This window comes from Juglans microcarpa x Juglans regia, chromosome 3D (assembly GCF_004785595.1).
Source record: "Juglans microcarpa x Juglans regia isolate MS1-56 chromosome 3D, Jm3101_v1.0, whole genome shotgun sequence".
Classification (NCBI taxonomy): Eukaryota; Viridiplantae; Streptophyta; class Magnoliopsida; order Fagales; family Juglandaceae; genus Juglans; species Juglans microcarpa x Juglans regia.
In genome coordinates, this window is record NC_054598.1 from 29,590,577 (window position 1) to 29,659,760 (window position 69,184).

At 36.1% G+C, this 69,184-nt stretch overlaps 1 protein-coding gene and 1 long non-coding RNA gene across 2 annotated transcripts; one reads left to right on the plus strand and one right to left on the minus strand.

The window, feature by feature from the left end:
• Nucleotides 1-20,012: 20,012 nt before the first annotated feature.
• LOC121256298 lies at nt 20,013-30,122 on the plus strand. Its single transcript, XR_005938965.1, has 3 exons — nt 20,013-20,107; nt 27,424-27,428; nt 30,112-30,122. It is a non-coding gene; the product is annotated as an uncharacterized LOC121256298 (long non-coding RNA).
• Nucleotides 30,123-64,551: 34,429 nt separating this feature from the next.
• On the minus strand, nt 64,552-65,910 carry LOC121255200 (cytochrome P450 89A2-like). Its single transcript, XM_041155478.1, has one exon. It carries the CDS (start codon nt 65,908-65,910, stop codon nt 64,552-64,554), a length of 1,359 nt encoding a protein of 452 aa, XP_041011412.1.
• Between the last annotated feature and the right edge of the window lie 3,274 nt (nt 65,911-69,184).

Consider the following 69,184-nt stretch of genomic DNA (forward strand, 5'->3'; position numbering starts at 1 on the left):
GGTAATATGCTCAAAATATATAAAAGCATCCAAAAAATCCCCCCCCCCCAAAAAAAAAAAAAAAAAAAAAAATTCTCTTTTGCGTGTAATGCACTTCGAAAGTGGAGTTGACTTAAATCCTTAATATTTGGAAATTTTACATGACATGGCGAGAACGTGTAAAGTGGGAAGAAACTGAGGATTACGTGACATCACTTCATGTGATAATAGAAGTCTTTAGTCAAGTCAAGGAAAGGAAAGCAATAATGCATTCTGTATTCTTGCTTAAATATAAATAATTTTTAATTTTTTCATTTAATACCTACCTAATTATTTTAATTTTTTTAAACTTTTAAACAAAACACAAAATATATATATATATATTCACCAATAATATGATAATTAGTATTGTCTTCTCCCTATTTTAATTAGACATGGAACCAAATCAAATCATATCATTTTGTGTGTTTAGTTTTGTGTGATATATATCCCATGAAGTGGTTGGAGGCTCAATAATGTTCATGTGCTAGAGTAATCCAAGGAATTAAGGGAGTTTCCATTCGTTGTCCTTTTCTTCTACAAGAACATGGATTGATGAGTTTGGAAAAATTAGAACAGGGACGCAGAAAGTGTGTGTGCATGATAATTACTAATGTCTTTGTTGAGTTCACATGGGCTTTTGAAAACATTAAGGGAAAAATATATATCTTTATGGTTTAGTCTCTTAATCTATGTTTTCCCTGCAAAGAAAAAAAAAAAATGGTCACATTTTTATTTTTTGGCACTTCACTAAATATATATCTTTTGTTCAAGTTTTAAATTTTGGAAAATGATTTGTAAAAGGTAGAATGTGCAAGCATTGCTCATTTGTAAAAACTGTGACCCATATGAACAAATTCACTTTGTCATGATGGTCCCACTTCTTTTAAAAACCCTACACAGGACTTGCACCTTAAATATGTATCTATATTATTCTAAGTCGCCTATCACAAAATCATTAGTCAAGGTCGTCCAAAGTTTGGTAAAATACGACATTCATCGTGTTTTGTGCGAACACTAGGGGCAATAATGATCGTGCTTTTATTAGGCTAAGGCCCGGTTTGGATGGAAAGATGCTTCCATCTCATCTCAATATCTAAACACTATAAGTACAAATATTTTTCAATTTTAAATTTTTAACTTTTTTATCTAATCAGTACCTGATTATTATAACTTTTTTGAACTTCTAAATAAAAAACAAAAAATAATTCTACCTTTTCAAATTCCAAAATAAAAGTTATATTAAAAAATTATATTCTAACAATATTTTAATTTTATAATATTTTTTATTCAACTTTTTCTCTCCATTTTCAAAACTCTATAAAATATTTTAACTCAAACCAATTCAATACTATTCACAAACTATCTCACTATAATTTATAAATCATCTCAATTTCCTCGTTCCAACCAAGCATAAGAGAAATGCAAAACTTTTATACAAAAATTAATCGCATATTTGTGTGATGCATAAAGAAGTTTTAAAATATTCGTGTGTAGGGCCTTTTCTTAAAGGTGAGCATTGACCCCAAGTCTTCAGCCCATCATGTAGTCCATCAGTCAAGTCTTCTAAAGTTTGAGAATACATATTAAACCTGTTTCGAGCAATTATAGGGGCAACAACGCATCAAGTCTTCTTTAGGCTGAGTAGTCATCAGTCAAGGTCATCCAAGACTAACTCCCTGAGGTTGAGCTTTTGAGAAATCGTTTGATACTCTAACGTCTGATTTAGCTTATTTGTTCGTGCCCATAAAATGCGATGGTCTGGTCCACACATTCAATTTTCACTTCTCTTTGTCCCAAAAAATAGTGAAAACACAAAATCATCCCTATGTCCCTCTATGTAATCATTTGCACAAAACCCACAAAATCATCCCTGGTCTACATATAGGTGCATCGATCATGTTTGTGGCATTATAAGTTTACAAAAACCAAAACACCAATCATTATAATTATTATGCAACATCATATGTTTCTAACAAATCATTAGTACATTAATGTAGCATGTAGACATAACAACAAATGTTACAACATCAATCCAACAGCAAATGCTTGTTGGTGGAGCAAATGTTGTGCACAATGTTGTACACTTCAATATTTACTTTCGCCTAATTGTTCAAAGGAGACCTTCTTGATTATACTGGGAAAAATCTTTAGAGCACAAGCCACTGACTAAAGCAGTTTTTGAAACTTGCAGAGTTCGACCATCCAAAAACATAGAATATTTTGTAAAACTTTTTATGTATTGAAGTTCTTAAAAGAAAAAAGAGATTAGCTTTTGTATTTTAAAATCCCTAAAACACTATTATATTTTGAATTCAAGCCAACACACTACAATTTGACTAACAATGTTCCACATCTTCAAAATCAATACAAACATGCACCTACTTGAACATACCAAAAATTCTCTAAATTCTAGCCCAACTCCAAATCTGTTCAACTGAAGGAAAAAAAAAAAAAAAAAAAAAAAACCCCAATACATGCAGAGAAATCAGCCCAACATAAGCATGTCAGTCACTAGTGTGAATGACTTTTTTCGGCAAGAAAAACTGCCAGAAAAAGTTGTACATTTTTCTTTGCTATTCAAATACCTTAAATTTTCTATTTGAACAAACAAATCGAACAGGAACCATTCCCTCATTTTCTTTTTGGAGCAAACTCTTTGGAAACGAATTATTTTGTCTCTAAATCTTACCGTTCGAATAATAAATAAATGTTCGAACAATATCTTTAACTATTACACTTCTTGGGACGAAAATAATTTATTCCCTAAAACTTGAATTTGTTGTAATATCTCAACCATGCTAAGTGAGTCAAAATCGGGTGCCATAGTAGAATGTATAGGCTGGTCGCCCTTATGTTTGTAATTCATGTAGAACTAGAGTTAATTTCGATGATTTATTGTTAAGAAAACTTTGATGATTTATTACTAAGAAATGAAGGAGTTCTTATAAATTATACAACCACGGGTACCAAGATTTTATCAAATAACCTACTTTTGACTTCAACCACTTTATTGCTTACTTATTTGATGACTATTTTCACTTGAAAACTGGTCCCTTTCACTTCGTGCTGCTATAGAACTAAGCAATTTTTCGCTCTCTTAACACCCCTCAATTGACTCTATAATACCCAGTCCCTAGAACTGAAGCCCAAACCGTATGGAAGCCCAACTTTTCATGAGGGAACAACGCTGTTTTTAGTATGATCTTCCCCCTCATATTTCAATTGCTTTTCCCGAATTCTTCTCTTTCTTTTCAGTTTTCTTTAATCCCAAAATTTGCTCCACCCCGGTATCCGAAACCTCCACGTCTCTACGGTTTCTCTTCTACTCCTTATCCTCATATCACAACTCCCTTCTAACATGCACTCTCCCTCTGATAGTCACCGTGAAACATCATCTTTCTTCTCACCGCTGCCATCTTGCACTAACGCTGCGCAGACACCCGAACCACCATGCTCAAACACTGCCCAGCCCTAGCCCAACTCGAGTCAGTTACCGCTACTCTGCCCTGCTCCACCAACCCACACGGCAACACTGTGACCATCCTATGGCAAAACCTATGTTTTTAAGCAAGAAAACAGAGCAAATAAAGTGCTCTCGGCCCCAATACTTCCCCCACGATTGTCCACCACCCTCATGCACCTTCATCGGCAAATAGCAGATGCCGAAAAGCAAGACTCGACGTTCGGATTGCAGCCCCCACTACACGGTCGTCGTGCTCCACTTCTCCACAGACATGCAACACAAAGTGGATAGCACCTACTTTTCTCGTCATCACGCCAACCGCCCATGGAAACCACCATCTGAGGCAAACGTCGCCACAATCCAACGTCTTATGCCACCCTTTTGGTTGTCCAACACTTCTTCTGTAGCCCTCACTTTTGCATGCATCGAGCGTACGTAAATTACCTTCTCCCCACCTCTCGGGCTCTCTCTCTCTCTCTCACCACTTTTCTCTTCCGTCCACAGTGCATTACCACTGCCTCAGCCACCTCGCCGCCACTTCATAGCTGCTCTCACGGTGAGTCTTCGTTGCACGACTCTGGGTCTCTTTTAAAATATGGCCATTGCATTTTACGTAATATTCTTACAACGCAGATAGTGGAGAAGATGTTTTGAATATTACAACATCACCCTTCTGAGTTATAAACCAAAGCATGGGGTGTTTGAATTGTTTTTGAGTTGGGTTTGTGTTTATATTTTGATCTATTAAAACATTTTAAATGGGCTTCATTTTATTGGTATTACTCAAGAAGTTTATGATTTTCTGCTGCATTATATGTTGGCAATATTAAATTATTGTTTTAATAATAGTTTTATGGAGATATGAGTTTTAAATGTGATTACGTTAATTTCTGAAATGAATTTAATTTGTTTTGCCATTTTTTTTTGAAATAATTATACTATAATGAGTTAAGAATACTTTTAATGATAATAGTATTTATTAGATTTTCTTTTTATAATTAAATAGTTTTCAAAGCTATTTTTCATAGTATGAATTTAGATATATGGAGAGTTTTAGCAAGGCCTTTTAGAACTTTAGTAACATTTAGTGTTTGGTATAGGTGACGATTGGCATTCTTTCGGTACAATTGTGGAAAGACTCGAAATAGTTAAAGAGTTCAGGTAAGCGAGGTTCATATACTAGTTTTGCATAAAAGAAATGAAATGAGGTTGACTTTGAAAATAAGCATATTTGTTTTTGAAAAGAAATCTGAAAATGATCTCAGATATTTATTCTGCATATGCATAAATTCTATATAAGAAAAAGTATTTTCTGTCATGACTGGTGTATGTATGAGTTAATTTTGTGCATTATGTTTCTGAACTCTGCAAAAAGAGCGAATATGGAAATCTAAAAGTTTTTGCTATGGATAAATGAAGATGTTTTGGTTTCTGTTTATTTCGAACATGTGAAATGATTTGAAACTATTCAGTATTTTGTTTTGATATGATGTGTCATCTAAAAACCTTGGCATGAAGTTCTGATTCTGTATCTGAATGTGATCTGATTCCGATGATGTTTCATTCTATTTCTGTTAAGGCCCAGCCATGGGTATAATGGTGATTTATAACCCTACCACAGGGGTGAAACATAGTATACGACCTAGCCACGGGTATAATGGTGGTTTATAACCCTACCACAGGGGTTAAACATGGTATTTGACCCGATGTGCTGCTATGTGATGCTATGAATATAATGTTTCAGTTTGGATATGCCAAAGGATTTTCTTTTTGGGAACAAGTTTGTTTTACTGAAAATTTCGCTCTGATATTTTGTACCAAGTTTTGTTTATGCATTCTAAAATAAATATGTTGTTTTTGCATTCTGAAAGTAAATGTTTTGTTCTGCATACCGAATTTTATAAATGCTCATGTTTACATGTTAGTATATGCTTTCTGCTTACTGAGTTGTTGATAACTCACCCCTTATCTCCACAATATTTTTTCAAATATTTTGATGGTTCAGCTGAGGATCAAGATTATGAGGCATTGGGTGAGATGATTTAAGTATAGTGGATTAAGCATAGAAAGTTTTATGAGTATTGGTGATTTTTTATTAAGAAACTTTGTTGTGTTATGATGATTTGGCATTTTGGAAAATTGGTTATATTGAGGAAATTAGTTTGAATCGAATTTTCTATATGATATTGGGAATTTGGAGTCTATATTTATATTGTTGAAATGTGAGTTTAAGTGATAGGGAGTAAATCTCTGACCCGTGCGGGACAGGGGCTTGACAGACTCGTTTCGGTGATGATAAGTTAGTATACTTGTAAGGGAGTTTTTCTTCCGTCGGGCCTGCGAGATTGGCCCACAAAGGACTACGAGGGGCCCAACCTGGCCCAATGCTCATTCTCTCAGGAGGTCCATGCACCCCTTTGGAATACTCAACCCACGAGCTACACCAACCTGAGAGACAATCCCCACACGGGAAAGACGAATGACAGGGACGGATGGGACTCGCCGCCCCTGGCACCCTTAGTGACACCTAGCACTCAAAGACCTGTGCAAACAAGTGGGCAGGAAATGCAGGTGGCCCTTGATTCCCCAACAGAGGCGTTGGGACTACACGACACTGATCATCCACTTACAAGGCGCCACTCAAGGAGGCACGCCACATTAATTGAGCCATCCCCAACCCCCATGCCGCATTAATGGCACCACCCCAGGCTCCATGCCCCACTAAAGGATCCTGACTGAGCTGCAATGAGAATGACGTGAACTCCCTGAAAAGGGGTATGAGATGTCCCCCAGAAACCTCGTATAAATGCTGACCCCTAATATGGGAATTTATTTCACATTTTCTTAGTTCTAATTGTTTTGATTCAGAGTGTTTTATATGTTTCTTAGCTCGCTTTCCTAGAATTTTAGATGTCTTTTATATTTATTTAATTCTTCAAAATTCTTGATATGTTGCAGGTGTTTAATTATCGAATTAGGTTGAAATTGGGATGATGTGAAGAGGCAGAAATCGGGCTAGGCCTAGAGAGCAAATCCTAGTTGGTCTGGTCTAGTCAAACCAGAACACTGTTCTATTTTGGGTTCCAACTGGAGGTACAAGCCTCGGTTTTAGGTTTGTTTGGCTTTCTGGAAAGCTAAGATGTATGCCTAAAACTTTTATGAAGAGCCCAAAACCCAATTCTTCCATTTTGGAATTCAAAACTTAGCAAAAACAGAGAAGTTCGAATTTGTCCAGAAGTTTACTGCAGCCCAGACCCTGTTTCGGTTTTCAGCCTGTATCTAGAGTTCTAGAAGTCAAAATAAACCAAGCCCAAATGTGTTTCAAAGCTAAGAGTGAGATCTATAACTTTTCTGAAGACTCAACTCCAAACTGTGTCTTTTTTATGCTATAAATTCAGCTGGAAATCGGTCAGCCAAGAATTCCAGATTTTCAGTAGCAGATATGGGAGAAATATTTTGTTTTAAAATTTGAAATAAGAATCGATTTTGAATTGATTGGATGGCCTGCAGATATGGTAGGAGGGTTCTAAAAAGAAAAATTTCTAGAGGATTTAAAAGTAATTTGGATCAAGAAAAAAAAATCATACAAGGAATCCACAAGAAATCCAAATCCGAAATGCGCTAGAAGACAGCCTGGACATACTTTACTGTTTTGACGATAACTTACTACTCACACATCTGATTGATGTGATTACAGATGGGTTGGAAAGTTGTCTTAAAGGGATACAACTTTATGTCGAAAAAGTTCGACAGATTTTGAAATTCGGTCTTATGAAGCACGTACGCAGCTGCCAAAATAAGTCCTAACAATTAGGTGATCTTTTTAGGGGGAATCATGAAAACATTAGGGTTTCTTTTCTTCTATATATAAGCATATTTTACAGTCCGACATACCATAATAAGACACGTCAATTTGTGAATTTATTTTTATAAAATTTATTTATGATTAAAGCATTTCTTTTATGTATATATAGTTTCCTTCAACATTCTGGAGAATTGAATTTGGGTTTTTTACTTTAGTGATAAAGTTTGCAACCCATGGATGTTTTTTCCTTCTTTCCCATTTGGGAAAGTTTGCGATGGACTTTGATATTATTGCATTATGTTAAGGCTGAGTAGCCCCATTTTTAGAGCTTCCGATTATTGTTCATTGCTGGGAAATAGGTGAGGGATGAGATTCGGCTTGGCAAAACATGAGACCGTCCATGGTAGAGTACATGAGGGCAAAAAAGAGATGAAACAAAGTAAGTATTAGTGTAATGTGTCAGCCAGAAAATATATCATACACAAAGAGTTCACTACTAGTCACTAATTTTCACTATTATTCATAGATCATCTAAGATTACCTCAGCATCCAAATTAATATAGCTGATCAAACTCTTACAGATATGTCTACGGTGCGGCATGGATTCAATTGTTGACCCGAATAGTCTTTCTGTGTTTATCTTTATGTCTAAGGCCCCGTTTGGATACAGAAACACTCTCAACCCATTTGATCTCATCACATATTATTATTACAACTTTTTCAAATTCTCATACAAAATATAATAAACAATTCAACTTTTTTAAATTCTAAAATAATAATAATATTAAAAAAGTAATATTTCAACAATATTTTATTCAACTCATCTACAATCTCATCTCACTATCCAAACGAGCCCTAAGTCTTTATGTCATCTTTGTGTTTGTCTTTAGGTAGTCTAAGCTATGAAGATTATGTTTGACTTTATGTGTTTAAGTCTTTACGTGTTTGTTTTCCCATTCGATACTCTCAAGATTGGACAGCAAGTTGAGGATATTTTTCCATGAAAATTCCGGAAAATAAGTCATGATTTAGGAAAGATCCAAGTTATGAACTCTCACGGCTAGTACCCGCAGTCGTGCATATTGACTAACGAATCTTTTGTGCGGTCCAATTCTAATTTGTGGGGAATCAAAATAAGGTACTGTTAGTGCGACAATATTCAACATGTTCTAGGCATAACACACGGAAAAAAAAATGATCTTTGCAAAAAATAATATTCAACAAGGTTTACGTCGTGTTTAATTTCTTCGCCACAATTCGCATGCGGGCCAGCCAAGAAATCGTTGAAATTCAGCAAAAGCTTATCTGCATCGTGCTCGCACTTTAGTTGACATAATTGGACTCCAAAGATTGAGTGCATGTGTCTATTCTCTTGTATGCATGCACAATAATTAAAATAATTTAAGGTAAGAAAATTATCAAACATGAATTAAAAAAAAATGCTAGCTAATTACGTAGTACTATATATACCTTGCATTCACCTTTGCATATAATTGATTCAGGACACTGTTCAGTACATGTATTTCATATTGTGATCTTTATAAATATTATTAAAACATATTTATTTTTTAGGAATGATACCTCGATTTAGTATGTATTTAAGGCTGCTTCGATGAATCTAAAATAACAAAGTTGCTGAGACGAATTGAAGATCCATAATCATAAATCCTGGTTGTTTCTTCATCAAATTATAACTTCAAGTCGAAAGATGTAAGAAAGGGGCACCTATAGTGGGCACCCCTTCACCTTCTCTTGGTAGTTATGAAGTGGGTCTTAAACCACTTCATGAGACTTGATGTTTGGCCATTAAGGGCTAGCAGAAGGTTACACTTAGAGGGGCTATGTAAATAGCCCCTCTCCCCTTTGTATGTGATACTTGCACCAAGAACGATCTCTCTCTCAAATGATTCTCTCTGGTCACGGCATCTAGGCTGTGGAATGTATGAGTGTTGCTCTGGTATTACCACATAGCACACTCCACCATCGATGTGAAGATCGTGGACGAACAACGACGCTGGAGAATCCGTGGAACAATCGCACTAGATCCGATATATTTTCGACGAGGTAATATCGCTTCCACTGTGCATTTTGATCTAGTTTTTCTAACATTGGTATCAGAGCCAGATCGCTTGTTCCCGTTTTGTTTTTTGACGTGCATGTTGTATTTCATTTACAAGAAAATTTTTCCATGCACGATGTTATGTAACATGGCTGCTAAGGTTGGTTGTTACGGTGGAAGCGCCGCTATGGAATGGCTGCAACCAACCACTTGAATCAATAAGGACCCATGCACGTGCTCTCCAGATCTCTACATAGCACCACAAGAGGCAGCAGTGCGCGCTGTGGTGGCGTAGTGGACAAAGCTGCACGCACCAATAGGGTGCTGCCAGTACGGCAACACACACGAGGTTCTGTGCCCTACGACGGTTTTGAAAAATTGACCGTCGGGGTACTGCGAAGCTGTGCCATTCATGGCACTGCACTTGTTGCGGGCATCCCTTGGGTGATGCGTTGCCATGGGGCGGTGCTCACCCGTAGGTGGTGGGGAGCAACTAGATGCAGTGGGGCCTTTGCTGCACTCAGAGCTAAGTGCTCTGCTACAGGTGGCGGCACCCCACGGCTAATGGCTGCGCACAGTGCAAGGTGGTAAAGATAATGAACCAGCGGCGCTGCCATGGAGGGCTGCTCATGTAACAGAGTGGTAGAGGCTAGAGCTATCGGTAGCACCATGTTGCATTGCTCATGGCTCTACCCTTCACTAGCGTCGCGTCCAACGCCACATGTAAAAGGTGCAGTGCAACGTCGTGGTGCAGGCCGGAGCAGCGCAGTCCGTGATGGTGCTACGCACTAGGCAGTCTGCAATGCGGCGGTACTCTGGCCGCTGCACGATGCTCACTGCAGCTCTGTCGTACAGTCCTCTGCTGCATGCAGAGTAGCGCGCACCATGGTAGTGCTGCGAGCTCTGCTGCGCGCAGAGGTGCAGGGCAAGTTCTGTACGGGAAGAGCTTGACACATGGATTGTGCGACACTCTCTGCCTTCCGCAGAGCTGCGTGCTGCGAACGTGTGCAGCGTAGCCCATGGTGCTGCGGCCGTTGAGAACCAGTGGCTGAACGAGTATCGTCGTGCCAATGTAAAGCGGCAACAGGCGGTTACATGATGTGGTGTCGGTTACCTTTTTTTTCGTTACAAGAACTGTAACGTGTTTGAGGAAGAAGATGAATAGTGAAGTTCCATTCTAATGAACTTTGGTCTAGGCCTCAAGTGTTTGAGGTTTTTGGGGTCAAAACAATAGGTTGTGGGCTTCAGAACAACTTTGGACTTTTGGTCTGGGCTGAAGAAAAAAAAACTGGCAATAAACACTTTTGGGCTGTTGTTATATTTGATTTTCGCTTGGTTTGGTCAATAAACAGATTTATTTTTTAAAATCCGGCCCATCTATGTTCTTGTATTTAAAATTTAAAATGTAGCAGTCCATTTTTTTTTAAAGGGCTACTGGATAATTTGGGCTATGTGCTTAGAAGACCTTGGCCCGCTCTGCAGCTGGGCACCCAAGGGGTTGTGGCCCATTAGCTGTCTAAAAACAGTATTTTTTGACAAAATGCTTAGGTGGTGTTTTTGAACCCAATACCTCACACACAAAGGATATAAGTCAACCTTTGGGCTAGAGCTTATTGTTAATTTGTGTTGTTTTTATTTATTAATTCAGCATGTAATTGTGGCATAAAATATTTATTTTTCTGAAATATATTTTTGCATGTTCTTATTGAATACATGCATGTCATGATATTATGATGTCATATTTTATCACATTTATTAGGCATTTTATTTTATGTTATAAATTGCCTAGATTATTATTTTTTGGTGAATAATAATTATTTGAATCAAATGTGATGTGATCATTTTGTACATGTATTGTGATTACATGTAATTGTATAAACTTTTTTTTATCACTTGTATTGTTAGACTATTTTTTAAGAATAAGTCTTCAGTTTTTTAAAATGTGATAAACTAGAGGATTAAGTAGCCCGAGTTTGATTAGTCCATACTTATGATTGGCTTAAATTGATTTCTTCGATCTAAGAAGAAATTATTTTTACATGAGACTAGCTCGGTAGATTACTTATCCTAGCGGGAGTATGGTTGAGATTGATTTGGAATTAATCACCTATACAATATAAATTTGCGCGAAAATTAAGTTAGAAATTAATAATTAGACATTGAGGCGCAAGAGATGATTAGGAAGCTTAGCGAATTTTCAATCTTGCGACGTGTATTAATTATTTTTGTTCTGATTTAGATTAACGCGGCATTTTCATAGATGTGTGTGCAATAAGATGCGCATAGTTTAGTAACTTTGAGATAACCAAGAATAAAGCCTAGAGATTATGTATGCGACTTAGTTGTCATATTAATCTCCTCCATGAGCAGTAGTTGGAAACGAATGAAAATTATTTTGAGTGTCAGATAGTCTTAGCCCATCATTATTGTGAAACCTCTAAAATGTCTAGAATAAAATTGGAAGTACGCGTGGGACGCATGCACTACAATTTTTATAGAAGTTGATGGGATCAACTATCATATAGAGCTAAATCACTATTTTGCATTTAAGAATCTTGTGGGTAATAGTAGAAATTGCGCGTTGTTTTTGTAAACGTAAAGATTAATTGCTCCTATATTTTGAGGTTGAGCATTATAATCTTAAAGCAACTTAGATTACTCACAGATAAGAACATACTCTCTAAAAACTTGCTAGTATGTCTGGCAAGTAAGGATATTAAAATCTGAGTGTGCAAGCGTGTTGAGGACATTCTTGATTGGCACATTCATTTTTTAAAGATTTTATGAGTGCACCTTTATGTGGTATTAGCACTGGTAATCTTGCTCAAGCTTTATTTCACTCTAGCGAGAACAGATAGGTTCTTACAGATATATAAACTTTGGAGCACCCCTTGAGAGTAATACCAAGCACCTTGGAGGTTTGCATGGCAACTGTGGCAAAAGTCTGAATAATTAGGTATGACTTATCTAAACCTAAACTAAAAATTTTGCTCGTGGTTGCAGTGCTGCAAGATAGGTTTTAGGCTAAGATAATTTCTCGTAAATTTTTTTTTCTTTTCTCTCCTATAGTGAATTGGAGAATATGAAAAATATTGAGTATGCAAGAAATAAGAATATATCGCTAGTTAGCAGCTAAAACGTCACATACTACACTTGTTGCACAAAACGATGTTTTTGTTAGCACTTTTTTAATGCGATATTAGTGAAGTCTATACCTAATTTGATTTAAGACTTATTGAAAATAGTGGTATTAGTGAGAATTTCTAGAGATTTAGAAGTTGGATGGTCACTCATTGACTTAGTAGTATTATTTCTCAGGTGGGGAAATGATATACTAAAATATGCCACGGAGGCATAGGATGATGGGTGTGAAGCTTGAAAAATTAAAAATTTTCTCGCTAATGAGATCCCTCTCCTTGGTTTAGTAGAGTCAAAGAGAAAAGGCAATATGAGTATTTTCTATGTGAAAGTTCCTATACATGCACACTAAGGACTTTGATAATAAATATGTTGTTTCATCATATAAATGTGATCCAAAATTTTTTTTATGAAAATATATTTTTCAGTTAAAATTTTTTCGAAATCGCAATCGTATGAGTTATATGATGAGAACAATTATCTCACAGTTTATTGACTTGTTGAGAATGGTGTTATAAATGAATTATGCCGCAAAGCAGTTGTTACATCACACTTGGGTTGATGTAATATGGGGTTGCAGCCTTAATTCTGATTTGTCGTCCTTAGATCGAGTTCATTCGCTTTTGAGAAAGGCTGAGTGACTATTTTGTGCAAACGTGAATTCTATTAAAAATTCGAGAGGATCTAAGCTTGATCTTTTTTGGTTGAGTCAAGAAAATTACTCGTATTTTCGACGAGGGTGGGGAATTGTGAATTTTTGTAACACTTATTTTTGGAAAGAACGTTTTCATCACGTTTCATTCCACATTACCTTAACCTTAATATTTTCAAAATTCTTTTTATATAAGATCGCCGAAAATAGTGAGAGTAATTCAACAACTAGTGGGAGTATACCTTTGAGTTAAGGTGTACCATTAGTGACAGTGACTCCCAAAAGTTATAGAATATAAGGATCCTCATAAATAGTGTGGTAGCTTTATATCAATATTTTCTCGTAGTTTAGAGATTAGAAGAGAATATTTGTAATATGGCTTTGCTAAAGGTATTGAATTCACATTGTAGGAATCTCAACATAGAATTTTAGATTCGCTTCACTTATATAATCCAACCTGGGGTTGTTGATCTAATTGACAAAGGAAAAGTAGAGTTAATAGAGGTATAGATCCATCTCTTGGCACTAATTGAGTTGCATTTAGATAGCTATTGATAGCATATTTATTGAAAACTTTTCTTGAAGGTGTTAAATAGCTGATTCTCATAGGAGAATTAGATGGTTGGCTTTTGTGCTGCTTAGGCATGAAGTACTTTGAGTGCATGATTGTACTAGTACTATTTTGGTACAAAAAGCAAATAAATGCTGCCGGTACTATTTACATGCGGCCTAAACAAACCATCTATTCAAAGATACCCAATGTAGCTAGTCGTTGTTTTTTATTAAACGACCTATTGAATAAAATGGGGTTCTTTGAACGCTGTTGACAATATTAGAAAAGTGTCATCCTAAGAGATATTGCGAATTAGTTATCTTAGATAATTAATTGTCGCCTAATAAGAGGTTTTCCATACTACGAGGTGATGGACATGGGTTTGTGAAAAGTAGCTCAGGCTTCATGTCTTGTGAGACTGTTAATAAGAAAAACAGTTTCTAGGAGCTCTTGTTCAAAATCCATAGACAATTAATGAGATGGAAAATACTAAAGAATCTCGTTTTACCTATACTGTTTATTGTTTCCATTATGGTTTGCTCATGGGAGTTAGAGGTTAAGATTTTGTTAGAGGCTAAATATGGCTTATTTGGTTAAGTGAGTTTGTGATGCGATTGTTGTTAAAAATAATGACTAGACTATTATGATTGTCTTTGGGGGCAAAGGCCCTAATCGCTTTACCCTTAATGAAAAATAAATAATGGTTATCTCACGTGCTTTTATTGAGTACAAGAGATTTATATGAAACCTTGAAGTCGCAAATTAAGTTTGCTGAATAACATTTGTGGTCACCTTGTAGATTCTTAAAAATCGCAGTTAGACTTGCTGACTAGAATCTACGGCTTATATTGTGAGTCTGACCTAAAATGAGATTCACAATGAGTCATCACTGACTTCATGGTTGTGCAAAGGACTTTTACATGTAAAGCTGAGTTTCTTGGTAGGAGCCTGTTTTGGAAAGTTACCACACATTAGAATGCGCATGGAGAGAAATGGTCATTAAACACCACTTGAGAGTTGTGGTTTAATAATTTGTTGTTGACCATGTGATTTCTCTGTACCTCATGGTATTGCTCGTCGTGCACATGATACTGATGTGTTCTATGATCATGTGGCGTGATTGGAAGCATTCATTGGTAAGCACACACACTCACCATAAATTTAGGAGTTAAGGTGGAAAAGGTATATTGACAGGCTTAGATCGGCTCACTCACACGGGCAATCGCCTTTGGCGCTAGAAAGTGGTAGCGAGCAAAGAAGAGATAATGTGTCACTTGGTACTTGTCCAGAAAGGGATAAGTTGGAAGACACAAAAGATATGTCGCCTTAGTGGGAGCTAAGATGAGGTCTAAGGACTGTGCATAGTTACCCACAATCCATGTAGCCTGTGGTTTAGCCAGATGCGAGACCCTCTTTGGCGCTTTGGATAGTGAGCAAATGGAGGGACTCGGGTTAGGTGCTGAGATAGCGAATAGACTAAGATACGATGAATTGAGAATAGATATACGCTCTTTCTTTGGAAAGAGAATTTCACCGTAGCATGTATTTCATACTACATATGCTTTTACGACCAACAGTAGAGGTGAGTGAATGGTTCCCTGCTTCCTCACCGTGTGAGTCCTGTAGGTTATAATTGATGACCTTAATTTATTTATGCCCTTAGGAGACTTTTGACTATGTCACGAGGTTGATGTTTTAGTGTCTGCTACTTTGGCATGTTATCTATGGCCATGAATGATGCAGTCTAAAAAGGCATTGCTGGGAAAGTGACTAGACTAAAACTAAATGACATGAGCGCGAAGGGAAGACTATTTGGTAATACATCGATAATGGTGTGTACTCATTGGGAGTTGCAATATAGCTGTGAGTACATCATGTTTTATAGAGATTGAGCATTGCTCTTAGTCATTTGGACTCGAGAGGGATTAGGGATGCTTAGTCTGATGTGACCAAATGAGTCAAGGCATAACGAGACACTTTTAGGGATGTTGCTATGCTGGTCTTCTCTAGGAGAGATTTGGTATAGTGCTCACATTTTTCTTTTACAGCTGTGCTCGATGGTCACACGGCCTATTTACCAGTATGAACAAGATTGAGAATATATTAAGGGATGCAGACCTGGGGTCTTGCCCACTATGTGTGAGTGGGAGATGTAGAAAGGGGCACCCATAGTGGACACCCCTTCACACTCTCTTGGTGGTTATGAAGTGGTTCTTAAACCACTTCATGAGACTTGATGATTGGCCATTAAAGGCTAGCCGGAGGTTACACTTAGAGGGGCTATTTACATAGCCCCTCTCCCCTTTGTATGTGATACTTGCATCAAGAACGATCTCTCTCTCAAATGGTTCTCTCTAGTCACGGCATCTAGGTTGTGGAACGTGTGAGTGTTGCTCTGGTATTACCACGTAGCACACTCCACCATCGATGTGAACAACGACGCTTGAGAATCCGTGGAACAATCGCACTAGATTCGAGATATTTTTAACGAGGTAATATCGCTTCCACTGTGCATTCTGATCTAGTTTTTCTAACAAAAGGTATTTCGTATTTCTTAAATTGACCATTTATTATATTATAAATGTTCATTTTGCGACAAATCAATAAGGCTACATAAATAGACTTGCAAGCAAGAGAGGACCCTTTGTGAAATAAAGCTCTCCTCTCTTGTCCAGAGTAGAGGTTTTTTCCTGCTTCATGTTCAGGGGTCCCTGTGAGTGTATTGTGAGTGTACTGCTATGGATTATGGTTGATGAATTGGAAGGCTTGTATGGTAGGCTGTCTTTTACTGAATCTGAAGAGGAAGTCGTCCTCCTTGATGAAGAGGTGGTTCGAGACGCTGTTCTGCAGGGTGAGAAGTGTTTGATATTACAGTTGTTGACATGGAAACACTATAGCAAGGGTGCTTTAAAGTAGATGTTGCGTAGGGTTTGGCATCCTATGAAGTTTATTTGAAGTCAAGATTTGGATTCAAAGTTCTTAATTGCAAAATTTGAGGATGCGAGAGATAAGGAGAGGGTCATTAGGGATGGTCCCTGGACTTTTGACAAACACTTGGTCTTAGTTAAAAAATTTGATGGTTCTCGACAAACACAACATTGCAGTTAACTGAAGCTTCGTTTTGGGTGCGAATTCATAACTTGCCTCTAATTAGGGGTGCTACCCGCACCATATGGTGCGAGGTAGCCCCCTCTTCGACCCCCGCCCACTTCAATAGTGGACTACAGTCCATTAGGCCTAACAATTATGCCTAGGTCCAAAAGTGATTGAAATGCATTTTTTAGACCCAAATTATAGATTTTATGACTATAATTTAAAAACTATGTAGTTTTTAAATTTGTTAGTGCATATTTTGTGCAAGTTGTAGTGTAGTATGGTAGCCCTTTTATAGATTGCCTTCACAATACAAGTCTCAAACTTAATCAACGTGGAACTCTTATATTGTCTTGGCAATCTATAAAAGGTTCACCCTACTACACTATAATTTACACAAAATATTAAGTAAAAGATCTACTTAATACATATTACTATATTTATATATCGTACAAATAATAAATATTTATAAATATGTATAGTATAAATATATATAATTTAATTATTTATATAATAAAATATATAAGTGCAGGGCAGGGTTGGGCCCTCCCCACCCCTGCTAAGGGGGCCAGAAGCATGGCGGGGCAAATAGAGGTGGGGCAGCTGGGTGCGGGCCCCCGCTGCCCACCCCTACCTCTAATGGCTCGAAGTGAATCCGTGGGAAGATTGATTGGAAGTACTCTCGGTACAGTTGAGGAGGTTGATCTGCTTGATAGGCTAATTGCTTGGGGCAAATTTCTACGTGCTCGAGCTTGTCTGGATATTACAAAGCCTCTGTTAAGGGGGGAAGAAGCTATACATCGGTTCTAGTGCCCCTTACTTGGTGCAATTCTTGTATGAGAGATTACCCAATTTTTGTTACTTTTGTGGGAGAATTGGTCATTCTCAAAGAGACTGTGAACAATGGGGACAATTTGATGAGAAACAGGGTCCTCTTCCCTATGGTCAATGGATGCATGGAGTTGGTCATGGTGGAAAAGTAGCTAAAGCATTAGGCCGTCGTCAGCCGTCTACTGAGGGGGGTGTTCAGGCAGGTGAGCACAGTAATGCACGGAAGGTAGGGGAGACAATTGCGGCATCAACAGCTCCTGACGTTGTGAACGTTTCAAAAAATTCCATCGATGCTATTTATTTAGATGATAAGAGGATTCATGAAGGAGTGGGGGTTAATGATGTTGAACGGTTGAGTAAGGAAAGTGGTGGTTTGTGCCTTTCATGCGTGCACGTTTCTGAGAAGTTGAATGAACCGTTGGAAGGAATGGAAGGAAGCTAGGTAGGCGTGTTAATGAGGGAAATGTAGTGGGCCGTGTTAGTGAAGGGAATGTAGTGGGCCGAGTGAATGGAGATTCTGTTCTGGAATATGATCAAGGGGCCCATTATGCTGGCGGCCTTCAAGAGATGCTGAGTCCTTCTAATAATGGAATAAAGAAGCCCGTAAGTGGAAAAGGAAACTTCTGTCTGTTGGAATATCAAATTCGTCTGCTTTGAAAGATTTGCTAGAGAGAAGACGAAGACTTTTTCATCTTCACAAGAAGGCGTTTCCCTAGGGGAAGAGGTAGAAATGAGGGGCTCTCAAGGATGATGATTGGGCACAACTTCATGAGGTACAAATTGAGCTATCGGTAGAGGCTGGGGTCCAATTATACACTTATTAGTTTGATTCCTAAAAAAAAGGTTTGTGAATTGGTTTCTGATTTTCGGCCAATTCGACTTGTAATGTGGTGTATAAGTAGGTTTCTAAGGTCATAGTGAATAGACTCAATGTTTTTCTGCCTGCTATTATTTATGAGTCACAATGTGCCTTTGTTGGTGGAAGGTTGATAACTGACAATGTTTTAGTGGCCAATGAGCTGGTTAATTATTTGAGGCACAAAAAACATGGTCAAAAAGGTTATATGTCCCTTAAATTGGATATGAGTGAGGCCTACATTCGAGTCGAGTGGAGTTTTTTGGAAAAAATTATGTTGAAACTGGGTTTTGCCCAATGTTTTGTGAAGCTGATTATACAATGTGTGAGGATAATTTCTTTCTCAGTTTTGGTCAATGGGGAGTCTCATGGACCTATTCTACCTACTAGGGGAATTAGGCAAGGGGATCCATTATCCCCTTACCTATTTTTCCTATGTACTGTGGGTTTCATTTCTTTGTTAAAAGATGCAGATAATAAACTGCTTGTGAGGGAGATTAGAGTGTGCTGAAGGGCTCCAGTGGTGAGTCATTTATTCTTCGCAGATGATAGCATTATTTTTTGTAGAGCTGATGTTCAAACTACTAGACATATTCAGGGGGTTTTAGAGAAGTATGAGGAAGCATCTGGTCAGAAAGTTAATATAGAGAAAACTGATGTGATTTTTTCTAAGAATGTTGATGCTGGTAAACAAATGGAGTTGTTCAGTTTGTGGGGTGTTAGACCTCCCAATAGTATGATAATTATCTAGCGTTACCTAACCTAGCGGGGAGGTCCAAGTCTAGAGCTTTTGCTAATATTAAGAGAAAGGTGTGGAATAAGTTGCAAAGCTGGAAAGAAAAACTGTTATCACATGGTGGGAGAGAAGTTCTCATTAAAGCAGCGACTTTGTCAATTCCCACTTATGCTATGCCTCATTTCAAGTTGCCATTGAGTTTTTGCTGAGAATTGGAATGGATGATGGCTAGATTCTGGTGGGGGAAAGGGATAGTGAGCAAAAAATGCATTGGCTAAGTTCAAAGGTGGGATGGGTTTTAGAAGCTTACATTCCTTTAATAGGCTTTATTGGCTAAGCAAGGTTGGGGGATATTACAAAACGAAGGGTCTTTGTTACGAAGGATCTATAAGGCCAAATACTTTCCTAATAGTACTTTTCTCCAAGCTACTTTGGGATTACATCCATCTTATGCATGGGGGGGGGGGGGGGGGGGGGGGATATTTGAGGAAAAAAATGGCTGCTTGAAGGGGGTCGATGGAGGGTTGGGACTGGTGATTTTATTTGGATATGAAAAGACTATTGGGTTCCAAGTCATAAAGTGATGAAGTTGGCGTTGGGCATTGTAACATCCCGGCCCTACCAAAGGCAAGGCCGTTACTCTTGACCTGTTCTTTCCCTATTGTATCTGTATATTTTTATATATATATACTTATTATTTTTTTTTCTACTAAAGTAATATGTGATAAGCATGAACATATCACGCATATACTCTAAATTCCTAATTTAAGAGAGGGGAACACCTATAGACATTCAATTTAACATTTTCCATAAAGGACTCTCAGAGTTCATCATTCATTCATCAAAACATAACTAGTTCTAAATAAGAGGGGACTCAGTCCCTACAATTCATACAGAAAGGTGTTAAGCCAACGTATAAGGGTTACCATCACCCAACCATAGAAGTTACACCGTTACCATCACCCCACCATAGAAATTACATCATACCCAAAAGATACATTGTATAAAAGTTAATTCAACAAAACGTCCCAACACAGGACCCATCCTAAAACATAAACCATCATCATCAAAAGGGTCGAACCAACAGCGGACCACTAAGCATCGGCCCCTCCCTCTTCGGTAGTGCCAGGCTCCCCAGTCTCTCCATCAATACCTGGACGTTTAAAACATAAACACAAAGTAAGTCTAATACTCAGTAATCAGTAAGCCATGTTGTTAACTTACTAATCACATAATCTTTTCTTTTGAAAACATGCATACATATAGATTTGCTAATCTTGACAATGCTTTGATGCATAAACAGTTTAAAGAATAAGCCATACTTTCATGCATAAATATTTCAGAAATAAGCAATACTTTCATTCATAAACATTTTAAGAAAAACTATGCTTTCATGTTTCACTTTCCTTTGGCCGGTACACACTATTAGGTCCCGTGTATTGGGGTTAGCGATCTTTTGGACCCAGACTCTGCTCGTGGCCACAGGTTGGGAATCCCTTTTAGTCAGGGGCAGCACTGGGTGCACTACCAGTACTACTTACCCGACATTGTAATCTGCCTAATCCTTTGGGTACTCTTTTCGTTCATATGGTTGTTACATATTTTCATACATTAACCTTCATTTGATTTCTTTCCTTTCTTAGCAGTCAAATGTTTTCGTTATCTTTTCTTAGTCCGATGCATATGCGTTTCTTTGAAAAATGAGCATTTCATGTCATGCTACATATAAGTAAGGCATTAGTTATTTGAGAGAGCATGTATGAAAATCTCATGATTTAGAATCTACATGCATGCATTACCTTATAAATATACACATAATTATAATGATAGAGTGCTTAACTCGGGCTACCAAGAAAGGCTTGTACAATATATATACATTAACTTAGGGGTGCCCACCCCCGCTACCCCGCCCCGCTTCCGCTCCTCCCCTGCATGGCGGGGCAGGCAACCCTACTCCGCCCATGAGGAGGTGGTGCCCCCCGCCCCGCATCTAGGTCCCCCAGCGAGGGCGGGTGGCGAGGAGGACCAAACCCCGCCCCGCCCCCGCTTACATTTATATATATATTATATACATATATATAAACATAAATATATATTTATATTTTACAATTTGTGTATATATAAATATATATTACAATTTGTTAGACTTATACACAAAATATGCATTGAAAAATTTAAAAATTACATAGTTTAAAAACTAATACACTACAATTTACACAAAATATGCACTAGTAAATTTAAAAATTACATAATTTTTAAATTATAGTCATATTTAAAAAATTTAAATTTATAATTTGGGTCTAAAAATGTATTTTTAATTACTTTTGCACTTAGAAATAATTTTTAAATCAAATAAAATGTACTGTTTTCTTAAGTAGAAGGAAGCGGGGCGGATTGGGAATTCGCCTCGGACCCCGCCCCCGAGATAATTCGCCTCGGACCCCGCCCCCGCATCTCGGGGGCGGGGGACGGGGGTGAAAGCCCCACCCCCCGCTCCATGCGGGGTGGGGTGCGGGGAAGTGGTGCCCCCACCCCGTAGGGGGCGGGTAGCACCCCTACATTAACTCTTTCTTTAGAAGAACATTTGAAAAAAGAGAGAACATTTGAAAAAAGATAGATATTCTTTCATAAGAGAACTTTGAGTAAAGAGTATGGTCATAGCTACTAACTTGTGAGCTTTACTAGTGAGTTCCTTCAACTTGAAAATAAACTCCAATTCAATGAAATAGAATAAACACATTAATATCCATCTCACTTTAAGCTTTACTAACCGACACCCTTACATACTCACTTTAATTCCAATTTAGAATTAAAGTGTTTTCCTTAACCGCTTCCCACTTAATGAACATTATTTACAAGGTACAACCTTAACCCATTCAACTACCCACCATACATGGCACTAAGCCAAAACATTAAAATCCTCATTCCAAATATTTTAAAGAAACTCATGAAAGTAAATAACATGCGCCATATCCCTTTAAACGCCATTGTTTTCTACAAGAAGGATAGATGGAAAGCATAAATTAGAAATGTATAGATGGTAGGAATTTATTTAAGAATGGAAAGGAACAAAGAATTGTTACAAGTCTAAAACTTTAATCAAATAGGGCATTCGATAACTTTGTAATATCGTATGGAAGGTAAATCCAACAAAAGGGCCAAAGCTCACAAGAGGGTTGATTTTTGTCACTTGTTTTTCAACGGTTTTTCATACTAAAATTTAACTTCAGTTGAACAAAAGGTGAAATTGAACAAAAATAATGGAATGGGCTGGTTTAAGCCCCAAAACAGAACGCATAGCAGAAAATTCTACAACGCATGGACAGCTAGCAGGTCTTATTGCACTTTTACAGTTTAACTCCTCTCATTCAATCACAATCCCAATTACATAGACTAAAGACACTAGTATTAAAGGAAACTTGCAAGAAACATCATTTTTGGTTTAATTATAGCACCAAACAGCAAAGGTAAATCCCTTATAAACTAGAAAATCACAATTGCAGGTTTGGAGGGTGAGATGAGAATTTTGTGTTTTGTTTGAAAGTTTAAAATATTATGTTTTAATATTATTATTGTTTTAAGATTTGAAAAAGTTGAATTGTTTATTATATTTTGCATGGAGATTTGAAAAAGATATAATGATGAGATGAGATGAGAATTTTGTGTTTTGTCTCACCCCCTAACCTGCACTATTACTTCGGAAAAATATTAAAAATACACATTCTCATCTCTTCTAATTTAACACATAAAACAAAAGTTTAAACATAGCTAAGAACATAATTTAAACTCAAGAAAACATGAGAAATAATTATACCAAAATGCCTTACAAGCACAAGGCATCAACATATATATATATATATATATATATATATATATATATATAGACACATATATCAAAAGATAAACTAACATCACTTATGACTAACCAAGTTAGATAGCAAAAATACCATTTTCAAATGATAGGAAGAATACATAGCAAGATAGAGAATACATAGCAAGATAGCTTCAACACACTCGGTTTGGGCAAAAAATAGAGCATTCATGTTTATTGACAACATAGATAATAACTATAATTAAGATACAAGCTAAAATAACTTAGTTGGCCTCCAAAATCAAACTAAAACCGAATGGATCAAGCTAAGGTTTTTACCTTTGGTGAATCCTTCCCAAAACACGAAATGGAGAAGATGAGAGGTGGGTTCGGCTTAGGGAATTGGAGAGCACAAGAACCCTTGGTTGGAAGTCCAAAAACCGAAACATCAACAATAACAAAAAGGAAAACCCACTTGATTAAACCATGGCTAGGTTCGGAATACACAAAGTAGAAAGGTTAAGGGTACTCTTACCTTGCTATTCTCCTATTGAGAAGAAGAAATAATGGGTGCTTGGCTTAAGATTGGAAGAAGAATGGAAATGGGAGAGATTCGGATGATAGTGTCGCACGATTGAGGCTTGAAGAGTTTTTCTTCTTTTCTTGCCTTAGAAGCCAACGAGTTGAAGGGGATAAGGACTTGAATGGCTTTTAGTCAAAGCTTGTTTCATAAGGTAGGGAGAATGGACGGTGGGAATTAAGTGTGGGAAGATATTTCCCTTACCTACCCATCCAATGGCGGAGGGAGCTTGGGTCATTTCTTGAATAAATGGAAATTAGAGGGCTTAAGAGAAAAATATTGTAAGATCTTAAAATCATGCCCTTGAATTATTTTAAAAACCCACATAAAAATAAATGCACACACATCTTAAAATAAAATAATAAAAATATTTATCTCAAAATATTTAACTTAAAGAATTAATAAAATGACGTAAGGACCTACGTAGTAGGATCCGGGTATTACAAGCATGGGTGCTTCCTCATTGGGTGGTTTGGGTGGTGGCTCGTGATGCCTCTCAAGCTTAGCTCCTCCATGTAGGTTAGCATGATGGTGTCTAGTTTGTGAGAGAATCAACCAAAGGGGAAGAGAGAGAGAGAGAGTTACCGTGGAGAGAGAAAATGTGGTGTAATTAATACTAGGGTTTAAGCCCTTAATGACCGGCGATTAGGGTTTGGGCATGGGTTAGCAATTTTGTTCTATTCTCTTGTCTTACTCCCTTGGTTTCTAGTGGCTAGGCAAAGTGTAATCAAGTACCCTCTATGCTAGCTCAAATGGTGGTGATTGGGCAGTTGAGAGGTGGCCTAAATAGAAGAAAATAAAATAAAATAAAAATAAATAAGGGTTGGCCGAAATTCCTATGGGTAAAATTGACATTTTGAAAATATTTTGGGTTTCAGCTAGGGTTTTCCACAATCAACCGTAAGGATTTTTTCACAGAAAAACTCAAGGAACTAAGACAGAATTATCCTTGAAAATAATATGGGCTAAGGGTATTTTGGTCCATTGCACACAAGGTACACATGGTTGCCAAATGAAATGGTTATAGGGTTTGACATGTCACCACACAAACTGACATGTGCTAAGGCTCAATAAAAATGCAAGTATGGCTAATGAATACTAAGCATGAATGATCAAAGAAGGAAAATTTTGAATCAAAGCTTAAAGAAAGAATTTGAACTACACTTGCCTAATGAAAGTCAGTGTGACGCCCCGACTCCCACGTACAGAAACGCAGGAATCGTGACGTCGGGATGATGACAACACGGGTCACGCATCCCAACAATAAGTGCTCAAGTGTGTGCAACACGCAAGAAGAGCACCACAAAAGTCGCAGCGGTTAATTAAAAGTAGCCAACTAAGTACCAGAATTGTTTAATACAAATATCCAAAATAAATAGCCGTTAAAAAGTTATATAGTTATCCATTAAAAATATAATACAAATCATATATATACAAGAGTGGGAAACAAATTCCATAAATCCCAAATGACCACATGTCACTTCTCCAGTGGAGTCGATCCCTCAGGCTCCACATTCTCATTTGCATCAAAATCTACGGTACTATAAAACGATACCGCATGTAAGTAATAATCCAAACAGCCCATGAGATAAAAGTGCATTAATGCGACCAACATGCATGCATATGATAAAATATGCCTTAGCCCCAAAATATCATTTCCCCGAAAATGAATGTTTTCCAACACACGTAATGTACAAGACACGACATCAATATCCAACAACCAACAAATCCCAATATAAACCAATCACACAAACAACTCCATCCTCCAATCCAACCGACCCCCTTACTCCTTAGACTCAGTCCGGCATAACCAACCAGTTCATTGTAAAATGAGTTAGTGCAAAAATACATTTAAATCACAAAAGTTCTTTGGGAAAATACTTGCAGTGCTTTATTATAATTTTTGAAGGATCACGGAGGTGCAAAAGGTGGCGACACTGCAACGGAACAGTGCAAATGCACTAGGCCGTGGGTCTCTAAAACTCACTTTTCAACGGGGAAAAATTTAGACTCGAGATTGCTAGGAAAGAGCTTAGGGATGTCAGTGAAGCTAGTGGTGGCGGTGGCTGGTCATGGGTGGCGGCTTGGGAGGTGTTTGGAGGCCAAAATGCACAAATCAGAAAATGAGATGAATGTGCTTCACCGGTGGCAGATCGGGGCTGAGGATGGGTGCATTAGGTTGCTAGGAGGTCGATGATGATGTGGTGAAAAGATGGTGGCCGGAGGTGACGCGGCGGCAGCGCTGGAGTGAAGAGAAGGCTACGGCTTCAAGCCGTGCGTGGGGACAGACGGCGGCGCGGGAGAGGCTGGTAATGGAGGGGTGAGGTCGCCGGCCGGTAGGGAAGGGAAGGAGAGGGGCGGTGTCGGTCACAACGGCGCACGGCAGTGCAGGCTGTAGGAAGAAGAAAAACGCACGGGGAGAGAGGAGGGGGGTCGCACGGCTGGGAGGCAGTGGAAAAAGGAAAAAAAAGAAAGAAGAAAAAGATAAAAGAGAAGAAAGAAAAGATAAAAAGAAAAAAGAATGGAAAGAAATGAGGTCCAATCCTCACAACTTGGGTCACAAAATTGATCCAACGAAAATTATTTCAAAACAAATAAAATTAATTTAAACACAGTGACTAAGTAAAATAAAATAATTAAATCCAGCAACACAATAATTTTAATGCCCACAAACAACTAATTTAAATTAAGAGAAATTTAAATGCAAAACAATAATTAATATTAATAAAGCATAACAAAATAATTTTCACAACTTAAAAAATCATAAAATAAACCAACGAGAAATCCAATAAATTTTAAAACAAGAGAACCAATATTTAAATTAATTAAAATAATCCTTTAGTTAAAATATACTAAAATACGGGGTATCACAGTCATCATTCTTCTAAGTGAGCGAGCTATCTTTCTAAAATATAGGGTTAACCTAAGAGTTAACCTAAAGGGTAAGGAAGTGGGGTGTTACATCCTCCCCCCTTTAAAACAAGATCTCGTCCTCGAAATCGGAGTCTTAGTAAAACAAAACAAGCAAGCATTGTAACGCCCGTCTTTGTGATGAGACTTTTTATAAAATGTTTTTATAAAGGACGACAAGAATTACCGTTCGATTTAAAGCTTTTTACTTGCATACCCAGGGTGCGAGACTCTACGTTTAAGACATAAAATGTGCTTTTAGAATAAAAGAGGTTTACAGCGGAAAACATTAATCTTACAATAAAAGGGTCTCTCGTACGATTAAAACTCATGCCTAAACTTTCGTGCTCTTCCCCATGGGCTGTGTCCGTCCTGATCATTCAGTTCCTGTGAGGGGGAGGGACATGCATAAAAACTAAAATGGGTCGATGACTCGTAGGCATTACTTCATACAGTTAAAATATAACAACATAGGTTTTCATTCATGCATTCATCATTCCATACATACTATACGTACATGCGTGCGTGCATACGTGCATTCATTTGAAAACATCACTGGACGGGGTTTCCTTTTAAAAATGAGCTTTCTTTTCGTAAAACGTTTCCATCGTCAGTGCCTTCATTTCTTCAAGAATGCGGTGCATTCATGCATTCATGTGTTCGTTTGAAAACATCACTAGATGGAGTTTTCTTTTAAAAGGGGCTTTCTTTTCTTAAAACGTGTCCTCCGTCAGTGCCTTCATTTCCTAAAAGTTCTTGCGTTCATGCATACGTGCGTTCATGCATTCATACATTCTTTCTTATCACTTTCATAGGCCAGTAAACATTGTTAAGCCCCGTGTGTTGGGAATAGCAGTCTTCCTTTGGACTCAGACTCAGCCCGTGGCCACGGGTTGGAAATCCATTTTCAGTCAGGGGCAGTACTAGGTGCACTTCCAGTACTACTTACCCAGCATTGCAGTCTGCCCATTCATTGTTACCCTTTGCATTCATTCATATGCCCGTTACGTGTCTTCATATAGTTCATGCTTTCATGTCTTTCTTTGCTTCTCATTCGTTCATGTCAGTTCTAAAGAGCTGGAGCTTTTATTCTTTTCTTTTCTTTTATTTAACAGTCATTTCATGAGAAAACGTTCCTTTTCATGAAAAAACATCATTTCATGAGAAAAACATCATTTGTCATTTAACAGTTCGTTCGTGGAAAACGTCATTTTAAAACATACATGGGCTTAAACGTCAGCTTTCATGGCATCCATAAGCGTCACCTTAAACGTCGTCTTTCACGGCATCCATGAGCATCACCTCATGGCACTCATGAAAGCCTCGGTTCGTAGGATCCGTAAAAGCCTCCGTTTTCATGTCTTTCGTGCAGTTCATGGATTTTTCTTAGAAAATACATACAATAGATACAGCGTATAGTCATCCATTCACATGCGTAAAAAGGAGCTGCAAAGGAGGGCCGTACATACGTATACCTTTGAACACTTAGCATTTTCTTTCATAAAACATCTTTCGTGTCTTTTCGTAAAGCATCGTGAGGAAAAATGTTTCGTTTTCATTTCTTTATATTTTAGAAGACTCTAGAAGAGTATGAACGTAATACTTACCTGGACTCCATCCTACTTGCATATCATGCAGTCTATTCATGTGCGTGTCAAATGGCAACCTACATGTATACACATAACCTTATCGTCGTTCTCTATCTAATACATAAGCAACTTAAACTAGAAATAAAACTACACATCACCTGGAACACTCTCCTTCTATCCCGTGCTCTTACGTGTCCTTTACTATGTTAAACCCTTCGGGGACCACTTACAGTCACCACATCTTCCAACTCAAGGTCTTGCCTCGAGTGCTTATCCACTAAAGTGAACCCATGATTAACCTTAGGATTAAGACACTAAGACATTCGTCTTACTCTTCTTACTAACCACATTCGACGCATGATTCCGACCGATGGAATCACGCATCCCAATCCTAACAATACACCCGTCACTACCTTGATGGACCTTAGCCCACACTAAATCCTCATTCCCATCCATACAAGCCACACGGCTCTAAGCCAACTCTGAGGCTTAAGCATCATGTAACTATGCTAAGGACATATTACCCATCCGTCCGGCACATGTGTCTAACCAGATTACACATATACCTTACCCTTGAGACCAACATATAACATGTTAATCACCTGCTCATAGGGATAAGCGCCATACTCCGATACCAATCTTCTTTTAGCTCGGCTAGCATGACTCTTCATGCTACCCGTCCCTTTTGACAGTTCATCCCAACACTTAACAAGACAAGACTCCGTTCACAACCACGCCTTATGTCATGTCGTATAGCTCAAGACTACACCCAAGCTACACCATGACCTTGTCACGTCACCTGATATCTCGCTACATCATTTCTACGCCAACTCCTAACTCATCACGAGTACGGTTCCTCACCTACTCCTATCACATTGTGACATCTCGTCACGTTCCTGCTACACCATTTCTACACTAACTCATCACCCATCACAAGCACGACTGTCAGTAACCACATCACTTCGTGACGTTGCCCAGTCATGCTTTGCTACATACTCTTACACTTGTTCTGCTACTTCATGCATCCTCCTAGCCATAAGTCCATCACGGTGACACTTGTCACCTCAGACTACAGGCTATGCTATAACTACTTCGGGACACTGTTACACAGTTCCCGATACTGCTCACCACGTTCAACGCCCATCAATCACACAACCATCCTTATTTCTATGACACGCCACACGGAGTGCCGTTGCCTCGTGGAGTACACTCCACGTATACTCCCTTTTTACGAGCTACGACCCATCACCATTACGGCATACGGGCTACATGGTGCATTGCTCCACTACATGAAGCATACTTCTCGTGTACTCCCTTCACACACGTTACGCCACATCACCGCTATCGCATACCCGCCATATGGTGCATCACTCTATCACATGGAGTATACTCCACGTGTATTTCCTTCATATACAGTACGCCACAACACCAGTATGGCATACCCGCCATATGGTGCATCACTCCACCACATGAAGTACACTCCACGTGTACTCCATTCATACACATTACGCCACATCACCATTATGGCATACCCGTCATATGATGCATCACTCCACCACATGGAGTACACTCCACGTGTGCTCTTCCCATTTCACAATACGCCAAGAGGGTATATTTTACATATACTCTCCTTATCCCACACTACGCCACACACAAAGTACACTCAGCGTGTACTGTTTCCATTCCACATACGCCAGGAGGGTATATTTTACATATACTTTCCTTATCCTACATTACGCCACACACAGAGTACACTCAGCGTGTACTGTCCCCATTCCACATGCCACGTTACCAATACAACACATACTCCACAACCACACTACACAGCACAGTCCAAGATACTATACAGCACAATTCCCAACTACGCTCCACACTTCACAGTGCACAATACAGATATGTCCAACACTTCACTACATAGTACATCACAACACAGCGAACTCCACAAATACTAACAGCACAGTCCACAACCTAATCAATTAATCAACAGCTAACATAATTAACGAGGGATAGAGAGTTATACCATCGACGGGATTAACCCATACGTTGCCCGCTGATCGTCACGGTCTATGATGCCGGAATGGTCGTACGTGGCAGCTAACCCACGTACGGTGACTGTTTTGGCGTTTGGATAAGTAAGTGTGGTCTTGGAAGTGCTCGTGGTGGCCATGTGATGGTGGCAAGGAGCGTAACACGACGGATCTAGCCATGTACAGTGGCTGTCCATCATGTGCAGTGGCTACCTTGGCCATTGGAAATGGCCAGAGGTGCGGGTCTAAGGGTAGGAGGGTCGGGCCATGGCCATGGAGTGGTGGTGTCATGGTGGTGTCGAGGTGGCACTCGTCGGACACACGGCGGCTTGTGGAGGTGCTAAAGTCGTGGGTCTCCAATAGGGGAAACCAGAGCGTGGCTTGGCTGGTCATGGCTGGCCGTGGAGGAGCTAAGGGAGGTGCGGTGGAACTCGTGGTGGATCTGGAGTGGCGCCATGGTGGCTTACGGCGGTGGATTGAGCTTGGGAAGGAGGAAGAGTCCTTGAGAGAGTGAGAGAGAGTGTGCATGCATGGGTGGCAGATCGGGGCCATGGGTGGTCGGGATATGTTGGTGGTGGCTGGAGGAGGTTGGAGATGGTGGTCATCTGTCGTGGGTGGTGACGTACGGTGGTGGAGGGAGGAGAACCCGTGCGTTGGAGAGGGGAGAAGCTCGTGCGATGAAGGGAGGCTATGGGCCTCTGGTCACGTGGAGGAGGAAGGGGGAGACCAGGAGGACCTTGTGGTGGTGCTCGATGGGGCTGGAACCGGCGCACGGCGGCACTAGGGCCATCGGTGGCCTTGAAGCCGTGTGAACCCATTTTCATGAGTATTGTGCGTGTGCGCGATGGAGGGGGAGAGGGAGGCTGAGCTTGCTAGAGGATGATGGCCGGTGGGAGGTGGTGGTGTCGTTGGACGGCGCACTGCGGTGCAGTGAGCACCAAGCCCATTCAGGCTGTGCACTGCCGAGGGAGAGGAAGAGAGAGCGTGAGAGAGGGGGACCGGCATGGGAGGACTCGCAAGAATGAGGTGGAGCTGGTGGTGGCGGCGGTGAGGCCAGGCGACTCCGGGCTGTGCAGTAGAGGAATCGGGCATGGGGGAGTGTCGTGCAGTGCAAGCCGAATGAGAGAGAGAGAGGAGGGAAAAGTGAGGGAGAATGAGAGAGGGCTTCAGTATTTAATACAAACTCCTCATCTTGGGATCCTCAAAACGATCTAATGATGAAGGATTAAAACACTAATTTGAAAATGCATAAACATTAACTTAATTAAAAGCACTTAGAGGAATTAAGGTAGAATATTATTTAAACTAACTTTAGTTTATAAAATAATATTCTTCATCATTAATAAATGATGAAGTCTTACTTAATATATATAAAATGATAAAACCATTTAATTAATTAAAGCTTTCAACATAAATTAAATCTCATAATATTTTAAATAACTGAAATCATTTTAATAATAATATTAAAATGATTTCCGACAATTATAATATTTTTGGAGCTCTTCAAGAATATTATAATTGTCGTATTTAAAATCAAACTTAGTTCAATAACACTGGAAAAACTCCTTATAAATATTTTCAGTACATTTAAAATATCGGGTGTGTCTTAGAAGTCGCATAATATCTTTTGAAACACGGCATCGGGGTTCGACAAGCATGACGAGGCTCGCAGTCGTTTAAGAGACGGAGCGGACAGACTGTTGCATAATCTCATCTTTGAAATTTGCTTACGTCAGAAAGAAGGAACGTACGTCAGAAAGAAGAAGCGTACGTAAGAAGGAAGGAGCGGGGTATTACAAGCATCAAACACAAAGTCAAACAAGACTCACCGACCGCACTAATAGTGGGGCTCGATGGGGGTCAATCAGGAACCTCATCAGACACCTCGTCCTGGGAATGATAATAATACTCGTCATCATTTGGATCATAAAAAGCATTGACATGCTCTTAATGAAACCTCGACTGGCGAACCTCATAACTCTCTAACTAGGGCTCACCCTCTTCGCGAAATCGTATATGATCCACCGAAGAGTCGAAAAGATTAAAAGAGTCCTCAACTAGAGACTCAGTGACAGGTGGCTCCTGCTCAGCCTAAGGCTGCTCAGTAGCATGACTCCACTCTAGCTTATCTAGCACAGCTGAAGGGCAAACTCTAAGGTGTCTCCTAAACCAGGCTACGGTCGACACATCCATATATCTAATGGGATCAAGGGGCTGACGCTCCTTGTGGGTTAGGGCTCTCCTAGTACGAATGTTGCCTCTCCTATCATGATCAAGAACATGAGTTCTATGATACTCCAATCTCTCCAGTATCTCTCTCATGTGCTCGAGTCGTTTACGCCGTCTTTCAGCCATAAGCCTTTGGAGACTACTAGGGTTCATATATGCCTATCGTGCGACTCTGTCTCGTCTGGCCATGGTGAAATTGTAAATGATGAGAGCAATTGTGGGTCAAAGGGTGAAAATGATATGGATGTCATGCGTGCATGAAAGGATGTGATTGTCATGATGATGCGAATGATGCAATGCAATTCACATACCAAACAAATAATGGTATTGGTTTCTCTTGTCCTCATTTTCCCACATATGTTCCTTGATATCGTGATTCCTCCAAAGAACCTAAACTAACGGAATTTTCTGATTTCGAAGTTCTTTGTCCTTCCAATCAATGATTTGAATAGGAATTTCTTTATAGGTCAGGTCGGGTTGTAGTGAAATCTCCGTCATATCCACAATGCAGTCGTTGGTTTCTCAAAACTCTTCTTAAGAGAATATACGTGAAATACGTTATGAATTCCTCGGAATTCCATGGGTTGATCTAGCCTATAAGTTATGGCTCTTACCCTTTCTAATATTACGTAGAGACCTACGTACCTAGGGCATAGCTGCCCCTTCTTACCAAACCGAACAACTCCTCTCATGGGCGATACCTTAAGATACACCCAATCGCCAACTTCAAACTCAAGGCTCCTACGTCTATGTTCCACATAGCTCTTCTGCCTATCCTGGGAAGCTTTCATCCTCTCCCATATTAGTTGCACCTAATCCTTCATTTCTTGAAGAATCTCAACACCAAGAATCTTTCCTTCTCCTACCTCAGCCCAATACAAGGGAGACCTACACTTCCTTCGGTACAAAGCTTCATAAGGCACCATCTAAATGGTGGCTTGAAAGGTGTTATTGTACGCAAACTCAATCAACAACAAGAGCTTTTTCCGATTCCCCTTCTCCTGCAGAACACATGCCCTCAGCTTGTCTTCCAAACTTTGTATAGTCCGCTCAGATTGTCTATCTGTCTGAGGGTGATAGGCACTACTGAACTTAAACTTAGTGCCTAGTGCGTCCTGAAGACTCCACCAAAAATGAGAGGTAAATCGAGGATCTCTATCAGATACTACTATTTTTGGTAATCCATGCAAACATACTATTTCTAATACAAACAACCATGTTAGTCATTCTAATGTGTCAGTATTCTTTATCGGCAGCAAATGAGCACTCTTAGTCAGGCGATCAACTATAACCCAAATGGAATTATTTCCTGCCTAGATCCTTGGAAATCCGACAACGAAGTCCATAGATGCATCCTCTCATTTCCATTCTGGGATCAGAAGTGACTGCAATTGACAAGCAGGTCTCTGATGCTCAGCCTTGATTGTTCTACAGACAGAGCAATTATTAACAAAATCGTCCCTTTTTAAACCTTCTCACCATAAGTGTTACTTCAAATCCTGATACATCCTTGCACTTCCAAGATGAGCCGCATATGGGGTTTGATGGGCTTCTCTTAAAATTTGATCCTTAACCTCTTTATCCGCTGGAATTACCTTTCTATTACGATAATACAGCAACCCATCATCCCTAAGGGCAAAACCTTCTGGCCCTTCATTCCTTTCTACCTTCTTCCTAACTTCTGCCCACTTGGGATCTTCTATTTGCAGCTTCTTTACTTTATCCACATAGCAGGTACAACCTCTTGCACTGCAATGAGAGATACGTCCTGAGGAAGATCTTTAATGAGCAAGTTCCTCATGTTGTGTGGAAGTGATCCTTCTCTAGATTGGGATCATCACTACGAGACTTCCAACTTAACGCATCAGCTACTACGTTAGCCTTACCAGGGTAATACTTAATTTCACACTGATATTCGCTAATAATCTCTAACCACCTCTTCCATCTCATATTCAAGTTTTGCTGGTTAAACAAATACTTCAGGCTCTTATGATCGATGTAGACATGACACGTTACTCCATACAAATAATGCCTCCAAATCTTTAGGGCAAAGATTACAGCGATTAGCTCTAAGTCATGCGTGGGGTAATTTTGCTCCTGATTCTTTAGTTGTCGTGAAGCGTAGTTGACCACTCGCTCATCTTGCATGAGTATCCATTTGAGTCCTACCTTAGATGCATCGCTAAACACAATGTAAGGCCTATGGGATTCAGGTAAAGCTAGTACTGGTGTAGTTGTGAGCCTTTCCATCAGCTCCACAAAACTACGATCACATTCCTTCGACCAAACATACTTAACATTCTTCCTAGTCGGGGCAGTAAGGGATCTTGATAAGTTAGAAAACCCTTGAATGAAACATCGATAATATCCAGCTAAACCTAGAAAGCTCCTTATCTCATGCACACTAGTCGAACATTTCCAATCTACCACAACTTCTACCTTACTGGGATCCACTGACAATCCTTCACTAGAGATCACATGCCCTAAAAACTTAAACTCCTTAAGCCAAAATTCACACATACTGAATTTGGCGTACAACTACTGCTCTTTCAGCCTTTCCAAAGCCGAACGAAGATGCTTCCTGTGTTCTTCCTTGTTTCTAGAATAGATCAGTATGTCGTCAATAAATATGACTACAAAACTATCCAGAAAAGGTCTAAACACACGATTCATCATATCCATAAATGCAGCTGGGGCATTTCTCAATCCAAATGGCATAACTAAAAACTCGTAATGTCCATACCTCTTCCGAAACGCCGTCTTAGGGATATCATACTCCCTAATCTTACGTTGGTGATAAACAAACCTTAAGTATATCTTCGAAAACACCAATGCTTCTTGCAATTGATCTAATAGGTCATCAATACGTGGTAACGGGTACTTGTTTTTCACCGTTACTTTGTTCAATTCCCCATAGTCAATGCACATCCTTAAAAATCCATCCTTCCTTTTTACAAACAACACTAGTGCACCCAGAGGTGATGAATAGGTCAAATGAATCCCTTCACCAACAGTTCTTCTATCTGCTCCTTCAACTCCTTCAGCTCTAAAGGGGCCATACGATAGGGTGCCTTCTGGATAGGGGTAGTAGTAGGTTCTAATTCTTTAAGGAATTATATCTCTCTATCGGGAGTAATCCAGGTAAATCATCTGCGAAGACCTCTAAATTCTTTTCAACTACAGGTATTCCCTGAATCTCCTTATTATTACTTTCTTCTAGAATGAAGGCTAAATAGGCAATGGCTCTATCGGCGATGTACTTCCTAGCTTGTAACGCCGAAATTAACAAGAGGGTGGCTTTCACTGACCCTTCTGTATAACGGATGTGCCCATCTACGGGTGACTTAAAGGTAATCTCCTTATTCCTACAATTTATCCTAGTGAGATGCTTGGACAACCAGTCCATTCTTAATATAACGTCGAACCCTAATACGTCAAAGACGATCAAGTCGACTTCTATCAATACTCATTCTAATTTCAGCGGGCAACTTCTCATCATGCCATTACAAGCTATCAAGCATCCATCAGGAAGCAACACTACTACAGTTTGAGGTAATTTCTGGGTCAGTAGGTTACACATACGTGTTCATGTTGTAGACACAAAAGACCTCATAGCGTCAAAGTCAAACAAAGCATAGATTGTATATTCTTATAGCACGACTTTACCTAACATGTAATCACTAACTACTTAGCATTTATAACAAGTAACTACCTACTAAAAAGGGGCACTTAAGGAAAAATACCAGTGATGACTCACACCTCTTCATCACCAAAAAGTTCCTTGCTAATCTCTCCAGGGATGATAGCGTACACACGAGCTTGGGCAGGTGGCCTTTGGTTGGGCTGGTTGCTGGCAGCGTTTCCACCATGCGTATTCAGCGGACATTCGCATATCATATGTCTGGGTTAACCTAATCGAAAATACACTACTAGACCTACTCGACACTCTCCACCGTGATTCTTCCCACACTTCTTACAAGTGGTAGGTGGGGCCATCGTAACGCTTTTGCCGTTGCTAGGGCTTTGAATAATCCTTCTCTTAATGTTATTTCCTCCTACAGAGGAAGAAGTCATTTTCGTTCTAAGCTAATTTGAGCTACCACGTTTCGCTGCTCTACTTCTGTTATCGAGGTCACGTTAACTAATTCTTGAAAATTATTGGTACGTAATCCAGCCATGCAACAACGAATCCAGGATTGTAGTCTGTGGTGCTCCTAGCCCCCGCTTGGAATTGGACGATGACTGAAACACCAGAACATGTAACACATGGCTACATACCCCCACGTACATGACAGCTAATATGCAATACTCTTAAATAAACTAGTAGTATGCAATAAACAATGCAACGGAATATAAATGGTTCATGTGCAACTAGGCAATGCCTAAAGCAATTGCCTTAGCATATGGTACTGTAGACTATGCGAGCATTAGCATTGGTCTATGCGTATGCATTTGCAAAGTCATATTTGCATAATGTGGTCCTAAAATCCTCCACATTGGCTTTTGCATATCCAAATATTTAGCTACTTATGAACAGTACTTATCCAAATTTGGATGACCACTATTCACCCTACAAATCATATTTTAATCATTATTTCTCTCTCCTCCCACTATTTCTCTCACAATCCTTTCATTTTCTCCCTCCTTCAACAACACAACAAACCTTCACTTGCACATTCATTTTATTATTATAATATATTATATATTTTTTTTTTCATTTTATTATATTTTTAATATATTATTATAAAAAAATTATATTTTTTATTATTGCATTTGTATTATTAATGTCAAATGTATGTAGTGGATGCTAATTGCAAAATATATATAAAAAAATTGATTTTAGCAAAAAATTAATAATAATAAGTCAATGTGGAAATTTTGCTTGAATGGCAAAGTGGATATGCAAAAGAGGTGATTTTGCATATGCATATGCATAAACTAATGCTAATGCTCACCCAAACATTGACATCATCAAAAGACTTCATTTCATAAAATACCCAGAAAGGATGAATATGTTCTTTTTCCCAAAACACAGGACCAACCAAAATATTGTTCCACAAAAGTAAACTTCAAGTCATGTCCATTTTCCACAAAATGTTCCAAGTTTTTGTGGTCCCATTTTTTTTTTTCTTTCTTCATAAATATATTTCTTAATCCGACTTCTTCCTCTTCCCTAGGTAGCGATCCTTGTTCCTATTCCTCAACCTCTTCGCCTCCTCATTGAACTGCAAGGTTTCAGAAATAAGCCGTTTGACATTCTCAATTCTATCCAAAAGAGAGAGCTCAGAGGAGCGATCCCATTTGTCTTGGGCACCTCCTCGTTGGTCAGGGACACCTTGGTCCGCTTGTGTTTCATCATCTATGCCTGTCACAACCTCTACCATTCTGGTTGGGGAAATGGTAGTGAAAACTACCACAATGAGATTTCGTGAAATCTCAGCAAGTAAGCACACAACATACAATGATTAACATAAGCATACAAGTGGCAAACCATGAAATGCATGCATGGACATGTACTTGACACATGACGCGACTGAAAACTTGACATATGTACTTGAGCTTTTTCAAAAGACATGTAACAAAATTCTTTGACTTTTCAAAAAAATATTCTTATATTGGAAGCTCAAGAGGTCACACAAAGTTTTGAGTTATAACTATCTGGGCCCCATGTCTTATAAAAGGATAATTCATTTTGATGAATTTTGTGAACTTGGTATCAAGAGTTGTGGTTTAAACCCTTTGCTTTGAATTGTGAGATATTTTGAACAACTATTTTGGGATTAATAGTTACTTTATTGGTACCAAACTTTAATTGCTCAAGACTTTACTTGGAAATGAGCTTTTTCGTTGTGATTATTGCATACTACTAAAAACATGCTATGTACATTGCGTGTTAACTGTCATGAACGAGGGGTGTGTAACATTGAGTTACATGTCCTAACACTTCAGTTTCCGTCCAAATCCCAAGCGGGCACTGGGGTCGTCACAACAATTGATTCACAGTAGCAAAATGGTCATAAATCATTCTAAAATAACAGTACTAGAAAAATAAGTCACTTGTCTCCATAATGTGTGTTAAATAAATTAATACAGTCATCAAATTCAATAAGAAATTAAAACGCAACTACGTGACAAACGGAAAAAGGTCCTGATTCTCAATATTCTGATTGCACAAAATCTCCTTGTCCATAACTACTAGCAGAATCTCCATTTGCATCAAAATATAAGGTTCTGAAGAGCAGGACCATAGTGAGACTGCAAGGGTGAGATTTTGGAAAACCTTACTAAGTGAAACTAAGACAAAACTCAAAGATGCATGCCAATGGAAATGAAGTTATGCAAGTAGTTGATGCAAGAAAAGATTATACTTGATTTAAATACTTAAACCAAATTTAAGATTTCCTAGCAACAGTCAAACTTCACACAAGGGTTTACCGCGTAACAAAACTCGAAGCACTTAACACAGTTGTTGATAAAGTTGAAAATAGACACAAAATCCAGTTTTAAAATATCTAAGTTATTAATGTATGCACCATGATCTCTCCTAAATGGGTCATCCATACACTATGGTTTCCTTTGCCACACCATGGATAACAACCGTGAATATGACTTCGTTCCAAGTGAAGCTTGGCTTCATGCCTGTCCTTGACCACAATGTCCTCTAGCTTTCTCCATTATAGGGGCCATTGCTTCAATCCAAGAGCATTAGTGTCTCCACAGAGCTCGTCATCACCCAGAGACAACTCACATATTATACTCTCCCGAGTGACCAAAGCAACTCTACCAAGATAATGCCCCATCTCGACTTGGGGTTGTGATACTCACACATCCACATAAAACCTATTTATTTAAAACACATACACACATTGCTGGGAAATAGGCATTCATTTTCAAACCAAAAATCCAATAAGTATTATTGAATCATTTACAAGCTGGAATCAGTTCAAAGGCAAGAAGTCCAGCAACCACAACTCGACATTACATCAACAAATACATTAAAATTATGTGTACTCTTTTCATAAAATGATGGCACTTCTTTTTAACAAAAAAATAGCAAGCATTATAGCAACCATTTTTCATGCTAAAAACAGTCCAAAGACAAAAAAATCCAACAACCATTTACATGTTGAAAAATCAATCAATCCCAAAAATAATAAAAACATCAAATGCAAGTCAGCATGAATGGAGAGTAAACATTTAAATCCCAACATGTATTTACAAGTTGAAAAACAACACAAAAATTGGAAATCCAACAATTACATGTTGAAAACCTGTCCAAATGACAAAAAATTCCAATAGCCATTTACACGCTAAAAGTCAGTCCCAAAAATAATAAAAATAGTAAATACAACTCATCAAGAATAGAGAGAAAAGATACAAGTTCCAGCAAGTACCTACGAAGCAGTGATTTCCATCTAATGATGTTTCAACCATAGAGATGGATGACCACATGCACGGCCTGCAATCCTCACACACATACCTCACGTGTATTTGTAACCACTAGGGTTGCAAAAACTGAATCTTTGAAGGAGGCACAACCACCACTCGTCCTAGGTTTTTTCCCTCAAGGTCCAAGATCATGAAAGGTCACACGGAGTGAGATTTGAAACTTAGAACCAACTAGAGTAAACCCTGGCACACCACACACGCAATCTTGGATTAGGGTTTCATTGGTTTCAACAAGTCTAATGATTTAAACAATAAATTTTCAGTTTGCTTGATCATTGGTATTTCTTTGCTTTGGAATATTTGTAGGTTAACTTCTAACATACCGTTGGATAATGTTCGTATGTAACATGTAAACTTTGCATATTATTAGTTAAACTTGATTATGGAATTTTTGTTTGAAGTATGCTATGTTTCGACCATATCCATTTATGCCTTGCTCAATTGTTGTTTATAGACTAAAATGCCATGTTTGGATTTTGAGTAACGTTGTATGTCTTGGTTGAGCTTTTACATGTTGTTTTATATGTACAAGAATATTGCATATTCTAATTCTTTCAAACCGTAAACGTGATGCACTTCGACACATGGCATGAACACATGATTTCGTTATATAAAACTTACACTGTTCATGGCATACATTTTCGGGTCTTACATTTAAGGAAAACAGGCTTTGTATAACAAGTCACATGCATTTCGGGTTGTGTTTTGAAAAAGAAAGGGTATATATGTTTTGTCACGACTCCAAATGCTAGGATGGAGAAAATATCCTAGTAAAACTTCTTTGTCCACTCTAGAGTGCTTAAATTGGAGTGGTAACCCCTGGGTTGACGGAGAACAGTCAACAGACTTCAAATGGGTCCTTCTTAAAGGATTTCCGAGTGAAGTAGCACCTAATGCTAGTGGGTGCACCACATCGAAACCACGGTGAAGGCAAATTATGAATTGTTGTGTTAGATGAACTTCGACATACTCACAACTGGTCAAGAGGGCCGATTATGTGATGTGGTAACTAACAATGAGCCCACAATGCATAGGGAAGCCGTGAGGTATCCACCCACATTTTTATATTGAAAATGTTACAAGAGAATAATAAGAAATGAAACTCTATTATTTGGTTATACTGTTACTTGGTTCTATAGTTATAAGTTCACTATTTTTTTAAGAATCGGTTACATGGATACGCGGTCAATGATTTTGGAAAGAGCACAAGCATGAAACAAGTTTCTGGGTCAAGTACATGTCCATACATTCATTCGCATGGTTTGCCTCTGCATGCTTATATTATCTTCCAGTACCATTCCTAGTGGGGAATGGTAGAAGTTGTGACAGGATCCCAAGACTCCACTCAAGATGGACGAGTTGCCTGACCTCATGAAGGATGAGTTCACTCTTGAGGCCCGTATCTATTTTGTTAATTCTTGTCTAAAGGCTACTTCGCACTTCCTTAAGGAAATCCAGGACATCTTGAATAAGGATTATATGCCACAGTTGTAACAGCCTGCTAAAAATTCAATGGTGAAATTTCTATAAGTTTTAGGAACCTCATGAAAACTCAGTAAATTTTCACGAATCGACCGATTGCATAGGTTTTAGTCTGTTAGCATAGTGAGTGTTATGGTGCCAAAAGTGTGATTTTATTTATTTGAGATAGTTATAAATGTAAGAATGACATATGGTCTGTGTCATTAGACTCAGTTTTTTATTTAGGATTTATAACGCAATAATCTCATTTTCAGTTTTCAAACGAAATGCTTATTCAAAAACATGTTTTGTTTATTTTGAGGCATTTCAGAGTTGAATTTCAATAAATGAATTGCATAGTTAGTTTAGTATGTATGTTTAGGATTTTTCAGTACCAAGTTTATTTTCACTTTTCCTGGAGTGAATAGTAGCCTCAATAGTAGCACTAAGTGCAGTGTTTTCAAAATCACAGTGTAGAATGTCCAAATTAGATTAGAAAAGTTTTGTTTGGACACTTGGCAAGATCTTAACCACACTTTGTGAATATTATTGGACATTTGGCATAAAAAAGAATCATGAGATGGATTGTAAAGGAAATCAGAGTGTAAAATCATGCCACCTAAGCAAAACACCAAGAATAATCAAAAGAAAATAATCAGATTGGAAGACCACCAATATATATTTTTGAAGGCGATTGGAGTTGATCTCGATTTTCAAATTCATGGATTTTCATTAGTTGGGCCAAACCTTGTTTCGGAATCGGTGCCCACACCGATTAGGTTGTTTGGGAGCCCATGTTAGGATTGGGCCTTCCATTTGTCCAACTGGAGTAGGTGGTTTATCCTTGGGTATATTATATTTTACACTGCGTGTAAAATCCGTGTAACTGATTCTGCATAGATAGCAGTGCTCTCAAGCTTAAACATATACAGTAGAAGGTACTGTCCTTCTGGCCCAAGATATAGAAAGGGTGGCTTTGAGTATTGGCCCACTTAAAGTACTCCTATAGCTCTCAAACTAGTGTAAACATTTACTTTCTTTTACTATAAAACAGTAATATTAGGCACTATCTTAGAGTGTGTAAATCTAGATTACTCCCTTTAAAAAATTATGTGGTCTATTATTAAAAAATTAATTTTTTTAAAAAGGTTTTATATTTATTCATTTTTTAAAAGAAAGTGTGCAGTACTTTCACACCCTAATACAACAAATATCATTTCTCTTTCATCTTAGTATCAATAAAAAGTTTCTTCTAAAATAAACAGTTTGCATTAAATGGGTGATAAACAATTTGTTGCGAGTGTACAGTGAGTGGTTAAGTGCATGTTTTGGGTAAATGAGATCATATGAGAATTTTGTGATCAATAGTAGTGAAATGGTTTAATTTAAGATGTTTTACTAGGTTTTGAAAAATACAAATATTATAAAGTTAAAAAATTATTTGAATAATTTGTTGATATAATTTTTCAATTTTTATTTTCAATTTGAAAAAGTTGTATTATTTTTTGTGTTTCGTTTGAAAATTTAGAAAAGTTGTAATGATTAGGTAATGATTAGTTAAACAAGTTGAAGATTTGAAATTGAAAAGTGTTTTGTATTTAAGTGATGTTTGGGAAGAAAAATATGAATAATTTTGAAATGAGATAACATGTTTGCAACTCATCTCACTTTCCAAACATGGCCTAAATAAAAATAAATAAAAGATGAATTTATTCACAAAATCGAGAATTCGGGGAGCTAAATTGAATTACTAAGAAACTGAATAGGGGTGTTCAATGTTCATGATAATGAAACAATTAGCTATTTTATGTCGGGAGAATAGCAAGTTATTGATTACTTACTTCAAGTGCACCTTAATATCCACAAGTTTCTAGCTGGTATCTGATTTTGTTGAAAAAATATATTTATGTTCAATTGTTAGAAGGTCATAGGAAATCTGGGTCTTGTTTCTCTATTTTTATTAAAAAAATTTACTTATCATCTCCTACACCACGTATTATATGATTTGTCATTTTTATCCTTCTATTTAAACACACACTATTGGTGTGTAAATATATGTGTTTAAATATAAGAACAAAATTAACAAATCATATATTAGTGTGTGGTATGCCGGGATGATAAATAGCATTTCTCAAAACCAAATGTAATTACAAATTAATTACTAAGATTACATTTGAATGTTGAAGTAATCTCAAATATTCTGTGAATAACAATAAAAATAAAAATAACAAAAAAATAATAAATAATTTGTAAATGACAATAAATAGTAATAAACGTAGTATCACCTTAAACCAAACACACCTTGTAATTCAAAATACGGACATGTGACATTCACATCTCGTCACAAGATAATATGTTATTTAAAAGCTATTAATAATGCAAATAATTTTAATTGCATGTCATCCTATAATAGGATCCGAATATCATGTCGAAGTCGAAACAAAATACATGCTTGTTTGGAGGGCTTCATGAACATGAGTTGAAAAAACAAATGTCAATATGTGATATCTTCATTTTGTCATATTGACGTAGCACCAATATGCCATGTAGTTTATTAAAAACATAAAAATATATATTCAAAATAAAATGACATTTAAAAACATTAAAAAAATATTAAAACCTTACATTCGCTCTACCCTTTTCATATTTGTATTTTTATATTTTTAATAAGTCACGCAATACCACATGGGTGGTGTTATGTCAATAGGACAAACTGAAAGGTACAACTGGGACGACATAAACGCATTTTTCTCAAAGAAAATGATCATTTTACAATTCAAAAATTATTTGAATAAATGTTTAGCCTAAAATTAAAATTTATAAATTAAATGCGACCGAATTTTTTGTCAAATCATAAAAATCCTTTTATTATAAAATAAATCTAAAAATTATATTAACGCATGTTATTTTATAAATTTATTTTTATAACCTTACTCTGTGGTTCATGCATACCATGCTAATCACCACCTATAATTACTTTATTTAGACTTGTTTGTCAGTAATATATATATTTATATGAAAGTAGTATTGAAAGCGAGGTCATAAGTGGAGGCTTTTGATCAATTTCGTATTTAGACTTCAAAGACGCACAGCGGCGGAAACCGGGAATCAGTGGGTTGGTGAAGAAGTCTAGCTTATATTCAAACGACAAAGATATAATTAACTTTCCAACAAAGCCAGCGCGGACAAAACAGACACGATCTCCGAGATATACACATATTACATTAATATATGTCCACTTTATTGCTTTTTAATATTAGAGACCGCGTAATTAGCGTGCAGCATCTTGATACAGTAGAGTCAACTTGACTTTGTTTATTTTTAGAAAATATTTTATTTTATTTTATTATTATAATTTTTTTAAATTTTTATATAAAATAAAATAAATAATTTAATTTTTTCAAATTTTAAAATAAAAATAATATTAAAAAATATATTCTAATAATATTTTTTTTAACTTTTTAACTTTAATCTCATCTCATCTCATCTCATCTCTGAAAACAAATCAGCCATTGTCTCCATCTCTCTTCTCAATTATTGAATATGTTGGAATTAAAAAAATAGTAATACAGATAAAATACGCTATGCAATATTTATTGAATATTATGTAAAATTACAACTTTTCTCAAAATTTAAGTTAATAGGAAAAGCGAAATTTTATTATTTATTATTTTATTTTATATCTTAAAGCTCTCTCTTCAATGTGGACTGGATTAATTCTTAATAATTAAGTTTAAAATATGAAATATTTAATTAAATAAGATATAAGAATTCAAACTTAGAAACTCTGCTTTATATCATAAAATAATAGATAACATTTATTAAATATGAAATTCTCATGTGAACATTTTGGGAGTTCCTAGTATTATATTTATAGGCTCACTATTTTAATAATAAAGAATTCTAGACTCACGATGGCAATTGGGAGGAGTCATGATTATAATTGATTACTTAACAAGTTTGGTAACTTTATCTTTAACTTTTGAGAACTCAACTTTATCTTAGTGTTTGTTTGTAAATAGATCTTATTTTAAAATTTGTATCTCATTTCATTCTTAAATATAAATATTTTAATACTAATCATTATAATTTTTTCAAACTATAACTTTTCTATAAAAAAATAAAAAAAATAATTCAATTTTTTCAAATACTCGGACAAAAATATAATTATAAAATTATATTATGATAATATTTTAACTTTGTAATATTTTTTATTCAAAATTTTCCCTCTCATTTTCCAAAACTTAAAAATACTCAACTTAAACTATTTCACTATTATTTATAAAATTTTCATATCATCTTATTCTCTAAACAAACCTAATCACTAAAGTGATTGGGTTTATCTTCGTTAAGTATTGTTGTATGAAAAGAAAATTTCTATTCTTCTGGATTAGACAATATATTAACTTAGATTAATGATAGGTAGAAACTAGAACAAACTTTTTATAAAACTAAGATTAATATTATTATTTTTTAAATTCAAGTCCACTAAAATGAAATAAAATATTAAAATTCAGATAACTTTAATGTGAATAATATTTTAATATGTAGTTGTGGAAGAAAAAGTTATTATGATGTTGTCTTCATGCCATTTTTTATTAAGTTATTAGAGCAATATTTAACACGGTTCAAAATAATTTTATTCATAGTCTTGTTTTTCTTCTTGTATTCATAGTATTGTATTTTATTAATGGAAAGTCAGACGCGCGTTACTATTTCCAAAAAAAAAACACGGTGTTCAAAATTGATAATTGAATATATTTAGAATAATTGAAGATGATTGACTTAAAATTCTATTTAGAATATATTTTATTAGCAATTGAAGATGATAAAAAATTTAAAAATAAAAGAATTGTTATTATAATTGTTATTTTAATCTATTAACTAAATGGATAATAATTTTATTATACTTTAGATAATAAAAATGAGAGGAGATAACAAGGGGGAAACGTCAATCTGTATTAAGAATTTAGTGCCCATTTGATTTTATTTTAATCTATTAATATTTATAAGCAAAAAGGACTTATTTTTAACAAAACTTAATAAACAACTCAACTGAAATATTGTGAAATCAAAGTGTCCATGTGATTTTATTTTACTTTTGAAAGAAAATTTTACAATTTTTATTCTCAAGCTAATATATAAAATATATAAATAAAATATTTATATAATATAAATTAATTTAAAAAATAAAATTTAAAAATTTAAATCCTTTCAATTAAATCGAAAAGCGACAAGCATATGGCGGGGATATGTTTTCATTATTATAGTGATAGACGTTAGCATCTGTAGATAGCGGTGGTTGATTTAAAATATATTATATTAATTATTGAAGAGAATAAAATTTAAAATAATAAATAATGTTATTATAATCGTTTTTTTTTAATTTATGAGAAATCCTTATAACCGGACGAGTTTATGTTGCCCAAATAACAGCCCACTAATAATGTAGTGATACCTAGACTTTCTATCACAACAATCTTGTGAATGCACTGCATTAGATTGAAATAAAATTTGCCATTTCGCTGCCCCCCTCTGGTTTTCCCTTTTGCACCCCTCTGTTTGCCCTTCTCCTCTCGCACGGAACACATCCCAACGAATTCATAACAGAGCCCCCCTCTCGCACGGCTACCTTCGCACCCCCTCTTGCATGGAAACCCCCTCTCACACGACTGCCTTTGCATGGCTTCGTCTCCTCTTGCCCAAGTCGAATTACCCTGTGCCGTCGTTGAACCACTGCACAGAACCACCCAGCCCTCCTAGTTCGACGCCAAACTCCATTCTCTACGTAAAAACCGATGCCCATCCTTCTACCGTAAGCGGCCACCACCGTGCGCCACCTCTTCCTTTCAACAACCTAGCTCAAAACACACGAGCCGTGCAATAGCACTGCCCAAGCCCCACGAGAAACCGAACAACCACCACCAAAGGGCAGTCCCACTGCCAAGCCTTCCACGCCGCAACCCACACGGCTGGCCCCTTGCACGACGGAAAACACTAGCTAGAGGCAAAACCGACCACTGCAAGCCTCCACTGGCAGCCACACGAAGCTGCCGCCTATCATCTCGTAGCCTCTTCTGCAAGTTTCAGTTTCCTCTGTTTTTGTATCCAAAAACAGAGCAGCTTTCAGCCACCATAAACAGCTACCATAGCCTCCGCCGAGAGCTCCACCACGTTGTGACCCCACCTCACGAAAACCACCGCGGTTAGCAATACCGCGAGCCACCCTTCTCACGGAAAACCCAGCTGTGTTTTCCCCTGTTTTTAGCCACCCGAAACAGAGGTCCACCCACTGCACCGCACCAGCCACTCCAAGTCGTCACCACCCACTCGGAAAAGGGCGCTGAACACCCTCAGGCCACCTCAGCCCGTAGCACCTCTTCACAGTGAGTACCTCTCTCGGTTACTCCCTCCTTTCTCTCCCCCCTCTCTCGCGCTCACCTCTCCCTCTTTTTCTCTCTTGTTCAACCCAACTCGACGGCATCTCCTCCGCATTCCTGCTCCTCACCCGCGCCACCACGGTCCCTCCAGCCAGCCCCGTCGCGCCTCACCCTTCGACGCGTGCCTCTGTTTCCCTTGGGTAAGTTCCTGCCGCCGCATGTGTTAATCCCGTTATTTGCATGATTTACGCTTATAGGTTATAGGTTATAGGTTATTTGCATGATTTACGTTATTTGCATAATCCCGTTATTTGCATGTTAATCCCGTGCCTTATATATATATATATATATATATATATATTATATATCGAAAGTTTTAACCTAGGTTGGGTACTTACTAAAGTGTCAATAAATATTATATTTGTATTTTAATAATATTGTTAATTAAAGGAAGTAAACCTATTTTTAAGAGATGAGTTTTTCATGACTTATTTTATGAAAATTTTAGTAACTAATGTATTCTTTTTATTTATAAAATATTGTTGGTATTTTAGATATTTTGAATATTAATTTTTATTGAGTTATATAATTATCATAATACTTATTTGATAAATTTTCTTATTCGGTATGAATTCGATTAAGTGGATATTGATGGTCATAGAAAATGATGGTATTTTAAGGTTATGAGGATTTTTAAGTATTGAAGCATTAAAATAGGTTATTTTAGAAGTTTAGGATTAAATATCAAAATGTGTGATTAATTGGAAATTTACGAGAATTACGTGATTATTTTATAGGTGACGATTAATTATTGTTCGACATTTTGAGGAAAATTCTAAAAAAGCTAAAAAGTCCAGGTAAGCGGGGTTCCTATACTAGACTTTGCATAAAATATAATGAGCTGAGGTCCTTTTTTGAAAAATGTGCATGTTTTGTTATGAAAAGAAATCTGAAAACAACCTCGGATATTTGTTCTGCATTACTCATGAGATTCTGTTTAAGAAGAAATTATTTTCTGTCATGACTGGTGTAGACATGAGCTTATTTTTGACTTTCTGTTTCTGAATTTTGAAAAGAGACCGAATAAAAAATGTGTGCATAAATATTGTAAATATGCTTTGGATCTGTTTTGATTATGAAGATAATATGATTTTGTTCAGTACTCTATTTGGATAAGATGTGATCTATGAAAACATTTAGCATGACTTTTTTATTCTAAATTTGATTATGTTTCCGTTATGTTCAGTACGGCCCTGCCACGGGTAATAATAGTGGATACGGCCCAACTACGGGTAATAATAGTGGATACGGCCCAACCACGGGTTACAATAGTGGATACGGCCCAACCACGGATAATAATAGTGGATACGGCCCTGCCACGGGTTATAGTAGTGGTCTCTGTTTTGAGTGCACACCTTGGTGACAGAGTGATTTATGTTCTGCTTGGTTATCCGCAGATTGCACAACTCTACTACGGGGGTTATACATGGCTTCTGTTCTGATATGATGATGATCATTTATGCTATGCCAAAAAGATATTTTTTAACGAAATTATTTCTAAATCTTTGCTCTGATATTTTGATAACATATTTTGTTTCCACACTCTGAGAATGAAAATGTTTTGTTATGCATTTTGATTTCTGTAAATGCTCATGTTTACACACTAGTATATGTCCTCTGCTTACTGAGTTGTTGATAACTCACCCCTTATCTCCGTATATTTTTCAGATAATTTTGATGGTTCAGCTGGAGAACAAGAGTAGGAAGTTTTACAAGTTGTGATGATCGAAGTGGAATAAGTGACTGAGGGTACAAGTGCTTATTTGAGAGTCGTAGTTAGTAAACTGATTTTATTTTTCGGGTATTTTGATTTGATGAGTTAATGATAATTTCGCATTTTGGAGAATTTTTAAGTTATGTTATTGAGATTCTCTTTATTGCCCCCATGGAGGAATTTAGATATTTGGATTGATTAAATGAATTAGCATTGTTTCGGATTTTCTGGATTTTTAGTTGTGTTATTTAAGTTGATTTTAGATATTAAGAGTTAACCCTCCGGACCTCCGGGATCGGGGCGTTACAGCTCGTCATCTTATAACACATACTACATATATTTTAATTTTTTTATTTTATTCCTATTAAATTAATTGAATTTTTCTATTAATCATCTCTACAACAAAAATAAAAAATTATGTGTAATATGTGATGTATGGATGATAAATAAAATTTAGGTAATGATATCCTTACACTTATTTTACTATTGTTTTACTACTTCGGCTATTTTTTTCTTTTACTATTTGAATCTAGATTAAAAATTCAAGAACATGACATTTTTACATAATCTTGAAGAGAATAAATTAAGTCAACCAACGTAAAAATATAATTTAATTAAAATAAATTTAATTTTATAAAAATTAACCTTTTATCCAGCAGAGTTCTCCTGCTATATGTAAAGACATTTTTGCAATATTATATGCAACTATATTTCCTTCATTGTGTATAAAACTCAAGGACCAATGTAATCCTTATGCTAAAAGCCTCTTTATATCCTCAATCAGCTGGCCATGTTCAGATTCATCTAACTCCTCAAAGAGCACTGCATTTATTACTCCTTTTGCATCCCCTTCCAACATGACAACCCATCTCCAAACAGAGCTCTATAGACCTTTCAAGGGCATAGCAATAAAAGGAGAAACCACAGTCTTTCCTAGAACAAATAGCAGCCAAAGCATCTCCATTACAGTCCCTAACTATAATTCCTATGCCAATCCTTATGTTGTTCAAGTCAACAGTAGCATCAAAGTTTAGCTTGCATGTATCCCCCATAGGTTTTTGTCATCTTCTTCTTTCCCTCCTCACTTCACACCTCGATTGCCTTCCACCCATCTTAGCATTTTCCTCCTGGTACTCTTCTAAACCTGCCATAGCAACTCTCACCACATTACCAGGGCTAGCAAACTTGTCATAAAAAACAAAAGAACTCCTCCTCCCCCAAATACCCCTCATAACAGCCACAACTCTTTCTAAGCCCCCCTTAGGCAGCCTGGAAATCAGCTCCCTCCACAAACTAGCAAAGTCATGGACTTGGTTCAAACACTTCCTCACAGGACTCCCTTTTTCAACCCATACATCAGCAACCGCAGGGCAGCACCATAAGGCATGCTATACATCCTCTTCTTCCCTTCTACAAATAGGGCACAAAAAATCCTCTGTCACCTGTTTTTTAACAAGTTTAACCTCGTGGGAAGGGCATTGCTTACGAAATGTTTATAACCCCCAGGCACCTCCAAGGACCACACCTTCTTCCATTGATCTGCACCCCACCTCTCCTTAGATGCACTCCCTCTTCTCTCATTCTTCCATTGTAAATCAGCATGGTAAGCACTTCTTACAGTAAACTTCACTTTCTTTGAGAATCCCAAAACATCCTATCATTAGCCCCATGACAGCTAATAGGGATAACACAAATCATATCAGGTTCACCCTTGTTAAAAATCCTTTCAATCAAATCCACCTTCCATACCTTCATCTCTTCATCAATCAGATCAGCCACCTTTGCATTTGCTGTGAGAACTTGGACAGGAGATTGAATGCTAAAAGAGGTAGAAGAAGTTAGCCATTTTTTACCCCAAATCTAATACTTCTTCCATTTCCTACCCTCCATCTGTGACGCCCCCGACTCCCACGCACGGAAATGTGAGAATCATGATGTCGGGATGATGACAACAAGGGCCACGATCCCAACGATAAGTGCTCAAGTGTGTGCAACATGCAAAAAGTGCACAACAAAAGCCGCAGTGGTTAATTAAGAATTAGCCAACTAAGTACCAGATATTTAAATATAGATATCCAAAATAAATTACCTTTAAAAATTTATATAGTTATCTAATATAAATACAATACAAACCAAATATATAGCCAAAAAGTGGGAGACAAATCCCAATATACGAGCAAGTGATCCCAAATCACTTCTCTTGCAGAGCCGAATTTTCAGGCTCTTCGTCCTCATCTGCATCAAAATCTACGATACCATAAAACAGTACCACAGGTTATCAAATATCGTGAGATTATGAATCTCAGCAAGTAATCAACCAAGCAACCTAAGAGATAAAAATGCATTAATACAACCAACAAACATGAGTACATGACGAAACACAAATGTGATCCAAAAATCTCATTTTTTCCAAAATTGATTATTTTCCAACGCAAGCCAAAAATCTCATTTGACCCAAAAACACGCCATGAATAATACACGTCATTTTCCCAGAAAATGGCCCAATCATAAACCAACCATTTTTCCAGAAAATGGTGCTCGTAACCATTAAATCATAAATTGACAACATAATCATTTATTGGACACTATAGGTAGGAATCACAAGCAGGACTCTACCACCATCCCTACTTACCACCATCCCTACTGCATGTACCGTAGACGAGAATCACAAGCGGGACTATACCACTATCTCTGCTTAAACCATCCCTACCACGTGCATCGTAGGCGGGAATCACAGGCGGGAGGGACTATACCACCATCCCTACTTACCACCATCTCTACAGTCTCTTTTTCTTTCTCTCAAACTAGTCAATCTAATCATTTCAAACATACTCAAAATTATTTCTCACATGAAAACCCAATATTTCAAGTATACACATGAACATGTACGCAATTATGCGAAAACTCAGTTTTCAATTACAAACATGAACATGCGTGTAAATGCATTGTATATGACACAACATAAATATTTAACAACCAGCAAATCACAACATAGTCCAATCACACAAATAACTCCATCCTCCAATCCAACCGACCCCTTTACTCATTGGACTCAGTCCAGTACAACCAACCAATTCACAGTAATATGAGTTAGTGCAAAAATACATTTAAATCTCAAAAGTTATTTGGAAAAATACTTACTTAGAGTGCTGTAATATAATTTTCGAATGATCACGGAGGTGCTAGAAGTGGCGACACAACAATGTAACAGTGAGAAAATGCACAAGGCCGTGGGTCTCAAAATGCTAGATTTTGAACGGAGACAAACGAAGACTTGAGATTACTAGGGAAGAGTTTAGGGATGCTGGTAAAACTAATGGTGGTGGTGGTAGGCCGTGGGTGGAGGCGTGGGCGGCGGTTGGAGTGCAAAAAGCTCAAAACAAAAATGGGGGTGGATGGGCTTCACCAGCGGCGAATCGAGGTTGAGGATGGATGGGTTAGGTAGCTAGGGGGTCGCCAGTGATGTGGTGAAGAGGTGGTGGCCAATGGTAGCACGACGGCGGCGCACCAGTTCAAAGGGTGTCGTGGCTTGAAGCCGTGCGTAGGGGCTCACGGTGGTGCGAGAGGAGCTGGAAATGAGGGGTGAGGTCGCAGACCGGTGGGGAAATAAATGGGAGGGGCGGTGACGGAAGTGGGTGGCCCACGACGGTGCTGTGGAGGATGACGCACGGACGGGGGAGAGAGGGAGAAGTCGCGCGTGGGAGGAGGGAGAGAGGAGAAAAAGAAATGAAGAAAAAGAGAAGAAGAAAAGAAAAAGAGGAAAAAGAAAAAAGAAAAAAGGAAAAAGAAAAAGTGAGGGAAAGAAATAAGGTCCAATCCTCACATCTTGGGTCACAAAAATGATCCAACGAAAATAATTTCAAAATAACGAGTTAAATAAAATAATTTAAACGTAGTGACTAAATAAAAATAAAATAATTAAATCCAACAATAAAATAATTTAAAATAAAAAGAAATTTATATAATGAACAATAATTAATAACAAGAAAACACATTGAATTAACAATTAAAAAATCTTAAAATAATATCATGTAAATCATCTAAAATTGAAAACAACAAAGCCCATAATCTTAATAAATGCAATAATTACTTAGTCAAAATACATGTAAATACGGGGTATCACACCACCTCAACCCCCCCTCAACCACATCTCTCACTACCCAGATACTTCTCCAAATCAGAGATGGAGATCTCCCTAACTCAGCCTCAATAAAGAACTTTCTTTTCAAATATTTCTCATTAAAAACACAGGCCACCTGTGAGTCTTGCCTCTACATCAGCCTCCACCCCTGTTTTGACAACAAGGCTCTATTGAAACACTCCATGCTTCTAAAACCAAGACCTCCATCAGTTTTTGGAACACCTAGCAACTCCCATTTCTTCCAACGGATACCTGAGCCTAACCTGTTACTCTTCCACCAGAATCTAGAGATCATGGTCTCTAAATCTCTACACAATTTTTTGGGCAACTTGAAGACACTTATAGTGTAGGTAGGGATGGCTTGCAGGACTGCTTTCACCATTACTTCCTTCCCTGCTCCAGACAAGAAATTAGTCTTCCAATTCTGAATTTTCTGCCACATTCTTTCCTTGATGCTGAAAAGTATTATATTTAGCCCTCTCCACCACAGTAGAAAGACCTAAATATCTCTCAAAATTATCACACAAAACAGCACCTGCCTCACTTTTGATACCCTCTCTTACCAAAACTTTGGTATTTGAACTAAACATAAGGGAGGTCTTTTGCTTGTTCAAAGTCTGCCCCGAGGCTTCTTCATAGCAAATCAAGATGGCGTGTATATTTCTCTATTACTTGACCTTTGCTCTACTAAAGATTATGCAGTCATCAGCAAACATAAGATGATTGATCCTTGTTCCCCCTCTAGCCACTACCATACCCCTTATATCACCCTTCATTCTCGCCTTTTTCAGCAGCTGACTCAGCCCTTCAGCACAAATAATAAACAAATAAGGAGACAAAGGGTCCTCTTACCTCAGCCCACTTGATGGTCTTATGATATTACCTAGCCTCCCATTGAGTAAAACTGAGTAAGACACTAAGCCCACACAATCCATGATCAGCCTTATAATCTTTACCCTAAAACCCATCCTCCTCAAAATGGCCTCCAAGAAAGGCCATTCCACCCTGTCATAGGCTTTGGTCATGTCTAATTTGATGGCCATACTCCCCACCTTCCCTTTCTGTTTAGACTTCATAGAGTGCAATAACTCATAAGCAATCATAATATTGTCTGATATGAGTCGCCCAAGAATAAATGCACTTCGGTTGGCATAAATAATACATTGTAGCATTCCTTTAATCCTATTTGCAATCACCTTTGTGATCAATTTGTAGAGCATGTTACAAAGGCTTATAGGCATGTAATCCTTTACTAACAAAGGGACTTTGATCTTAGGAATTAGGGCCAAGAAAGTATGGTTAAGCTACATGTCCAGTTTACCTCCATTCATCACTTCAAGTACAGTTTCCTTAACTTTTTTCCCTACTACAACCCAATGGTTTTTGAAAAAACCAGCACCAAAGCCATCAGGCCCTGGTGATTTAAAAGGGAACATCTCTTTTAAGGCCCTTTCTACTTCCTCTTCAGTAAAAACCTTATCCATTCTCAGCTTTATCTCCTCAAAAATAGTATTCTCCACACAGCTTAAACATTCATCTATTTCTCCTTTGAAGGGTAAGAGGAAGAGTAAATATCTACATAATAATTATCTACATAATAATTTCTCAATATTTCTGCAATAGCAATTGAATTTGTCACCTCCACCCCTTGTACATCCTTTATTTTGTTGATGAGATTCCTCTTCTTCCTCGGATTTGCACAGGCATGGAAGAACTTCGTATTCCTATCACTCTGCTGCAGTCAGTGCTTTTTTGCCCTCTGTTTCCATACTAGATTTTCTTGTTCTAGCAATTTTTCCACTTCACTCTTTCTCCTTCAGATTTCCTCCAACTGTTCGTGCCCCCTCACTTCCTACAACAGCCTCAATTGTTCAGTTTTTTCTTCAATTACCTTCCCCCTTTCCTTTGTCAATTTTCTGCTCCACCTCGTCAAAGAACTTTATCCTATTCTTGCTCAATAACCTTGTGACACCCTTCCTCCAAATCCCAATACAATTCATATTTAAAATTGTAAACCCTCCCAGCCCATACCCCCTTAGCCTCACTGTATGAATTGATCAAAAGAGGAGTATGGTCATAAGAGATAGAAGCCAAAACATCCACCTTCACCTCATAGTTTAAACCCAACCAATGTTGATTAATCCAACCTCTCATTTACAAAATTCTCATCCACATACCCATTCCACCAAGTAAACCTATCACCCCTCCAACCTAGATCAGAAATATTACCCTCTCTCTAAGGATTATCGAAACATATCTATTTGCTCTTCACTTCTCAATCTCCCTCCTTTTTTTCTCTTCTTGGCACACTATCTCATCCATTAAGAAGAATTAAATCACAAACTGAGGTACAATATTTTGTTTGTTTCATTAATTATTGAAATATAATGTAATTTTTAATTTTTATATCTTAGTAATATATAATCCATTGGAAAATAATTCAATTTGGTACATCCTAAATATAATTGTGATAATAATATGTTTAAGATGTGAAATTAATTAGCTAATGAAATCAGCATTTTAAAAAAAGAAAAAAAAAATTCTTTCAGCATCCCATGAGCTTGAAAATGACCACTACTTATTATTTTATTTTATTTTTTCTGGATTAGACATATTAACTTAGATTAATGATAGGTAGAAACTAGAACAAACTTCTTATAAAACTAAGACTAAATATTATATTTTTTAAATTCAAGTCCACTAAAATGAAATAAAATTCAGATAACTTTAATATAAATAAATATTTTAATATGTAGTTGCGGAAGAAAAAAGTTATTATGATGTTGTCTTCATACCATTTTTTATTAAGTTATTAGAGCATTTAAGTAGTTCAATTATCTTCATTGAACACGGTGTTCAAAATTGATAGAAATCAAGAAATAATAAAAGATATTATTATTATAGAGAGATAGATAAGTGGGGTTAAGTTACAAGATAGAACACAAGAAATGGCATATTAGTTAAAAAAAATAAAAAAAAGGCTAAAATCTTGCCGAATCAATATTAATGGTCTTTAGTGCATATTTGAGATTACAGTGGGAAATATAACTTACAATTTTAGGATTGATCACTTATAATTTAAGTAATGAGTTCTCCTATTAAAAAGTTATTTATTGTTTGGTAACTATATGTTTAAAACATTTTCAAATTAAATAACTATATTAGTTATTTACGTTACGTTTATTTGAAAACAAATTAAAAAAGTGTTTCGTAAAGTAGAAATGAAAATTATTTGAATTTTTACATATTATAACAATATCCCTAAAAGTTTGAAAGTTGTAATTATCTGAGAGTTGTATGAGTATTTTCGTCCATTAACTTTTTAGGTTAAAATTTGAATTGCGTTTGATGTTTTTTCTTAAACGTATTTTTTAGCTTATTTGAGATTAAAAGTGCTTTAATATGTAACACTCAAAAAACCTAATTTTTATATTAAAGAGTTTTTAAAACTATTTAAACACCTTTTAAGACTCTAATTGCAACCCCAAACAAGCCCTTACTCTATAAGAAAATCAACATTTTCCAATGCTCAAAATCGTTACAAATACCCCTTAAAATCACTGCATTTAATCATTTTTAACGATTTGTAAATCGCTACAGGTTCGACGAAATCCTAAAGCCGCTTTTGATCAATTGCAGCAATGCGTAAAACTCGTTGGTACAAATCCTTTTTTCGGCAATTATATGTCGCCGCAAATGAACAAAAATTCGCCGCAAAAGGTGGTTTTAGTTCCCTACTAAATCACCAAGAAACATTAATAGCAATGATAAATGTCGTCGCAAATACTCAATTAATCGCCGTAAATGTAGATTATTTTGCCGCAAATACTTTGTTCATTTTCAACAATCTAAATTTTCATCACATTGGAGTCATTTCGACGGAGGATAAATCGTCGCAAAACATACCTACATGTGTAAGGTCATTCTTTTTCGGCGCATTAAAATTGCCGGAATAGGATTGTTTGCATTGATTATGTAAATCGCTGCAGCTGTTTTCGAAGAACAGGAATCGCCGCTAATATTGTTTAATTTTGTTTTGTTGTCATTTGCAGCGAGTTTTAATTTCGCCGCAAAGGCCCCTTTTTTTTTCCTTTTTTTTTCTTTGCCCATAGACGTTGTCTGGGCTTCATTTTCACACTTCATCTCTGATTGGATTAGCCAAAGTTAAAGGATATTTTTTATGAATGTAAGAGAAATTTGACTTTTGACTATTCCATTCACATAAATCTCTCCATTAGAATAGCTATTTTTCATTATATAACAATAAAATAATATAAGATGAATTTGATTTTGGTTATTCACATTAAATCTCCACATTAGATTATACATTTATTCATTATATAGTAATGAATAACTAATAATTTCAAAAATATTTAATTTTTTTAATTATTAGTTTATTTAATTTTATCATATTTTACTATTCTACCTATTATATATTAATTAATAATCATATTCTTATTAAATTAATATATCATTAACTCAAATTAATATATTAATTGTGATAAAATATGTGATAGAAAGAAAGAGAGGGAGAAATAATTAATAAAATATGTATTTGATGTATGTACAGTAACCTTCAAATTTGAAAAAACTTTTGAAAGTCATTGGAATTTAGCTAATCCATTGTGAGCATATTTTGTTCTCTAATAGCTAAATATTCAATGAATTTAGCTAATTCAATTAAAGTGCTCTAATGAAATAATATTTATCTGATTAACACAATATTTATCTTATTTCAAGTCAGTCACTAAACAATATTACTTAAAACAACATCAGTTTCAAGTAATATTGTTTGATTGACTGACCTGAAATAATAAGATAAATATTATGTTAATAAGATAAACTGCACTTAATGTCATCATGTAAAATAATAGTGTTTCATTGCTATATAACACTTATAGTGTTTATCAAACAGTACCCATGCCTTGTGATATTAAATACTTAGAAATAGGAGACATAATGGAAAAGATTTCATTATATATGCCTTGAGAACATGCAGTGTTTCATTAATAGTGTTCATCCAAAATAATAGTGTTTCATTAATCCTGCTTTTTTTTTTTTCTGCCTTATTAACTTTAACTTATTTATTTTGTGCCCTCATACCACAACTTGACAATGCTTTCCAAAGATTAAAATGGTGGGGCTACGAAAATCAAAGAAGGAAAAGTTATTCTTTTACAAAACGCTTCACAAAGCATGAAAAGTAGTGCTCTTTTGATATTTCTTAGGTTATATTTTGCTTTTTCCTCCTAAAGTAAAAGGTTGCTTCTACTTTGCACAATCCTTACGTTATGGATCATGCCTTAATGTTATTTTGCATTCCCAACCTTCAAGTTTTCAAATATCATATGGAGCATTATGCAAGCTCGATAGCAGTAATAAAATAACTTTGGACTTCTCTTTCAAACTAAGCAGCTTGCATATTAGAAATGTTTTACTTCCAAGGGTGAAAATATCCAGTTGTATGAAGTTCGGGAAAGCTAACAAACTATAGACCACAAGGGCTGTTGGTGTTTCTTGCGCTAATTTGCTTGCTTATATTTGGAGAATAAAACGGGTCAATATTGGAACCTTAGAAGCTATGAGGAGATTTTTGTTGGGATTTATAGAACCATATATGAGCAATAAAGTGATTTTAAGAGTTAGCATCATGAAGGTTTTTGTCTTGGGTGTTGGGAAAAAAAAAACTATAACTGGTAAATTAATTAGGAAGGTAGGGGAGTAATTGATGAAAATAAAGTAGTGAGTTTTCAAGCCTGAACGTAAGACCAAAGTCCAAACTAAATATGGTACAAGTCCTTAGGATGGAATTGAGCTAAGTAACTCTATATTCAAAGTAGACAATAAATTCAGATTGGGCATATCAACATAATGTTAAGCTTGTGATGAATATTTTCTCTTTTCTCTCCCCTCTATTTTTCATGAAACATTCAGCAGTAAATCTGAGTTTATGGTGCATCATGATGGTGTGAATTAATGGGTTGAGCTAGCTAAAGCTAGCTTTAGACTAATATGTTGATTTTGCACTCGATGGTGTGAATTCAGGAGAAAGCAATGGTTTTGTCATTATTCAATTTTGTCATGCCATGATCATCAACCTCAACCATCTCCTCAAACTCCTAAACGTCCTCCATGACAAATTAGGTAAATGGAAAAGCTCTTTTATAATTGTTTCAGTACACATTTTTCCCTACTTTGTTTGTTTGTTTGTTTCTTTCTTTTTTTTTCTTTTTTTTTTTTTTTTTGTGTGTTTTATTATTTTCTGTTACGGAATACACCAATGGAGAGACAGTGAAACAAATTACCTTATTTTTCTTCCCAATCACCAATTTGACCAACTATATGGTAGGTCAACTCGTTAAAAGCCACCACTGTTCTGTTTGGGATCCAATTTTGAATTCTCCCATGCTTTCAGTTCCAAAATCATAACCATTTGTTTATTAGTCAGTCACACCTAAGATTGAATGTATTGATTTTAAAATACATTATAAGCAATTCCACAGTTATCTTCTTCCTTACTCAAACACATAGGCAATTTATGCATAAATTGAAAGAGCATACCACCCCTGTATCTACTTGACATAAACGGTTTCATTAAGAACATAGACTAAAAAAACAAAGTATCTTATCGAGTGGAGGGGAGGACGGGATGGAAATGAGTTGGATAACCCACTACTACAGGAAATGGGTTTGCTTGATGTTGAATGGCAGAGTTGGGAATGTCAAAAGTCGCACTATTTGAACTGGAACTGGTAGAAGAGCAAGTGATGCACGAAGATGAGTGGATTTTGCTTCAGATGTGGCCAAATCGGAGGAGTAGCTCCGCTATTAGTGATTGATTTTGGTGGATCAAGAGACAACCGCGTAGCAAAGCATTTTGAGTGGGTTTTGCTTAATTAATGTGGAGGTAGAGAGAAAATTAGTGGAGAAGAAGAAGTTGGGGAAGAAGGCGAGCTTGAGATTTGAGGGTGTGCGGGAGCAAAGCGACGGGGAGGGGGGACTATTCGTCACAACAATTTTTTTCCTCTTCTGGCAATTATTTTCGCTGCAAAAGATATTTCCTAAGTCAATTGGGTTTAGAAGCCACGTCGACAAACAAATTGCCAGGATTATGAACTATTGAAGAGATTTTTTTAAGTGACGAAAAATAAATCGCCAAAAATAAGGTTATTTCTTGTAGTGTTAATAGTAACCGCAGTGGGAGATGATTGACTTAAAACTTTATTTAGAATATATTTTATTAATAATTGAAGATCATAAAAAATTTAAAAATAAGAGAATTGTTATTATAATTGTTATTTTAATCTATTGACTAAATGGATAATAATTTATTTATACTTTAGATAATAAAAAGGAGAGGAGATAAGAAGGGGGCAACGCCAATCTGTACTAAGAATTTTAGTGCCCAGTTGATTTTATTTTAATCTATTAATATTTATAAGCAAAAAGGACTTATTTTTTACAAAACTCAATAAACAACTCATCTAAAAAATTGTAAAATCAAAGTGTCCATGTGATTTTATTTTACTTTTGAAAGAAAATTCTATAATTTTTATTCTCAAATCAGTATATAAAATATAAATTTTATTACAAATCAACATTATTCAAATTACACATCCCACACATGAAGTGGAATTTTGTTTTTTTTTTTTTATAAGATATGAGGTGTTTGTCATAGTGTGTGAGGGCATTTTTGATATGGTGTGAGATATGGACAGTAAATATTAGTTGATAAGAAGACTTTTTTTTATAAAATATACATAATAAAATATTCATATAATATAAATTAATTTTAAAGATGAATTTTAAAATTGAAATGTTATCAATTAAATCAAAAGGCGACAAAGCTTATAAACATGAGTCATTGGTAACGGTGTGGTGGTGACATATTATTATTATTATTATATAAAATTCTAATATGTCGTTTGAATTTATTTTTTCATTTTGATTGTTCATATATTTTATTTTGTTTTTAATTTTTTTATTTAATAATAAAGAAATAATTTTTTGTATACTGATATATTTTTTTATTTTTTAAAAAATATTTAAACATGTTAAAAAAATAAGAAAAATAAGAAAAAAAATTGTATTAGGTGACATGCCGAGCAGTTGAAGTTGGACGGCAGCCGAGAACGACTCTATTATTATTATTATTATTATTATTATTATTATTATTATTGAGATTAGAGTTAACTTATTATTATTATTGGGATTGGAGTAACAACCGTAGAGAGCGGTGGTTGATTTAAAATATATTATATTAATTATTGAAGAGAATAAAATTTAAAATAATAAATAATGTTATTATAATCGTTTATTTAATTAGTTAGTTAAATAGATAATGATTGATTTAGACTTTAGATAATGAAAATGAGAGGGCATCGTTCTCAGTGCGACCCAATTCCTTCGCCAATAAACAGGACAACTGTACGTGAGATTTGTTGCGTCCGAGAAATAAAGTCCACCAAGTTTCTGCCGAGTCCAGCAGTGATAACTACACTGCTAAGGGTATTTATGTCAAATGAGCATAATTTTATGGAATCTTTGTTACACATCATCTTACAACACATATTACATATATTTTAATTTTTTATTTTATTCTAATTATATAAATTTAATTCTTCTATTCATCATACTTTTATACTTCTTTTATTATTATTTTACTATCTAATTATTTTTTTTCTTTTAATATTTAAATCTGAATTAAAAAGTTAAGAACATGACTTTTTTGTATAATTATAGAGAGAATAAATTCAATCAACTACGACTAACGTAATAAAATTTAATTTAATTAAAAATAAATTTAATTTTATAAAAATTAACCTTCTTTTATTTTTTGAGTCGATTTTTATCAAATTAAATTTATTTTTAATTAAATTACGTAATTAAGTTTTCTTACGTTATGTAAAAAGGATATTTCAAATAAAAAAAACTTATGATGAGACAACTAGACAAGTAGGGATAAGTAGTGCGCATGATTAGACATTAACAATGATATCTCTTTCTAATTTCAATCTTGCCTCTATTACAATACAGTAATGTGTCGGCAACCTATAATTTCACGTTGAAATTTTTTAATATTTTATTTATTAAAATTGGATTATAAAATATTTTTGTGACTAAAATATTATTTTATTTTATAAATAAATAAAATACTTTATCCGATACTTATAATTCGACTATAAAAGTAGGAATCGGGACACCATAATGTATCCTAGGAGTTTTTTTAAAAATAAAAAATAAATTGATAGGCGATACTCGCGCGTAATCTGTAGGTAACATGCTAGGGACTTCTGCAGCACGTATACTTTAGTAGTGAGGATGATAAACACAACTTCTAATTATTTATTTTACAAGGAGATCTAGAACATCTATCTTTCTGTTTTTTAATTATTTCGTTGAACTACAAGTTAATTAAAAAAATATTGTTTAAAAGAAATTAATTTGGAAAATAAAAAAAATGCACAATAATTTTTTTACGTCTATTTTACAACTATGTTTTAAAATGGTGGAAACTATTACAAAATAACGATACTATTTTACAAAAATGTCATCCATTTATTATCGGTTTACAACTATATTTGGACAAAAAGTTCATGACAATTTTTTTTTTTTCTCCGATTCAGAGAGAGAGAGAGGTCGAACTCAAAACTTCTATTTTAGAAGTTTGGGTGTTATGCCATTAGGCCGTTTTGACAAGTTAATGGCAATTTGCATCTTGGCATTTTAGTTTTTTCAAATCTCAATACAAAATATAATAAATAATTTAATTTTTTTAAATTTTAAAATAATAATAATATTAAAAAATAATAATCTTATAATATTTTATCATCTAAACTTAACTCAACTCAACATCCAAACATAACCTTAATCTTTCAAGAAAGATGATAATGTTTTATGTTAGGGTTTTATTGGAATATTTATATATACTTGCAATCAGTTAAAGAATGAGCAATTTTCCTTCATGAACTTCTAACAATAAAATCCTTTTAAGGTTCCTATTTCACGCTTTTAAGACACATCAGTTGCGGAAACTCCAATTGATGGGTCAGTTCACAGCAAAAATAATAATTATTTATAACGAATTATTTATAATAATAGATTATTTTAATAAGAAATGATCATGTTGATGAAAAATAATTGAGCACACGTTTTTACTATTTTGTTTTTATTTTTTCCATAAATTTTAACTGCATTTATTATTATTATTATTACATTATTTCATTGACCAATTGACTCAACCATTATTAGATCGTTCAATGCTTGGCGGTTTCAAAGAAAGTTGAACATGATCATCTATTGATGCATTTGGAGACCTACTTTCGACTGTTGAGATGAGATGGATTGAATTGAATTGAGTTTAATTATGAATAGTAATATTTTATGGATCTCATTGAGATGTGTTTAACTTTTTAAAATTTAGATGATTTAACTTTTTAAATTAAAATGTATGAAATCGGTTGAGATGAGTTTAACTTTTTTTATAGAAAGTTGAAAATGCAGTAAGTCCCATCATGAATAATTAATTTGAGATGAGTTGAAATAAGTCGAGTTTGGTTTCAACAACCTAAACAGCTTGGAATTGCAACTCAAGTATCAATTAATGGTTGAGTTGCCAAATTATTTCAGAAGATGCAGTTTAGTTTATGTCCTTGCAGGACTTGTAATTTGTAAAATTTGCTCATTAAAATGCAGACGCAAAACATGCTTGTCGTCCAACATCATGGGCTATTTATTTCTCTGTATTTCAGCACGAATAACAAGACTGATCAATAATAAAGACAGAAAGCATATATAATCAAAGAACAAAAGCAAAAAGAAAAAGAAATCACTACAATGGGATCATCAGGTCATAGCCCTGTTCCTGTTATAGGGAGAAAGGATGAAAGTGGTGGCTTATACCAATTTCAGCCTTCGGATCATCTGGATGTCAAATGAGGAACAAAAGGTCCTTATTTTCATTCTTCAATGTAACTGTGTTGGATCTGTCTAGCTATTTGATTCTTGGAGATATATAGGCACGCACTGGATTCTTCATCACAACCAAGAACTCCTCCTTTTCTGAAAGATCAACACCTTCCCCATCCACTGTTTTGAACTCAAAATTCCAGACCAGATTTGAAACAAGATACTGGAGGAGAAGCAATCCTAGTCTGTTCCCGGGACACATCCTTCTCCCAGCACCAAAGGGCATCATCTTGAACGCTGTTACATCAGACACTTCTTCTCCAATGTCTTCACTAGTCAACAATCTCTCCGGCCTAAACTCCATGGGATTCTCCCACACGTTTGGATCTCTCCCGATCAGTGCTGTCACAATGTTCACCGTCGTGTCTTTTGGGATTGTGTAGCCGCCGAGCTCAACATCTTCCATGACTGTGTGTGGAATCAACGAGGTGTTTGGAGGGTGAATTCTCAGACTCTCGAGAACCACTGCTTTCAGATATGGAATCTTGTGCAAATCATCTTCCACAACTTCTTTCGCTCCTTTTGCCACCACCTCGCTGATTTCTGCAAAAAGTTTGGATTGAATTCGTGGGTGTTTCACTAAATATGCCAAAACCCACTGCAGCATCGTTGTACTTGTGTCGGCTCCTGCATTGATGAACTCCGAGCACAAGCTCAGAATATCTGCTTCTTCCACATTACCTTTCTCTCCGGATATTTTCAGGTCCAGTAAGGAATCTGTGTAAGAAATCAGTTCGAATGCCTTGCCTCTCTCTTGTCTCAACTTCTTCCGGGCTCTGATCAATGGCAAAATCACATCATCTTGGTTCTTCAAGAATTGTAGGTACCTTTTCCAACGGTTTCTGAGAAGCAACTTCCCCAGTCTGGGCCAGGTACCGAACACACTGAACTGCTCGTAAGCGACAAGAAGTTGATATTGTGTTCCTTCAACTTCTTTGATTTGAGTCTCGCTGAGTTCTCCGAAAGCCATGCGAATGAACAAGGAAAACACAGCGTGGTGGATATGATCGAGCAGACGGACGGGCTGATTGAGCTTGGAAGATTCATGGAAGCCCTTGATCAATGAATCCAAGACACGCTTGCGTTCAACAGAGTAAGATTTCAACGAAGTCGGGTGGAGAACTTCCGAAATGAGATTACGACGGAGGGCTTTCCAGGTTGGGCCAAAGGGGGTTGCGCCGATATCTTTGCGCTTGTTGCTGAGAACAACGCTAACGGGGACGACTGCAGGACGGCTCGCAAAGGTGGCGCCATGTCGAACAAGGGCTTGGTGGGCAAGGGTGTAGGAGGTGATGAAGATGAGGGGTTCAGAGCCGAGATAGACGGTGAGAATCGGGCCATACTTGTGGGAGAGATCATAGATGAGAGATCTCAAATCAACCATGGATTTGGGAAGCAAATGAAGATTTCCTATTAAAGGCAGGGTTGGGGGTCCCGGCGGGAGATTGCCTTGGGAAACATTCTTCTTGGTGGTTTTGGAGGAAGAGAGAAAGCTGAAGAGTGATTTTAGGGAAAAACAGGCAGAGAGAGAGATGAGGATGATGAACCAGACCTCCATGATTGACCAATCTCTATAGTGCAGAGATGGAGCTTAGCCCTGTTCTTGGGAGAAGTGGGTAAGCTTGATGAACTGCATGAGGTATTTCTTCTCTATATATACAAAAAAAACACGCACCAACCAATCCACAATGGCCTTTCAAATGTTGAGTGCAGCAAATGTTTGATAATTCTTTATAAATCACACTTTCAACTCATTAAATAAGATGTAATACATCTATCATCATTAAACGATCATTTATCGAATATTTTTTATTATTTAATAATAATAAATATGTCACATCTTATTTATTAATAAGATGAAAATAAGATAAGAGTGTACTATATAACCTTACTATTTTTTATTTATTGGCTGCCTCTCTTTCATTTTCTTTTGATTTTTTTAATCTTTGGGTAAAGCCGCCCCTCCCCCACACCGTTTGTTTGTGTTTGAAGGTATCTCTTCCTCTATTCTCTACATAATATTTGTAATGAATGCTGGAATTGGAGTATAGTCTTAGGTAGAGAGGCATTAAATTAAAATTATTCAACAATTTTAAAAGCTCCTCCATATTTTTCTTCTATGGAATGTTAAAATTTTCTGACTTTAGGGGAAAAGATAATGTGATATTGGTAATCAAGTCTGCAATAAATAGTATTTGAAAATGTTTGCTTATGTGAAAAAATAGATTTTTCAGTTCCCTTCCGCTTCATCCAATACATACTACATGATGCTTAATTCCCAATTCCAAATTTGGATTTCTCCACTTTCATAATTAATTAAGTGGACCAGCCACACACCCACTTTGCACCACCTCCCAAAACTATCTATTTGCATTTCCAAATTGACTGAAAATACAAATTATAAAAATTTGCTATAAGTTTTTTTTAGACATGCGAGAAAAAGGTTTTTAATGTTAGAATAATGCTTTAAACATTTTATAAAGAGTGTGCAAGCTAAAACTTGCATACCTAAAATGCGGAAAATCATTTTATAAAAAATTTGTACGAGACTTGTATACCTAAAACTTATACGTAACATTATTCTTCATGTTAATGATTACTAACGGTTTCTATTAAGCCACATCAGTGATATAGAAACATGTTGCATCAATCTGGGCTATTGCACAAAACTAATATCTTCAAGATAAATAATATTTATAATTTTAAAGTGTGTAAATCCGTAGACTTTTTTTAAAAAAAAAATGAATGAACATATTATTCATGTAAAAAATTAATTTTTTAATAATAAATTTTATTATTTTTTAAATAAAATGCGCAAAATTTACCATCCTAAAATGGTATACAAGATTGCTCGATCTCCAAATGGCAACACTATTTAAGAATAATATCTTTAGATCAAAAGCCTCTTGTGACAGAAGTTTCGGAGAAGAGAGAACGGAATACCACGTTGTATATATTTGGCCGTATGAATGCCTTGCAAAATTGACTTGGATGGACCGAATCGTTTCTGAGGGAGACAGGTGTTGACTGGATCCGAATTAAGTGGTGTGGTCACTGTGGTGTCTGCTCAAAACATCACGTCTCTCGTTTCTTTCCGTAATTTTAATTCATCTCTTTTTTATTTTATGTAATTATTATAATTTTTTTAAATTTTTATATAAAATAAAATAAATAATTTAATTTTTTTAAATTTTAAAATAAAAATAATATTAAAAATATATATACTAATATTATTTTATTTTATTTTTAACTTTAATCTCAATCATTTTATTTCATCTCATTTGTAAAAATAAACGAAACTTTAGGCTGTATTTAAATGTTGAGCTGAGTTGAGTTATTTATGAATAGTAGTAAGTTGAGATGATAGAATAAGTTTTGTAAAATTCACTTAAAATGAGTTTAAATGTGTTTAAATATTAAGATAAATTTAAAGCATTAGTATTAGATTATGCAAATGCAAATGTAAAATTTACATAATTTTACATAATTTACATTTAACTATTCTACTTAAAACTTATGCCCACATTAGATTATCTATATATTAATCAAAATAATAATAAAATATTATAAATTTAATAATTTTTTTTAATAATAAAACGCTAACGCTGGTGGGAGGAAATGGAGAGAATAATAAAATAATATTTTTATTCAATAATAATATTTTTTTAATAATAAAATATTTCAAAATAATATTATAAAGGCACATGGATGAAATGGAGAGAATTTGTTGGCAGAGGATCAAACAGAGGAAAGAAATCAAAGGGAAGAGAGTGTGGATGAAAGATATAGTTTTTTAATAGATCTGGCTAAGTTACAATGAATGTCAAATATAATCACAAGGGTTGATTTACTATAATTGAAAGTCATTTTGGTTTATATTTGTATAATTTAATGTAGGCCATTTTTATCTTCTATTAACTATTAAATTTTTCATTTTATTTGTATTTGCATAATTCAATGTCAATGCTCTTATATGTATTTATGAAAAGTTAAAAAAAAAAATTATGAATCTCACATGTAAATAAGTATTAAATTGAAAAATATTATAGATCTTATTTATAAAGAAATTTTGAATTGAGATGAATTTAATTATTTGAGAATTAGATATTTGAACGTTAAATTTAACTTAAAATTAGATTGAATTGAGTTAAATTCAAATAAATGTAACAACTAAACGGAACTTTAATTTTATTTATATAATTTATACAAAATTTTTTTGCTACTGGAAGCAGGTGTTGACCGCCGTTTCGTAGGTCCACAGAATTCAACCCACTTCCAAGATTAATCACCAATGTATCTTTGTATCGCAAAAATTCACATATATTTATAGTTTTATTTATATTTTTATTTATAAAACTCATTTTATTAGTTTTTGTTTTAAATTTAAATTTTAAAATTTTTAATATATCAATAATTGACATATGAAGAAATAAATTTGTTCTTAAATACATTTAATATTTTCTAAAGAAGAAATAGAGATGAGATTAAAGTTTATAAAAATTTTATGTGTGTAAATATGGATTTCTCGTTTTAAATGAGCTTGAAAAATAAATTTGCAAATTTCTTTTTAAAGGAATCACTATTTAGATTAAAAATTAAAATAAAATCATGACTAAAGGTAGCCATTCTTTACATTTCGTTTGAATGTTGAAATGAGC

Excerpts from the sequence above, each read along its gene's own strand:
- LOC121255200 (XM_041155478.1), bottom strand. The coding sequence starts at position 65,910 with ATGGTTGATTTGAGATCTCTCATCTATGATCTCTCCCACAAGTATGGC.